Source organism: Nicotiana sylvestris, chromosome 5 (assembly GCF_000393655.2).
Source record: "Nicotiana sylvestris chromosome 5, ASM39365v2, whole genome shotgun sequence".
NCBI classification, from domain to species: Eukaryota; Viridiplantae; Streptophyta; class Magnoliopsida; order Solanales; family Solanaceae; genus Nicotiana; species Nicotiana sylvestris.
Window position 1 is genome coordinate 12,629,052 of NC_091061.1, and position 72,089 is coordinate 12,701,140.

Here is a 72,089-nt window from a genome sequence, read left to right on the forward strand (position 1 = left end):
GGGTCAAAGGTATTCTCTGTGATGAGATCAACAAAGAAAGTGTTTAACCAGTGACAAGCAAGGTATTCCAAGCAGAAATCAAAGTTATCGTGACAAGTGAGGGAACAATAAACTTCAAGGCCAAGGCCAGTGATTTAAGTCAGGAAGGAACAACATGCACACTAAGTGGATGGCAATTAACGTGCTTTGGAATTCATGTCAACACAAGAGCACGATACAACAGATGGAGGGTGTTCGGTGGACGGATCAAAGGTACTTTCGGTGAAACACAAAGGTAGGTAAATGTCAGTTCATGAAGCAATGCAACAGATAAAAGGTATTGGGTCTGAACGGAGAAGAGGTATTTTCTGTGATAAGGATGACAAAGAAAGTGGTTAGCAAGGTCTCCGGTTGGAAGTCAAAGTTATCATGGGAAGTGGAGGAGCAATCGCCCTCAAAGTCAAGGCCACAAACCAACCACCGCATTTTAAACTGGCAAGATTTTTCTTTGATTGAAACAGGGGCAGGAAATTTCGGTTGTTTCGGGGAAACCCTCCGTGGTGAAAGGCGATCACCACACAGGTTTGATTTTTGATTTTTCAGGACCCTCCTGGAAAATGGGACCTAGTTTAAAGTTCAGAAATAGCATAATCTAGCATAAATGTATCCTAAAGGAATATAAGTTGGCTTAGAAGTTTGCATGTTCGAGATATGATTCAATTAGGAATTTCCAAGACCCTCCTGAATAATGGGACTTAGCTTTAAGATTTCGATTAGATAACAACATTTAGCGTAAATTCTGTTGTAGGATAGTATAATCCAGCCATAAAAGCTGTCACTCTTAAGATAAATTTGACCTTTGAGCTTCAGGACCCTCCTGGATAATGGGGAGTAGTTTAAAGGCCCTCTTAGATAACAAGATTTAGCAAAATTCGCACCTTTAGAAGATATAACTTAGATTTAAAATTGTCGTTTAGGTAAGAATTGTCAGGACCCCCTGGATAATGGGACCTAGCTTTCAAATTCTTAGTAATACTTGGTAATATGATTAGTTTTACACTCACATCTGTGCCCAGCCACCAAACTGGGGCAGGAAATTTTTCTTTGTTTTTGTCTATCTTGTTGAAGTCAGGAGCCCGCCTGGAGAGCAGGGAATACACTTCAAGTCAGTAGTCAGGAGCCTGCCTGGAGAGCAGGGAATATATTTCAAGTTAGCAGTCAAGAGCCCGCCTCGAGAGCAGGGAATACATTTCAAGTTAGAAATCAGGTGCCTGCCTGGAGAGCAGGGAATACATTTCAAGTTAGAAATCAGGTGCCTGCCTCGAGAGCAGGGAATACATTTCAAGTTAGAAATCAGGAGCCCGCCTGGAGAGCAGGGAATACATTTCAAGTTAGAAATCAGGAGCCCGCCTGGAGAGCAGGGAATACATTTCAAGTTAGAAGTCAGGAGCCCGCCTGGAGAGCAGGGAATACATTTCAAGCTAGAAGTCAGGAGCCCGCCTGGAAAGCAGGGAATACATTTCAAGTCAGCAGTCAGGAGCCCGCCTGAAGAACAAGGGAGTACAATTCAAGTTTTAGTTTTCAAGTCCTTATTGATATTTGGTAATGTGATCCGTTTTACACTTAAATGTGTGCCCAGATACCCAAACGGGGGCAGAAAGTTTTCTTTGTTTTTGTCTATTTTGTTGAAGTCAGGAGCCCGCCTGGAGAGCAGGGAATACATTTCAAGTTCAGCAATCAGGAGCCCATCTGGAGAGCAAGGGAATATAGTTCGAGTTTAACAATCAGACGTCCACCTGAAGAAAAGGAAAAACATCTCAGATTTCAATTCAAGTCAGCAACAAAAGAAGCTCACGGCAAGAATGCGAGTTAGCAGTCTGAGGTGATCAACAGAAATTAGTCACAATAAAGAAAAAAGAGAAAGGCAAGAAGTTAATCCAAATGCAGAAGTTTATGAAAGATGTGGGCTGCTCTAGACATTGCCGAGGTCACAAGCATTACATGTCCGATCTTGATCCGAAAATCTGAAGAAGAACGAGCTAGCACCTGCAACTAGCAAGGGTCAAGGTTCAAATCCAAAGTCTGCATGAAGAACCATTCAAGACTCAAGATCAAACTTCAGAAGACTTATAGATAGGAATCTTGTAACTCGTAGTTGACAGGTTTAGTTAGTCTTTTTCATTTGATTTCGATGTAATAACAGGAAACGCGGACCGGAACCTCGGCGGAACGGCACCTCGACCGACTCTCCACCTCGGTACTTCATCATCTCATTCACTTCTGAACTACACGTGGCCTGATTTGTTTACAGCCAAGGATATGTAGGCAGCTCAAATACCAGAGCTCGGCCACATTCCCCTCTCTCTTAGTTTTAGTCTCTTCAAATAAGGGTCGGGTCAAAAAACCTGTCTAGTCGTTCTTTGTCTGAAAATACTTCGTCTTTCCAGTCAAAGAGGGGCAGCTGCAGACATGTGATTTTTGACCCTCCCCAATATTTTTCATATTTTAGCACGTAAATATTTAATTTAGGCCCAATATAGCTATTTCAACTCATTTTTACCCTTTTACTTTATTTTACTATAAGAAAATGAAAATTACAACAAAACTATTTTTATTTTATGTACCTTTCATAAAGTAAAAGATATACAAAAAATAGTACCTTAATTTTATCTTTATATAATCTTGAAAAATACAAAAAATATGTAATAGTTTCATGTTTTAATATAGTTTAGTTTAATTAATTAGAATTTATTTCTACATCGTGTAGTATAGTTATCTTATATTAAGGGAATTTAGCTATGATTTTAATTAATAATTTTTGGAGTCTACTTAGCCCAAAATTGAAACACAAAAAAAAAAGACATGGTCCAACCCAATTACCCTTGGCCCATTCTTCCCAACCCATTAGCCCATTTAAGTACAAGATTTAATCCTAGCCTTCTATTTTCTTCCAATCTAATGGCCATCATCCTTTCCCACTTCCATATAAAATACCTAATTATAGAAACCATACTCTAACTTTTTCAATTCCTACAACTCTAAAGCAACAAAAACAGTACGAAAAGGTAATAACTGCAGGAGTGTTGTCAGCGATTAGTGACAGTGGCTCAGAAGATCACTGGCATTCAAAATCTTCAAGTCAGACGTCTTCTCCTCAAAGTACTTTTGGCGTTGTTATATTGGACCATTTAGACATTTTCTTCACTTAACTAGCATTGCACTGTGTAACGAAAGCATTGCACTATGTATAATGGCATTTTCGATCGTCTGCCATTTTCAAGGATCTAATCTGACCAAAAATTTTAGTTAGTCGATTTGGGTCTCGGGCGTGCCGATGTCAATTCGAGGTTCCGGTTCACAATTTTAGTTTATCAATTCGAGGTTTCGGTCCAAGGACTGTTGCTTTATTTAGCCCGATTGATTTGCAATTTTCAACGTTGTTCACCAATAAAAGATTCATTTCTCAATTTTCATTCTTATTTCATTGTGTTATGATAGCTTGGTGCGTGTGTTGGTTGATTTGTGATTCTACGTTGTTTGAGTAGTATGCTTTAGTTTTCATTTAAATTATTTTAATTAGTTTTTATTTCGATTGTGATATATGTAGTTTTGGTTCTTGATTATATGCTTTTAATTGCGTAGATAGAAAAATTGAAGTTGTTTCTTTCTTGAAAAGGAATAAGAATGGGCCATAAGGCGGGTTTGGACCATAAAGAATCTAGCCAAGTAATGATCATGTTAGCTAGCCTATTTGCTCCAATAATATCTTGTTCATAAATTTGGCCTCGCAACAATCTTAAAGATTAAGAAGATAATTAAAATGCGTAGTTGCTTTAGGCGCGCTATTTAATAATTTACCTTCCTAAACTCGGGTGCGCATTTATGTAACCCATCCAAATCTCAACAACGTTGGATAAAATGTGTCGGGGACCGCAGGTGCATTTATGTGACGTCGTTCGAGACGTATTTTAAAAACGTTGCAATCTTCTTAAAAATGAATAAAAGCGGTTAAGGTTGAAAAATGCACATAGGTTTGAACATGTACTAAAATCAGCTAATTAAGCCGAATATAACGGTTGAGCGACCGTGCTAGAACCGCGAAATTCGGGAATGCCTAACACCTTCTCCCGGGTTAACAGAATTCCTTACTCGGATTTCTGGTTCGCGGACTATAATACAGAGTCATTCTTTCCTCGATTCGGGATTTGAACCGGTGACTTGGGACACCATAAATTATCCCAAGTGGCGACTCTGAATTTTTAATAAATTAATCCCGTTTTGATTGTCACTTTAAGTTGGAAAAAACTCCCTTATATACCCTTTATGGGGATGTAGTGAAAAGGGAGGTGTGACACTAGCAAATCAGCAGCAGTCTTATCAACAACCTCCACAGCAACAGATTGTGAGACATGAAGATGGGTTTGCTAAACTCGAGGGTATGATGCAACAAGTGATTGGGTTCACTGGAAAGCTAGTTGACAGAGTATACTCACATGAGTCAGCGAATAAAAATATTAAGATCCAGCTAGGACAGATTTCCATGGCCCTAAATAATTGTCCTCATGGGACGTTACATGCAGACACCCAAATCAATTCGAAAGAGCAGGGCTCGAAGCAGCTAATGGTAGTGAGTCTCTGAAATGGTAGGGACTTAGATCTAGAGCAAGAAATTGCTCGCGAAAGCAGGCCGACTGAGACACTGGTGCCATTACCCATTGAGATAGATGATTCAGTAGGTTTAACTGAGGTGACTGTACATAATGCTCAAGAAAACACCAACAAGGAAGATGTGGTTGAGAAAGAGATTAAAGCTGTACCAGAACCGATAGTAGAAGCAGTGTCTGAACAAGAGAAAAATCAAATTACAGGGAAGAAGCGACCTCCAGCACCATTCCCACAATGATGGGTTAAGTATAAAAAAGATGAGCAGTACAAGAAATTCTTGGAGATCTTGTGGCAGATTCAGGTAAACATTCCATTGATTGATGATTTAAAGGAAATGCCTGGGTATGTAAAGATGATGAAGGACTTGATGTCCCGCAAGTTCGACTTCTAAGACTTGGCCACGGTTACACTGACTCAGACTTGCATTGTTGTTGTGACGAGACCCATAGCTGAGAAGTTGTCTGGCCCAGGGAGTTTCACAATCCCTTGCACAACAGGCAACTTTGCATTTGCTAAGGTACTATGTGATTTGGGAGCAAGCATAAACCTTATGCCCCTAGCTATCTATAAAAGGCTAGGCATTGGAAGAGCTAGACCCATGTCTATGCTACTACAGATACCTGACCAAACTATGAAAAGGCCCTCCAGGATTCTAGATGATGTATTGGTGCAGGTTGGGAAGTTTGTGTTTCCAGCAGATTTTGTCATCCTTGATTGTCGGGTTGACGAGGAAATTCCCATAATTTTGGGAAGACCATTCTTGGCCACTGGGAGAGCTCTAATTGATTGTGAAACTAGAGAACTCAAAATGAGATTAAACGATGAAGAGATAACATTTAACGTGCAGAAATCTATGCACAGACCCAGTGAATTTGCCAATTGCTCTCTAATAGATGTGGTGGATGTAGTGTTGGAGGAGGACGATGCAACATTGAACCTTAAAGACCCTCTAGTACATTGTCTTATGAACTTAGACGAAGCTAATGATGAATACTTGGCAGAGTGGGTACTTGTTCTTGAAGGCCAAGGTTTTTGGAAAAGGGAGCTTGAATTTGAGCCTTTGCACTTGGAGGTAGGGCTGGGCATATATCGGGTATAACCGACAGACCAAATCAAAAAAAGCTTATTGGGTATCGATATCGGGTTATTGGGTTAACGATTCGGTAATGGTTTAATATTTTTTCACTATTGGGTTATTGGCTCGGGCCTCAGTTTGCACAATTTCTTAATGGGTAAACCGATAACCCAATAAGAATTAGTACTATTTGGACAACTATTGAACTACTAGTACTCTTGTTGCTCTTGCTACAATTAGACTCTGAAAAAAGACAATGATCTCTTGATTATGGTTTGGCAGGAACCCAAAAAATTGTTATTTATGTTCCTGTTAACTTCTATTTCCAGCGAATTGGAGATGAAATGCTTGTGGAGTTGTAGTATCAATTTTTGAGATTGCACAAGTCTTGAATTTGTCAAAATGAAGCATGCTTCAAATATTAGCTGTGGCCAGAACACATAAATGGGTAGTATACTATATGTGAATTCTTCTCTTTAATTTTTTGCTTAACTCCAGTGAATTATTTCTTTTTTTGCTTAACCCTAGATTGAGTTATCTTATTGGGTAAATCGATAACCGAACCGATAATAGTCAATAACTGATCAACCGATAACTGATATCTTATCGGTTCGGTTATCGATTTATCATATTTGTAAACTGAAAATTGATATGCAAAACCGATAATATTCATAACTGAACTGAACTGACTGATGCTCACCCCTACTTGGAGGAAAGAAAAACTCCTCTAGCTAAGTCGTCAATAGAAGAGCCACCAAAGCTGGAACTGAAGCCATTGCCATCTCATCTCAGGTATGCATTCTTAGGACTTGACTCAACTCAACCTGTTATTATCTCATCCAGTTTGTTAGATGTGCAGGCAGAACAGCTTTTGCAGGTACTAACTGAGTGCGAGACTGCAATTGGGGTGGACTATTACAGATGTTAAGGGGATCAGCTCGGTCTTTTGTATGCATAAGATTCTGCTGGAAGATGGGCATAAACCTTCCAGAGAACATAAAAGAAGACTGAAACCCAACATGAAAGAAGTGGTGAAAAAGGAAGTGATTAAATGGTTAGATGCGACAATCATATTTTCCATCTCTGACAGCAACTGGGTTAGCCCAGTGCAATGTGTATCGAAAAAGGGAGGTATGACGGTAGTGAAAAATGAGAAGAAGGAGTTGATCTCTACACGAACAGTCACAGGATGGCGAATCTGTATGGACTACAGGAAGTTGAACTTGGCCATCAGGAAAGACCATTTCCCACTGCCATTCATTGATCAGATGCTAGATAGATTGGCAGGGAGGTCTCACTTTTGCTTTCTAGATGGGTACTCGGGGTATAATCAGGTTTCCATTGCCCCAGAGGATAGAGAGAAAACGTCGTTCACTTACCTTTATGGAATCTATGCTTTTCGGCGAATGCCGTTTGGCCTATGCAATGCACCCGCCACATTCCAAAAGTGCATGATGGTCATCTTCATAGATATAGTAGATGAGATAATGGAGGTTTTCATGGATGACTTCTCAGTGGTGGGGAATTCATTCGATGATTGCCTTGTGAACTTGAGGCGAGTTTTGAAAAGGTGTATCGAGACTAATCTAGTACTCAATTAGGAAAAGTGTCATTTCATGGTATAAGAAGGTATAGTCTTGGGGCACCTAGTGTCAAGTAAAGGTATTAAGGTGGATCGTGCAAAAGTTGATGTGATAGAAAATCTTTCACTACCCATCTCACTCAAAGCAATCAGAAGTTTTCTTGGGCACGCCGGTTTCTATAGGAGATTTATTAAAAAAATCCAAAATTTCTAACCTTTTGTGTAAATTGCTTGAAAAACATTACCCTTCTATGTTTTCTAATGATTGTAGGGTAGCTTTTGAGGAATTAAAGAAGAGACTGGTGACAGCATCTATCATAGTTACCCCCAACTGGGAGCAATCATTTGAGCTGATGTGTGATGCTAGTGACTATGCTGTGGGAGCTGTGCTTGGGCAGTGAAAAGATAAAATCATGCATCCAATATACTACGCAAGTAGGATGTTGAGTGGAGCCCAGCAAAATTACACTGTGACCGAAAAGGAGATGCTGGCAGTGGTGTTTGCATTTGACAAGTTCAGGTCTTACCTGATAGGCTTAAAGATAATTGCTTATACTGACCATGCAGCTCTCAGGTACTTAATTGAAAAGAAAGAGTCAAAACTGCGTCTGATTTGATGGGTGCTACTGCTGCAATAATTTGATTTGGAGATCCGTGACCGAAAGGGAACGGAGAACCAAGTAGCTGACTATTTATCTAGGCTAGAAGGAGCTGAAAAGAAGGTTGAGGTAGAAGAGATTCTGGAAACTTTTCCAGATGAACAACTATTAACCACGAGTCTCGAGGAAGCGCCATGGTATGCAGACATTGCAAACTTCATGGCGAGCGGTATTGTTCCTTATGACCTTTCTTCGGTTCAAAAGAAAAAGTTCTTTCGTGATTGTCGCATGTATTATTGGGATGAACCTTATCAGTTCAGGATTTATGTTGATAACATGATCTGGAGATGCATCCCCGAGATAGACCAGTCTTCTATTTTGTAGGCTTGCCACGTGTCACCATATAGTGGGCACTTTGGGGGAGTGAGGACAGCTGCAAAAATCTTGGAGCCAGGGTTTTATTGGCCAACACTATTCAAAGATGCACATCTATAGATAAAGGGATGTGATGAATGCCAATGAACTAGGAACATTTCCCGCAGACATGAGATGCCCATAAACCTAATTCAGGAAGTAGAAGTGTTTGATGTATAGGGGATTGACTTCATGGAGCTGTTCGTCAGCTTATATGGCAACAAGTACATACTCGTCGTTGTGGACTACGTGTCCAAATGGGTAGAAGCTGCAGCACTCCCTACAAATGATGCAAAGGGGTAATTGGTTTTCTGAGAAAGAATATTTTCACCCGATTTGGCACCCCAGGGGCAATAATCAGTGACAGAGGCACTCACTTTTGTAATCGAGCCTTTACAAAGTTATTGGAGAAGTATGATGTACACCACAAGGTGACCACCCCATATCATCCACAAATAAGCGGGCAAGTGGAAGTCTCAAGTAGAGAAATAAAGAGCGTGCTGACTAAAACTGTGAATGCAACTAGAACACATTGGGCAAGGAAGTTAGACGATGCACTGTGGGCGTATTGAGCTGCTTTCAAAACTCCAATTGGCATGTCGCCATACAAATAGGTGTTTGGGAAAGCATGTCATTTACCAGTAGAGTTGGAACATAGAGCTTGGTGGGCGTTGAGACAGTTGAATCTTGATAGTGAAGTAGCTGGAACAAGTAGAGTAACATAATTGCATGAGCTGGATGAGTTTAGATATCACGCTTTTGAGAGCACAAGATTATACAAGGAGAGAATGAAGATGATACATGATAAGAGTATTATTGAGCGGAATTTTAAACCTCGTGATACGGTATTGCTATACAACTCGCGTCTGAGGTTGTTTTCGGGCAAGTTGAAATCACGATGGTCAGGCCCTTTTCATGTGGTTGAAGTTTACCCCACAAGAGCAGTAGAGATTGCTGCGAGTAATGACTCTCGCACGTTTAGAGTCAATGGGCATAGACTAAAACATTATGTGGGCATGTAGGATGCAAAGGAAGTGTCAGTGACCCATTTGATCGAGCCTCCAAAGTTGAGAGTACCTTAAATGTGTTTATCTGCATCGTGCCGCGACGTTAGGTGCTTCATGGGAGGCAACCTATTGAATTGTTGTATTTGTCGTGCCATGACAGTAACTAAGGCTTTGGTTGGGAGGCAACCCAATGCATAGTGATTTTAGTATGGTTAGATCATACGCTGAAGGAATAGGTAAAAATTTGAGAAATCTCGAGGCCCAGGTGCGTGACCACGCTTAGACCATGCAAAACGCAAAGTATTCTGCCTCAGGTTTTCTCCCAGGAGTGCGGCTGCACTCAAACCGCGTATGTGTCTAAGTATTTTGTTTTGCAAGCGTGGTCGCGCTTGGACAGCGCTTGTACTGTTCCGCTTGCCACTTGAGTTTAAGCTATTTTTTGTTATTTATTTACTTTTTTCTTTTTTTAGTTGTTTTGTCCTTTTAATTGTAATATACTAACTTATCCCTTCCCCCCAACCTGATATCTCTCTCCCTCTTTTAATCTATTCATGCCTAAACCTAAGCCCTCACTCCGAAATCAAAACACCCAACTCCTATATTTCTTCCCAAAGAACCCCAACCCTCATACTCCTCATTCACGATCAAATCATACTCAATCCACTCTCTTCTCTCTTATAACAGTCTTTTCACCTACTTTAACCACATCTCTACCAGGTAAGATCCATTGTTTCAGTTCTTGTTGGGATAGCTAAGTTCTTGGTGATGTAGTAATTTTTCCTTTCTTTTATTTAGTAGATGTTTTTTGTAGTGTGCTCTTGTATGCTAGTAGGTTTGTTGAGGTTGTTGTATATGTAACTCTTGACATATGTTGGTGACATTGGGGCAATTGCGGTGGAGTTTGGCTTATAACTTTGTTAATTGGGGAATCCGGTGAATGGTGCATATAAAGTGTTTGTTAAAATGCCTCAGTGAGTTACTAATGTTAATTGTGACCAATTGTGCGGATGAAGTCTGAGTAACTGCCTTTGGTTCACATCTTTTGTGTTTCGCTGATGCTGTTCTTGATTTCAGGTACTATGGCACCTTCCAAGAAATGCCGAACCACCGGTGCTTTATCCAGTGGCCAAGATGGATCCTCCAGAGCATGCGCTTCAGCTCCCACTCTTCCTTATGACAGTAACAGGTTTGTCTCCACCGTAGTTCAAGACCATTTTGCTGCTAAGGAACCCAAGAAACCAATACCGGAGAGAGGCATGGATATAGGGTCACTCCAATATGGTTGTCCCAACTTGTATAATGAGTTGGTCAGTCATGGGCTGGAAATTTTATTTGAAGAACCGGATGATGGAAATTTGATGGTTGTGCACGAAATTTACGCTAACGTTAAAGAACATGTGAATGGTGTGGTCATAGCACGCAAGAAGAATGTGGATGCCTCTATTGAGGCTATTCAGAGAGCATACCGACTGACCGCACCTGTAGCGGAGATGGAGGATTACTATGAAGCTTATGGCAGAAAGTACACTCAATGGGAGTTATTCTTTAAAACAATTTGTGTGCCTGACAAAGAGATTGCGTGGATGAAACATGGGCGTAAGTTTCATTCAGCGGCACTTACCTTTGAAGGGAAGTGTTAGCTATATGTCATCAACAATCGTATGCTCCCGTCTTCCAATACCACGGAAGTGAATGCTCCTCGAGCTGCATTGATTTGGTGTTTTATGAATGGCCCGAATTTTGACGTGGCCAAGTTTATTCACGGGGAGATGTTTACTCGTTGTCCGGTGAAGAGGTTGGTTTCTTCTTCCCTTCCCTAGTCACTAGGCTATACCGGGCAGCTCGGGTGCCAGAAAACTTGAGCGTGGATGGAAAAATGTCGAGAGAGGAAAAGTTTCGAGCAGATAAGGTAACTACTAGGAAGGAGCTTGTGGCACCTAGTGGTAATGATAGTGATGACTCGGATGCACCTGGGAAGGGAGAGGATGAGCAGGAGGAAGTGGGAGCTGAATCGCCCACCCATGAGCATGCTGCGGAAGCCGCAGGACCGTCTGGGGTCGGTTGGGTTACTTGGTTAACAGCCTTATAGTAGGAGATGGTAGGGATGCGTACCACTGTCGCAGACTTGGGGACTAGAGTTGATGCTTTGGCCACCTAAAATGCAAAATCAGAGAGAAAATCATGGGCTGGCTGCGTGTGTTGGTCGGGCGTGTCACCTTGACCCTGGCACTGTCTCCGACTATGATTGATCTGTTAGGGAAGTTCCTTTACCTCGCATTTATTTATTTTGTATGACATGGGGACATGCCATCTTTTTAAGTGTGTGGTGGGGGATACTTCGTTTGTATGTTGTACACATGTAGGAACATAGCTTGACTTTGGTCTTTAGTTAGTTGTCTAAATATGTGATTCGACTTGGCCCGACGATGGATATCACTCGACCGGTTTCTTGAGGGTCTAAATCGATATAAAAAATAAATAAATTTTTTTTTTGTAGGTAGTGTATCAATTCCCCGTTAGTTTTTCTTTGGACCGCGGTTCTTTTCCAAGGGTTTTGTTTGAACCGGATGTAGTTATTTTTTTGTTATTTTTTTAGGTACTTATGGGCTATGAGGTGAGATAGAAAGAGAATCTCTTAACATTGTTACGCCTTGAATACAATAGACATTTTAGTGTGACGCTTAGTATCAGTTGTTGATTCTTGTTAGAGTGCCTTAAATTGTATATTCTTAACTTGACTTAAGTACTCAGACGAGAGTGTTTTGATAAGCCAATCTGGAGTGAGTCATGTGCCATGTTCTATGTGCGTGTGAGATTATTGTATTATGCGCACTGCATTTGATGCCTATAACTTGTCCTGTGTGTTTGCAAAGCGAAATAGTAGTTTTGTTCAGTCTTGGAAGTGATATAGGCGTTTATTTGTTGAACCAAATATGTATATTTTACCCGTCTAATTGTTATGTACCGTAGTTAACTCCTTTGATCCTGTAATCCTATTTCATTGGCAGCCACATTACAAGCCCCGCCCAATTATTTGAATGAATCATTTGTTTGAACCCTTTCACCTCCCGTAAACATGTGAATTGTGATAAACTGGTAAAAGTTAAAGTGTGGGGTGTTTGGTTTGGCTTTTGAGTGGAACTAACAAAATCAGGAGAAAGGTGCACGGTTTTGAATAAGTAAGAGCCACTTGAATGAAAAAAAAAAAGAATAAAATAGTTACATTGTTGTGAAAAAAAATAGTCTCCCGTAAACATGTGAATTGTGATAAACTGGTAAAAGTTAAAGTGTGGGGTGTTTGGTTTGGCTTTTGAGTGGAACTAACAAAATCAGGAGAAAGGTGCACGGTTTTGAATAAGTAAGAGCCACTTGAATGAAAAAAAAAAAGAATAAAATAGTTACATTGTTGTGAAAAAAAATAGTCTTTGATAAATAGTGGTTCTTGATTAAGTGTGCTTAAAGAAGCAGGGAGTTAATATATATTGATGTAAAAGGTAGAGTCTTGGTTTGACATAAGTGTGGGGTTATGAATGTGAAAGTATATGTATTAAAGTGCTTAGGGAGGTGTAGTCACTCTTATATCCTAAATGTATCCTACCCGTCCCTTAGACTACATTACAACCAAATAAAGTCCTATTTGATCCTAGACTGAATGTGCTCGATTAGTAAAGTACTACACTACGGGCAAGCCAATGGTGCATCTTTTGTGGCATATGGATGTTCTTTCTGAGAGTGAGTGAATTTTGTCTATTTGAGTTCCTAATTGTTCTGAATGTTTATTGCTTGTGGAACTACTCTCGTTTGTGATGTGAGGGCAATTGATTCACGAAGGAAAGGTACATTTTGACCTCTATGTAGAGTAAGTGAGTAAGTTAGGAATATTGCACGGCATGTGAGAGTCAACTCTTGAGGCAAAGATGTTACACTACTGGAGTCAATCCTTGTGGTATGTTCTTGGTGTGGTACGTTAGAAAAGTTGCTTAGTGAAGGAACCTTTATAGAGTATGGTTGGTTGCTCGGGGGCGAGCAATGATTTAAGTGTGAGGTGTTGATAATAGGCTATATTCATGTAGTTTAACGACCATTTACGCCCCAACTTAGCTATGCTTTATTGTTATATGAAGGTTAAATGACAACAAATGGCTCTAATTATGAATTTTGTGCTTTGCAGGAGCAAGTCTTGATTGTGAGGACATTGAACAATGTTTGGAGCTAATTTGGAGCAAGGAAAGTCAATCGAAGGTGAATGCGCGTGAAATAAGAAGGAAAAAAATAGAAAACAACTTAACTTCATGAGCGCGGGCGCGCTCCAGCCGCGCTCGTTAGCAGAATAGAACGCGATATGCACGGCCCAAGCGCGGTCCAAGCGCAACCGCGCTCGTCACTTCGAGGAACATTATTTTCAAGGGCAATTTCGTAAGTTGAAGGGTTATTGAAGGCAAGAAGAGGCAAGAGGCAAGGCAGAAGATTCGACATAGAGTTTTACCTTTCTTTCTCTTGTTTTGATAATTAATGATGAATTCTACTATTGCGATTGTGAAAACGATTATGTATAGCTAAACATTTAATCTAGGGTTTTGATGGAACCTCTTGGAGGATGAATTTCTGATATGTTAATATAGATTTGCCTTAATAATTTCTCTACTTGTTCAACTATATTGTGATTGTTGTTGATTGAAGGGCCCTCAATCGGTTGTGCCTATTTAGTATGCATTACTCGGGAGAGAGTGTATAATTAGGTAGTTGTTGAACAACACCACTCCTAACGTATATGAGGGATAAATACGAAGGGTTTAAAGGTGGTATTAGGGATAACGAAACCTTGGGTGCGATCTAAGTGAGCTGTAATTAAGGCCAACTAGCGTAATTTGGGAGAATATGTCTAGTATATTGTTGTAATTACTCGGGATAGAGTTACGACAGTCAGAGTGCTTATGATCGATAGAGAAGATTTAGGCAAATTTATAGCAAACATAGCGGAAAGGATCCGACAAGAGGGGAAATTATAACCTTAGACCGTTCTCATTCTTGCTTACAATCAGTCTATAGCTAGTGTTAAATTACTGCATTTTTATTACATAATATTTAGTTAATAAACACCCAAATTGTTAATCAAATATCTTTGAAGATTGAATACGTGAATTTCTGTGAGTCCAATAGTTGTGATTGATAGGTTAATCCCCTGTGGGATTCTACTCGGACTTGTTAACCGGAATATATTTGCAGCGACCGCTTTGTCCTTTTTATAAGGCATAGTTGGGCGTGATCACGCCCCAGTGATTTATCAACCAGGGGAAATGCTTCACCTGGTCTTGTCGCCATGGTCGTTTATGAAGTAGGGGATGGACATCATTAGTCCCTTGCCATGGGCACCGGTAAAGCCCAATACATACTACTCATGACCGATTATTTCTCCAAGTGGGTCGAAGCTCAGGCGTTCAAAAAGGTTCGGGAGAAAGAAGTCATCGACTTCATCTAGGATCATATAATATGCCGATTTGGGATACCGTCCGAGATCGCTTGCGACAACGGGAAGCAATTCATCGGCAGCAAGGTAAGTAAGTTTCTCGAAGACCACAAAATTAATAAGATCTTGTCAACACCTTACCACACTAGTGGGAATGGTCGAGCGGACTCAACAAACAAAACTATACTACAAAACTTGAAGAAGAGATTGACCGATTCGAAGGAAAAAAATGGAAGGAAATTTTGCGCCAAGTTTTGTGGGCATATGAAGGACTTCAAAGTCAAGCACCGGTGTGACCCCCTTCTCTTTAGTCTACAGTACAAAACCTCTAATACCGGTCGAAGTGGGGGAACCAAGCCTAAGGTTCTGGTACACTACCGAGACAACAAATGGCGAGGCCACAACCACGAGTTTGGACTTATTGGACGAAGGCGAGAAGCCACGTTGGTCCGGTTTGTTGCCCAAAAGCAACGAATGGGGAAGTACTGTAACTGAAGGGCTAACCTTCGATATTTCCTAGTAGAGAACTTGGTTTTAAAGAAAGTTATGCTACACAGCAAGAACCCAAATAACGGGAGACTAGGCCCGAATTAGGAAGGTCCATACAGAGTTGCCGGTATAACCGGGAAAGGTTCGTATAAGCTCGGAGACGTCCCAGTCCGTACCTAGAAAGTAAGGTCCTTACAAATGATTAAAACCAATTAAAAAAGGTCACCCTCAGTAAAACACCATCATGTGCAATTGAAACATTCAAGTATTTTAAAGTCTTCATTTTTTATCAAATATTCTGAAGCCTAAGCAACTCAGAGTTGTTGTCGAAACCAAGCCTCATTCGGGCTTTGGGGGAACGATCACTCTAAATTATGCGCAATTTTATGTTAAGGCATTAATGACATTCTTCAAGTAAAAAGTTGCAAACAGATACTGAAAAGTAAAAGACATAGTATAGCCGAAGGGGAATTTTTTATATATATTCCAAAAATATTTACAAAGGCACGGTAAAATGACCTCAAAATAAACAAAAAAATGTACAAAAGAAAATGAAAAATGAACTAAGGCGTCCCCGCCTAGTCTTCGCTAGAGCCTGATTCACTATTGGAACCCCCGTGCTTGTATATCTCTTTAGCCTCGGCCTCAAGCCTCTTGGCCTCTTCAATCTCGGCCAATAGATCTTGGCAATGAATCTCCTCGAGGGTCTCCCTTCATAATAGCCATTTTATATATGCCTTGTTATTAAGTAGGCCTCGGCTATTTCCACGTTGTTCTTGTATTGGGCTATCATATCCTAGACCTCGAAGGAAATGGTCAAAGCTTCCTCTAACTTGGACTTCAATGCGGTATACTCCCGGACAAGGTCGTCCCATTCCAAAATGATCGTACCCAGTTGTGCCCGAAGCTCTTATCCGAGACCACTTGTTGGCCTAACCCTTCACTACCCTGAGCTTGTCCTTGACTAATGCCAACTCCTCTTTGGTAGCCTCATTTTCCGAGGCCAGAAGGTCCATCTTGCTCCTCAATGTCTCGGCCGAAGCTTTGGTCTCGTTCATCTCGGCTTAGAGCTGGTCGATTAGGTCTATCTTCTCTTGGACCTACGAGGTTGAGGCGTTAACTACTACGCTTAATCTCTTATTATTAATCTCAAATATCCTTACCTTCTCGACCAATATGGCATGCTCCTGTTTCACCAACAAGGCCTCGTTTTGAGGTTTTTCCAGCTCAACTTAGAGAATGTGGAGGTCTATAAGGGCCCCGTCTCTTTGCTTGCTGAGAGCTTTGTACATGTCCTTCGATCGGACTTGCTCCTTGAGATCGAACTCGAGCTGGCTCACCTCCATCCGATATCGATGGAAGCTTTCGTGATGAATCACCAAAGCTTGAGAAACAAATCGATGAGATCTTGAAGATATACTGAGGCTAAATGAGCTACACAAAGAAATAGAAGCGTACCCGGTTCAACGCCTATTGTGCCTCATTTAAGAGGCTTAATGTGCTCACCTCATTCATTTTTGCATGGTGCTCTTCGGTCACCAAGCAATGAAGATAGCTGACAATGCTAGCCGGTCCGGACACCCAGGTATCCGTCGGGATCGTAAACACAACCATTCTTTTGTGGTCGAGATCCATGTTCGGGGCGGGGAATTGCCTCACCAGCTTCGGGCTCGAGCTCGACCTGCCTGACTCTAACGATGCATCCTTTTAGGGATCTATGGGTGGCCAAACCCGGAGTAGTTCTCTAATGCATCGATGTTCACGCCCTCAAAGAAATGGTTGAGGGCCTCGTCTGCGACCCGTAATGTCTCATTTGGTTTATCTTTGATGACTTATGCCTCGTCAAATAAAGACTATGCGTGGGATGGAGACTCCGCGATGTCAATGACACCAGCGGCTTCTCTCGGAGTAGGAGTAGCCTCTCGGGAGGCCATAGTCATTGGCTTTCCTTCGGGATCCCGAGCCATAGAGGGTTCGACCTCCCGGTCACTTCCCCCCAATGTAGCCCGCTCTCCTTCATCAGAGGCTGGAGCATGGGCGACAAACTCCAAGTCGTCATCTTTAGGGTAGTCCCTGAGCTGGTAAAGGGATTCGGGTCCAGTACCCTGGACCGGGTACTCTTCTTGTTGCTCTTTCGAACTCGGACCACTACCCTCTTCTTCTTGGCCTCGGTGTCCGTATCCGGGAAACCCGAAGACTTCTTTTTTTTTTTTTTTCTCCTCCTTCTCTGTAACGACCTCGAGCTATTGATAAGTAGGAATTTTGAGTACTTATTAGCGCCTTTTATCTTTTGTTTTAGTCTAAAAGCATTGAATTATATTCCCAAAACTGATGAAATGTGCAAAATTGCAGGAGTGTTGGAAGTTGGACTCCCGAGATGAAATCTGACTCAAATGGAATAATCTAAACACAATACAATAAAAGGAACATAAGCTTACAAAGTGTTAACATCAGAATTTCACCTACGGCCGCAAACAATGAAGGGAATCCCAGCAGACTTTCTAGCAAACTGCGGACCTCACAGGAATTGTGCGGCCGCAAAAGATGAGCTTGGGATCAACTTCAGAGAGTGTGCAAATTACCACGTTCAAAGACCCTCAAAATTATGGACCGTACAAGAATTGTGTGGCTGCAGAAGAAGTGCTTTACAACAACAACAACAACAACAACCCAATATAATCCCACAAGTGGGGTCTGGGAAGGGTAATATGTACGCAGAAGAAGTGCCTTGTAACCGCAAAAGTAAAGGTGCGGACCACAGAAGACTAAGTTGAGGCCGCAGTGCTAAATCTGCGGACCGCAGAAATGTTGCCTCGCGGCCGCAGTTAAGAATTGTGCGGTCATAGAACTCCTCCTCCTATAAGATGAAGAATTGTGCGGACTGCACATAGAATTGGGCGACCGCAGAACCTCCCAAAGGGCATTTTTTCCGAAATTGTTAGCCTTGTATAAATAGAAGAGTTTCACGAAGTTAGGTCAAGTTTTGGATATTTGAAGTACTGTAGCCGTTTCTCTTTGGTTCTTTAGGCTACTTTAGCTTATTTTAGTGATTTAACATTGGATTTCTCTATTTTTAATCCTTCAATATGAGTTTTATTATTTTTCTTCTTTGTTTTCTTCTACACCCATAATAAGTAGCTAGATTTTTACTAGGGTTGTCACCCAACCATAGTGTGTAAACCTTATGGGTGATTAATTGTATGCTTGTTTATGAGATTGGTGTTTATTATTTAGCTTATTTCATGCTTCAATTGTAAAATCAATGGTTGCAACATTGATTCATGCCTATTTGACTTAGTCTCTTCTTGAGAAAGAGGGTCCTAGTCTAGGTTAACTTAGCTAACAAGGAATTAGGTCAATTGAGAGAATGATTAACCCTATTAAAGGGTTCAACCTAGAGATAGTAGCAACCCGACTTGAGCTCTTATCAACCATTTTGGTAGATACCCATTTGGACTTAAGAAAGCCAAATTGGGCAAAACCACTCTCTGTCCGAAAGGTATTGAGTGAGCAACGTAGTGTTGTGAGCTATAATACACCTAGTCAATAAAACGAGCATAAAAGTCTTTATCTCATTAGGCAAATATCTAGGTCATGGCCACAACCCTATGCCTTTTTATATATTTGGAAAACACTCAAAAACAATCATCTTTAGTTTTATGTCTTTAGATTTGAAATCATTAGCTTAATTTTAGAAGTAGAAATGAAAACCTATTTGTGGAAGTGCAACTTAGATACTTCACTTGCTTATTCCGAATATATACTTCTAGAGGCGTGCATTTGCACGTGATCAGTTGTCCCGAAGTGAAAGGTTTAGCAGGTGGGGACGAAGCCTCGTCCTCGTCCACTACTCGGAGCTCAGTGGTCTTGGGCAAACCTGTGGCAGGAAGGTAAGGACTTAGTGAAAATGATAGTTGAACATGAAAGGAAACTTGATCGAGGGGGGGAGAACACTTACCATGGGATCGAGCCTCCCACTTGCCCTTTGATAGTTTGCGCCATTCGTGCTCGAAGTACGATAGTTGTTTGCAAATCTCCTCGATCCACTCTTTGAAGCAAGGAACTGTGTTGGGGACTCGGGCAACCGCTGCACGATAGTAGAACCAAGCGATAAGAAAGAAGAACAAAAATCCAAAAGAAATTATAAGTACTCAAAAAGGAGAGGAACTTATGGGCTAAGTTCAACTTTTCAGGGAACGACATGAACTCGAGGGGGATGAGATCCTCGGTTTTCACCCGAACGAATCTCCCCTACCATCCCTCGATCCCTATCGTTGTCAATGCTAGAGAATAGAGCTTTATTTGCCCGATAAACGAACTTGATTAATCCCCCCGAAAGATTCGGGGATTGTAGAGACGGAATAGATGGTCGATGGTAAATTGGGGTGCCTCAGTGTTATTAACAAAGTGGCGGAGGAGGATCACTATCCTCTAAAAGAACGGGTGAATTTGCCCGAGGCAGACCTCGTACCTTTTGCAAAAATCAAGGACTATGGTATCCACCGGGCCAAGTGTGAATGGGTATATGTAAACACTTAGATACCCCTCCACGTGTGTTGTAATATCCTCATCAGTACTAGGGACGACCTTTTTTTGCCCTCCCACTTGTAGTCCTCCCGAACCATATAGAGCGTGTCTTCGGTGATGGAGAATATGTACCTCCAGACCTCTTCGTCTCGATCCCCTTTCCTGGAAGCTTTTTCGACCTTGACGTCTATTTCTATAGAGCAGCCTCCGGGGATGAAATTCTTTAGAGGAGGCTCCGAGGCCATTTCAGGTACGACCACCTCAGCATCCATGACCAGGTTATAACTTGAAGGGACGATCTATAGGGGCATAGATTTTGAAGTCTTCGCCAATGAGTTATGGGAAATATGAATGTATGAAGGCAGGTATAAAGATTTGAAGACGAGGATGGAGGTTTGAAGATCAAACTTGAAGATTCAAGGATGAAGTATGAAGATTTGAGGATGGGAAGATGAAGATATGAGGTTATGAAGAACAATGTATGAATGTTTTAAAGGGTTAAGAGCGAGCGAAAAGTTCGAAGATAAATTAAGATGTTCTGGAATCGGAAAGTAAAAAGTGCAAAAGGACCGAAACTTTTATAGGGAAAAGGTAATTAATGCGTGGTGTTTCGCATTCGAGGACAGTTAACCGACTACTGACACGTGTCCAAAGTCAGAACGATGCGATTGATGGGACGTTTCACTGACCCGTCGACCCGATTGTAGCGTACAGAAGAAGGAACCAGGTTAACGAATCACTTCTCGCCACTTCGATAAATCTGCTCTCCAAAAAGTGAGGGAATTATCGGTGTATGGGTAAAATCGGGGATAATGTTACCCCCGATTTTCTGGTAAGAAAACGAAAGGAAGGCATGATCTGACGCAACCTCGAGCGAAGCCGAAGGGTCCATTGTTTCGGTGCCCGGGGGTATGAACGGTGCATCTGGGATCGAGCACGACCAAATAACGGATTCAGACCAAGTAAATTTTCAAGACAAGGAAAAAGAGAAACAATTGAGCATGACGAGCAGGGAGCCGAATATTCGCCCTCAACCTGATATTACAGTGCAAATCCTGTCCGATATCAACTGCAGAAAGACATTTGCCGAAAAAAAAAGATTCTTACCTTATTTAGACTTATATTAGGATTGAAATTACGCCACTGTATAAATGAAAGAACTTTTTTATTTTAAATCATTGTTGGCACACATATCAAAGCAGTAAAGTTCATTTTTGTTTTCTAGATGTTGTTCAAAAGTGTGGTTCAGTTCTCCTTCTCTTTAGTTACAACCGAGCCCAGATCGAGGGCTCGATCGGAGCCAATCTCAGTGTTCAATTCAAATTCAGGCTTAATTGTTCCATTGCGTTGGGTTTGATCTTTTTATTTATCTTTAATTTAATTATTGGATGTTTTTACATCATTTGTGTTAAATTAAATCACGTATTCTTTAAACCGCAAACTAATTTAATTGTTACTTTTAAAGGATAAATCGGTATAACTACTCAAAGTGAAAGGATACAATAGATAAGAAGTGTCAGCTAATTAATGAGATGAGATGAATGCCACCAATATAGATACAAATCAACTAGAGGTGGTTCTCCACTTTGATCTAGTTATTGATTATAGTGTCCGAAGCACAATAACATCTAAGATAAGATGTAGCGAACAAGTTTGTAATGCTAGCTTTTCTAATTAAGTGGTTAATTTGTATATACTGAAAGTTTTGCGCAATCAATTCATCTCTCAAAAATATAATTAAAACTAACTACTCATAATCAGTTAAATTAGTAACCTTAAAATAAGCTAAGTAACCTTTTATAGCATGCCAAATTATAACAATTATATAAACGCTCATCTATCTACACTATTGGTGTAAGATAAATATCATACCACATAATAATTTCTGTATTATAATTATTGCATAATTAGATTGTGGACCCAACGACCTTGCTAATAACATTACGTCTAACCGTTCTTGTAACTTTCCAAAATACATTGTCAAAATGTTAGCCCAAAATGGGAAGAAGATATGGATAGAAACTTATTCCTACCGGATGTTTACCTTAAAGCATATAACATGTATGTGCATAAGATCTAATTATTTAGAGCAAAATATCAAATTTGTGTGTCAGCTGATATTAATTGTATTTGCTAGCCAAAAGATGTATAATATTAATATATATTAAAAAATATACATTTTCTTAATTATTTTTTTTAAAATTGACTAAAAGTATATATTTCTCAATTGTTTATATTTATAATTAATTTGGTATAAACACGGGGATAAAGTTTATGTCTCACTATAAACGATGCCCTTCCCGCCATTTGTTCCCTACGCCTTCCCGATGCGAAGTGTGAAGAGAAAGAAGTGAGACTGTAGAACTGTACTTCAGTGCTGTCAACTCAATCGCGATATCAATCTTTTCTCTTCGGTAGAATCGGCGCGTGTAGCTTTCAAGAAAAATGGAGGATAGGGTTCCGGCGACAGGGAGGCCGAAGCGTCTAGAAGCGGGTATTATTTCAAAAATCCGACTGGAAAATTTCATGTGCCATAGTAACCTCGAGATCGATTTCGGTGATTCCGTTAATTTCATTACTGGTCAGAACGGAAGTAAGTTCTCTCTTCCTCTTACTGCGTTTAAGTTCCGTTACGTTCTCATTTTCCCCCTTTACTGTAATGGAAATTGCATAAAGTCACTGAGTTCCGAGTACCTCTGCACCCACCATTATTCCTCTGTGAGAATGCACGCGGACTTAGTATAAATATTATTTTTTCAAAATTTATGTGGCCTAGTGGTCAATAATGAAGTAAGAGGAGAACCATAAAGTACTCAGGTTCAAATCCTGGCGGATGCAAAAAATACTACTTCTTCCATTCCAAAACTAAAATAAGAAAAAAATAATACTTTTGAATCTTGGAGTCTAAAATAAGCCATAAATATATGTGTGGATGTACATCACGTTTAAAGTTAAATTGTTCTTAAATAAGGAAGTATGATATTCTTTTTGGACAGACTGAAAAACAAGTATGACCCATAAATTGGGACAGAGGGAGTAGATGATTTCTTCCCATTTGCTTAAGCCTTAGTGGGCAGAGTTGCTCGGTATTTGTGCTGGTGGGAGACTGCAGGTGCCCGGTAGAATATTCGAGGAGCTAGCAATCTGGCCCAAACTCCACATTGATAAAAAAAGAGTCACTATTACATATTTTTTCTAGAATTAAAAGGCTAGTAGGTACACCGTGCTATTGAGTGCAGACTTGGTCAAAATTTGATTTGTTTATAATTTATCTGCTATTGCCTTAAAATCTAGTTTGCTTTGCAAAGCAGGAGTACAACTTCCCCAGATTCATTTTCCCCTAGTGTATGCGCACAGTCCTAATTGAAAATGCGCTTGTACTTGTCTGCTCTACCTGGGTGCAGGGAATTGCAGATAGGTGGTTCACTCTTAATTAGTGGGGTGTCAGGTTGGGATTAGAGTGGCAGTTTGAGGTGCACAGCAGAGGGAATCCTGTTGTCAGCCTTTAGTAGTTTAGTATATGACTTGAGACCGGCCCTCAAGAGTGTGGCCTAGAGGTTGATGAAGTGGGAGGAGAACCATGAGGTCAAAGTTTCAAAATCAAATCTAGGCAAAAACACTAGGTGATTTCTCCTCATCTGCTTAAGTAGAGTTACCTGGTACTTGCGGTACTTGTGGGAGGTAGCGTATATCCGGTGGAATTTTTCAAGGTGTACGCAAGCTGGCGCGTACATCGCCATCATAAAAACAATAACTTGAGACCAAATAACTTAATTATTTTGGTTAAAGAAAAGTTTACTATGTGTGAATCATTGACTAAGTTGGTGTTTGCTTTCTTATCATTTCCATGATGTGGCTTGAGAGGATCTATTTTTAGTTTTTGTACTGGTTTTTGATTGGCGTAGGTGGGAAAAGTGCTATACTCACAGCATTATGTGTGGCATTTGGGAGCCGCGCTAGAGGCACACAAAGGGCCAATACACTAAAGGATTTTATAAAGACAGGCTGCAGGTTTGTTATTGTTTGATTCTTACCTCGTTCTGTTTTGCGAAGAAGCATTTACTGTCCTCTATTTGTGGATTGTGTTACAAGCTTTGAGATTATCTTCTGGTTTTAAATTACTGTTAGAACTTAGATCTGATGAAGATAAGCTTTAGAGGAAATGCCCGTCTGATGTGATTCATGGATAAACCAGAAAGTTAAATATAGATTAATATCTTCAGTATATACCCATGTTATGGAGGCTTGAAAGTCGAATGATTCTCTTCTTAATGTATCAAAAAAAGAAAACATTGAATGAGTATAGCCACTAAAATAGTTTTGTTTTCTTTCTATATGTAAAAAAAATGGAAACAAACAAATGGATTCATACAACAACAACAACCCAGTAAAATACCACCAGTGGGGTCTGGGGAGGGTAGAGTGTACGCATACCTCACCCATACCCCAGAAGGGTAGAGAGGCTGTTTCCGCGAGACCCTCAGCTCAGAGACAATAGATCCGTGACAACAACAGAAACCAGAAAAATAATATCAGCAACGTGAGAGACAACAAATAAATGGAAAAGCAGTGACACCGATATTATGCAAAATATGAAACACAACATAAACCGCTAGCAGTGCTAGACAAAACATTATCATACTAGCCAGTACAAAGAGGAAAACTGGGACAAAGAGGAAAACCGCTCGACTCCCCCTTAACATGTAACCCTAATGTTCTACTTCCACACCTTCCTGCCAAGAGCCATGTCCTCGAAAATCTGGAGCCGCGCCATGTCCTGTCTAATCACCTCTCCCCAATACTTCTTAGGCCGCCCTCTACCTCTTCTCGTACCTGCAGGTGCCTGAACCATCTAAGCCGCACTTTCCACATCTTGTTGTCCATCGGAGCCACGCCCACCCTCTCCCGAATATCTTCATCCCTAATCTTATCCAGCCTAGTGTACCCGTACATCCATCTCAACATCCTCATTTCTGCTACTTTCAATTTCTGGATATGTGAATTCTTGACTGGCCAACACTCCGCCCAATACAACATGGCCGGTCTAACCACCGCTATATAGAACTTACTTTAAGTTTCGGTGACACATACTTGTCACACAGGACTCCAGATGCTAACCTCCACTTCATCCACCCTACCTCAATACGGTGCGTAACATCCCCGTCGATCTCCCCATCTCCCGGGATAATTGACCCTAGGTACTTGAAACTTTCTCTCTTGGGGATGACTTGTGAGTCAAGCCTCACTTCCACGTCCGCTTTCCCCATCACGTCGTTGAACTTACACTCCACAAATGGATACATAATATCATAGATTTATACCTGGGAATTTCTTTTATTTTCTTAATGAAGTAGGAAATACTATTCAGTCTGGTATTCATCTCATTATGCACCTTTCCTTTAGCAAGATAATCTAAGTTGAATTCTACGTTTGAGTTTCTACTAATGTGCTTATAAGGTGCTGCTAATTTGTATCTATTCACAGCCATGCCCTTGTTCACGTTGAAATAAAAAACCGAGGAGAGGATGCTTTCAAGGCAGAAACTTATGGTGACCTCATAATTGTAGAGCGCAGGATCTCAGAGTCTACCGGTTCTATCGTTCTAAAGAATTACCAAGGTTTTGTATTGTGATTTCAATAGCTCTTTCTAGTTGATAGAATATGCTAGTATCTATGAACATATAGAATATGTAAAAGGGCAGCAATCTAAAGTTATGTGATATTAGAAAGCTTATATCTTGCTTTTTACTGAAGATATCTGTTAATTAAGATGTTATTGTCTTGTGTGCTTGCTTATTTTTGTTTCCTGAGATGTTCTGTTGAGGAATTCTTTGCATTACAAAACTGAAGTAGTTGTTGGTTATTGCTTTTAAAAGATTTCTTGGTAAAGCAAGTTTTTAATCATAAACCTTTGTCCAAAGTCCAGCTGAACCTTGTTTTGTTCCTTGATTTTTCTTTTTTCTGAATTTGGTTTGGCAGTTTGTTAGGGTCTTCCTGAAGCACATTGATATGGAAATTCGTTTGAATCTTGTACTAGCTTTGCTCAACTGTATTTGGGAGTAATTTGTGTTGATATTGGTTGTGTGGCCTGATGAATTTACAATATACTAATTCTCTTTTTATCTGTGTCTGTTCCTCCTTTTAAGTTCCCAACTTTAGAAGTTTAATCAAATTCTCCTGAAATTTGAAGACCAAGTTGGACACCAAGCCGTGCAGCATTTGTGCATCATGTTTTCAGTTTCCAGTTCACAAATTCTAAATGATTGCTTTTCATGTCACATTTGATTATTCATTTAATAATCAAAGTTAAGAAAAGTTCATCAAGCTTCCAATTTATGCTTGTGGAGGCAGAGCTCAACTAAACTATGTTACCTTGCTTATTATCCTTGGCTCATTGGGCGGAGCTTGTCGATTTCATGCTGGATCTTCTTGTTTTTCCTTATCCTTTTTTCCTTCTTCTAATGGCATTTAACAGGTAAAAAGGTGGCTGCCAAAAGAGAGGAACTCCAAGAACTTATAGTTCATTTCAATGTGAGTGCATGCCTAGACAGAGAATTTGTTCTTAATTTTATTGGTGAAGCTTAAGCTTTACTTCTCCAAAACTGATAGACTTTTTAGTTTTTATTCCTTAATAAGCACGAATATGAGCAAGTGCAGGGAATCATTGACTTCTTTTTTAGGCCATTATAGAAATTAGGTGTTCAGTTATTGTGCATTTTATATTATGCAGATTGATGTGGAAAATCCATGTGTAATAATGAGTCAAGATAAAAGCAGGGAATTCTTACATTCCGGAAATGCCAAAGACAAGTTCAAGGTGAGGGGCTTAATTGCTAACATTATCAGGTGATGCTTGTGTAATTTGATCTTCCACTTGGTAGCCTTCTTTCTGCCGTGTTTATATTTCATTCTGAGTTTAGAGGTTGGCCAGCATTGTTCGTTGAACTTTGTCTTTTTCTGTTTCATATTTTTAGTTTATCAATGACTACTGCTTAATGGAGGGAGATCCTATTTAGCGATTAATCTGCCACTATCATGATACTTTGCAGTTCTTTTTCAAGGCAACACTACTTCAGCAAGTGGAAGATCTTCTGATTGGTATTGAGGATCAATTGAAAAATGCAAATGAACTAGTTGCTGAACTGGAGAAATCAATAAGTCCTATAGTGAAAGAACTTGATGAGTTGCAAGTAAAGATTAGAAACATGGAACATATAGAGGAGATCTCTCATCAGGTAGACTTGTTGAAGAAGAAATTGGCATGGGCATGGGTATACAGTGTAGACAAGCAGTTACAAGATAAAAGTAAACGGATTGAGGAGTTGAAAGGACGGATTCCCACATGTCAATCTCGAATAGATCAGCATCTTGTAAGTGCTCTGATCTTTCCCTGAGAAAGTTATGCTCAGAGTCATAATGCCTTTGTTATAACCATCTCTAGAAGCTTTCTCCTCTTCTGCATATGCTACCGGAGACTTCTTCATTTCTTTGCTGTAATGTTTATTAGTATGACAATCCTGCCCTTGTTAGAAGCGGCTGGCCTTAGTGCCTTTCTGGAGATGGTGCTATCCTATATATATAAGAAAGAAGTAGATAATAAAGAGTTGAGTGTTGTTGTTCTTATTATATTATCAAATGAGAACGAACATCAGTAAATATACAGCGGAGAGATAACATTTCTCAACCAACAACAAAAATAACGACCCAGTAAAATCCCACCAGTGGGGTCTGGGGAGGGTAGAGGGTACGCGGACCTTACCCCTACCCTGGAGGGGGTAGAGAGGCTGTTTCCGGGAGACCCTCGGCTCATAGACACTAGATCTGTAACAACACAAACCCGAAAACCTGAAAAACAATATCAGCAACGTGAGAGACAACAAATAAATGGAAAAGCAGTAACACAAATATTATGCAAAAGTGTGAAACATAACATAAATCGCTAGTAGTGCTAGACAAAACACTACCATACTCGCCGGAACAAAGAGGGAAACAGGGACAGAGGAAAACCGCTCGACTACCCCTTAACCTACAACCTTAATGCTCGACCTTCACACCTTCCTATCAAGAGCCATGTCCTCGGAAATCTGGAGCCGCGCCATGTCCTGTCTGATCATCTCGCCCTAATACTTCTTAGGCCGTCCTCTACCTTTTCTCGTACCTGCCAAAGCCAACCTCTCACACCTCCTAACCAGGGCATCTAGGCTTCTCATCTGCACGTGCCTGAACCATCTAAGTCGCGCTTCCCACATCTTGTCCTCCACCGGAGCCACGCCCACCTTCTCCCGAATATCTTCATTCCTAATCTTATCCAGCCTAGTGTGCCACACATCCATCTCAACATCCTCATTTCTGCTACTTTCATCTTTTGGATATGTGAATTCTTGACTGGCCAACACTCAGCCCCATACAACATGGCCGGTCTAACCACCGCTCTATAGAACTTACCTTTGAGTTTCGGTGGCACATTCTTGTCACACAGGACTCCAGATGCTAACCTCCATTTCATCCACCTTACCCCAATACGGTGAGCAACATCCCCGTCGATCTCTCCATCTCCCTGGATAATTTCCCCTAAGTACTTAAAACTTTCTCTCTTGCGGATGACCTGTGAGTCAAGCCTGACTTCCACGTCCGATTCCCTCTTCACATAGCTGAACTTACATTCCACATATTCTGTCTTAGTCCTACTCAACTTGAAACCTTTAGACTCCAGGGCCTGCCTCCATACCTCCAGTCTCCCATTAACGCCGCTTCGCGTCTCATCAATCAGAACTATATCATCAGCGAACAACATACACCATGGCACCTCTCCTTGGATAAGGTGTGTCAGTGCGTCCATCGCCAGGGCAAATAAGAACGGGCTTAGGGCAGATCCTTGGTGTAACCCCATTACCACCGGAAAAGGCTCTGAGTCATCCCCCACAGTCCCAACCCGAGTCATAACTCCATCATACATATTCTTTATCGCCGTAATGTAAGCCACCGGCACACCTTTTGCCTCCAAACATCTCCAAAGGACGTCCCTAGGGACCTTGTCATACGCCTTCTCTAGGTTAATAAACACCATATGCAAATCCCTCTTCCTATCCCTGTATTGTTCCACCAACCTCCTGATAAGGTGGATAGCTTCCGTAGTAGAACGACTCGGCGTGAACCCAAACTGGTTTTCCGATACAGACACCGCCCTCCTTATCCTCCTTTCCACCACCGTTTCCCAAACTTTCATGGTATGACTTAGTAATTTGATACCCCTATAGTTGTTACAATTCTGGATATCCCCTTTGTTCTTGTACACCGGAACCATTGTACTCCATCGCCACTCATCAGGCATCCTCTTCGTCTTGAAGATAACATTAAACAACTCAGTCAGCCACTCCAAGCCTGCTCTACCCGCATAATATATCTCCAAAACTCTACTGGAATCTCGTCTGGTCTGTCGCTTTGCCCCGACTCATCTTACCAATCGCACCCACGACCTCCTCAACAATGAATTTGAATAATTATGAAAGAAAATTGAATTTATCGATTGATCTTTCCGCTATTGTCAGACTTCTGTTTCTTTCTTCCTTATGGATTCCTGAAGTAACTAATCTTCCCCTTCCTCGTGTGTAGTAACGTGTTGACTAGTATGCTAAAGAGCTAGCGTTGGATATTGAGATAAAGAAAGATGATCCATCATCTTTGGTTGCATCCCCTGCCTTTGATCTTGTTTCCCCTGGTCTCTCCTACTTCAAAAATGGCAAGTAGCGTGATAACCATTGTCCAGCCATTTTCTTCTGCTTGATCTGCACTGGCTTCAGTGGCTGCTTCAACTTTGTCTTTTTTCTGTCAGGCAGATAGAGCAGAAAGGTTATGTTTACTCTTGGGAGTAGGAATTTCAATGGCCCTTTTTTTAACTTTTATGTCTTTGGTTTATCCGAACTTCTCAGGCTGGTCCTCCTGTTGTGAGTTAATGGTTATCCAGGCAAAATTTTGTGCTGCCTTCGAATGGGCGTTTTCTGCTGAAAGCTTGGTTCATTTTTTATTTATTATGGACTTAACTAGCTTTTGGCCTTGCCTGTGGACCTACTTAATCGATGTTTAAAACACCCTACTGTACTTGCTTCCTCTGACAGTATGAATATCTTGTCCTTGCCTTGACTGTGGGGCCATCTGCACTGCTAATGGCTTCTTCAGGGTTTTCCGGATAGTTTCTTGCAACCAGCTCTCTGTTTTGGCTGCAACCTGTTTTCCATCATGGTATTGTTGTGGTTCAATGGGTTGGGCACAATTTCGCTCCTCTCCACCAACAACCAAATACTGTTAAACAAAACATTCCGTCGGCTATTATAACAGATTTAGAATGGCTGACTCGTCCATTCCAAGTGAGTAGTTTCACTCGACATGTCTGCTCTTCCACTAATGTGACAGCAACATCAAGGAGTCTGTCACACAACTCAACTATTCACCGTAACTGGTCAGTCGTAAGCCAACAATGCAAACAACAACAACAACAAACCCAGTGTAATCCTACAAGTGGGGTCTGGGGAGGGTAGTGTGTACACAGACCTTACCCCTAGCTTATAGAGGCTGTTTCCGATAGTCGTAAGCCAGCAATGCGTATTGCAATAATCTCCTTTTATCTCCTTTGCACATTTCAACCTCCTTGGAAAGGCTTGTGGTCCACGAGGAGGAATGGGTCCCCCAGCTGCCAATGTCCTTGTCCAGTACCCATTTTGCCTAAATGTTGATGGATTCGAACAGTACAACAGCTTCCTTAGTGGAGAAACTCTCAAATTGGGCTGAGACGTGCTATTGCCTTTTCTACATGTGGATATTGTCTCTCAGGCGGTACAACTTGCTTGTCAATGTTCTGACTAGACTTGCTTTAAGAACTCTTTTCTCCTTTCTACTTCATCAATAAAGCCTGAGCATATGAAGTAGGCGTTTGGACAATATTTTGTTGAAGTTAAAGAAAGGCTTTTTGAAATTGAAGTTGAAATTAAGTTTGTGGAAGTTGAAGTTTTGTTTGGGAATGAACTTCACTTGAAAATAAGAGGGTGATTTATGATTGGAAATCATTATTTCACTTGAAACACCCCTCAAACTAGCAGTTCAGTATTTCAAATAAACGTTCATGCAAATACTGATGTCTAACCAGTATTTGCAATACTGATATATTTGTATATGACGAAACAAGTTCGGGTCTTCATTCTTTCCATATTGCATTTTCCTTCTAAATAAAGAGTTGGCCATGCTGTCATAATGGTGCACACAGTGTATGTGATTTTTTCTAGTCTGATTCAGTGGTTTCTCTTATTCTTTTCTCCTCTTGTTTTTCAAAGATTAAATATCTATATAGCTAGAAGGAATTAGGGTATACAGTCTCTCTCTCTCTCCCCCAAAGATTCATCTAGCTTGAGTCAAATACAAGATAGGTAAGATATTGTTGCTATTCCTTTCTGTACCAACCTCCACTAGTTTGGGATTGAGGCGTTGTTGCTGTTATTGATCTCTTTCTGTACCAAAGTCATAGAAGTCTTAGTGGTTAGGCGGTTACGGTAATTTTACTTGTGACCAGAAGGGAACATTCACTATTTGTCGTTTGTATTCTGTGGTGAAACTTTTGTTTGTGACTGTATTTTCTACCCTTCTCTTTCTCTTCTTGCATAGTTCATTTGTTACTTCACATTGCTTGATCATATGATGTCTTATTCCTAGAAAAGCACTAAGCAAACTTGGTTTGGATGACAGAGGAAGATGGAGGAATTGAACGATCAGTTGACCAAGAAGAAAGCTCAAATTGCTCATTTGATGGAAAAGACATCTGAGGTGAGGAGGATGACAGAAGAATTGAAGCAGAGTCTTTCTTCGGTATGTGAGCACTTCTCATATAATTCCTTTTCTGATTTGGATAGTGTTATTTGATAAGTATGATGATTGAATGATTGTTTTGTTGTCATCCTAGTTTTCAGTTTTAGCTGACTCCCAATTCTGCTACTCTTGTTCTTTGTACAAAAACAACTATGCCTCAATTCCAAGCTAGTTGGAGTCGGCTATATGATCCTCATTATCCATGTTCATCCTTTTAGACCCTGTTTGTTATACTGAAAGAAATTTGTTCCTTTCCTTTGTCTCCTTACATATTGTCCATATATAGTTGGGAAATTAAGTAATCAGTATGTATGTATAGATCACCTTCGGTTGTGAACTATTAGTACAAAGTACTTGCCATGTGTTGCTCCTTCGGCTGCGTATTTCCTGCTGAAGATGACTGAAAGCTGTATATATTCAAATGCTCTTTCTCTACTTCTATCTTGATGGCAAAACTTTTCTTTAATATGTGAATTTCGTTTGTTAGGCTACAAAGGAAAAGCTTGAGCTGGAGGAGGAGTGGCATCGTAGAGGTAATTACATCCAAAAGATGGCAAAACGGGTCAAGATGCTTGAACAACAAATACATGATGTGGATGAGCAGAATATTAGAAATACACAGGTTCGCTACAGTGATTTTCTGTACCTCTGCGAATTGATACTCTATTTAATTAGTTCTCAGTACACCCTGGTATTGCAAACCTAGAAAGAAAGTCTGCTCCTTATAGAAATGAATGCAAGCTCTTTCTGACCTATTCTTTTATTTCGATCCTTCAGATATTCCTTTCAGCCTTTCTTGGTGTGATTTGGTACCTAGTTTTACTGTAGCTTTCCAGTATTTAAGCTAACAATAGTAAGTCTACTGTACAGTATGGAATTTTCACTCTACTATATCAGAGGGCAGGGACGGATGGGTGAGGCTTTCTTATGCTGTATGCTGACTTTGAGGCTAGCTAGTAATAATGACGCAAAACACCTCTATTTTACTGCCAAGTTGTGATCATCCAAAAAGGTCGTTCTCCATGCACCTCTATTTTACAGCCAAGAGTTTTGTGATCACCCAACAAGGCCGCTTTCCATGTCTGGGGCTAATGCAGAAGCTATAATTTGTAGACATTTCTCGTGTAAGCGCTGCAATTTGGGCAGAAATGTTGAAAGTGATTTTGACCTCAATAAATCTGCTCGTTCTTGAGCCGATGGTCTATCTGAAACAACCTCTCTACCTTCACAAGGTAGGGATAAGGTTTGCGTACACGTTACCCTCCCCAGACCCCACTTGAGAGATTACACTGGGTTTGTTGTTGTAAATCTGCTCATTCTCTATTAGTAGCATAGCCTTTTGATATAAAAATGATACTCTGACGTGTTTCCAGCCAGGTGAAAAATTTAGTTTTTCAGATAATGTCTGTGCCTCATAAAAGCTGTTACTGTAATGTTCGGTTCCATTGTGTATTCTGGTGTTGAGATAAAAAATAGTCATCCAGGATAAATGTGTGTTCCATTGAATTCAATTCTTCAGCTGACTAAATGTGGGGTTTATGTATATCTTGTGGAAATGATTTACATGCTTCTACGTTCCAATTTACTGTAGGCCGAAGAACATGATATGGAGGTGAAACTGGAGGAGTTCCAAGCTGAGGTTGATAAGGCTAATGCTGTATTTCAAAGGTCATAGGATTTTATGTTTAAGAAATATTTGATTGTGTTACTGCTTGACTGCTTCATGAGTACAGTTCCTTTTTTTTGAGAAATTACTCTTGATCCAACTGAAATTTTGAAGCTGTAATATGCAGGTTGAAAAATGAAGAAGTTACCTTAATTGAGAAAATCAATCAGGCGAAGGATCAGATAAGCAGTATTGTTCATGAGGTATGAAGATATTAGCTGATTTTCCTCTTTTGAACAAGCATGCCAGAGTATGAGGAAAGTTTTCCTGACTTTGATAACCTTGTTGATTAATGCTGTGTTCTTTCTTACATCCTTTGTAACAAGACGTTGTAGTTCTACTGTCACGATCCAAAATTGGCTGATTTTCCTAGTTTTTATTTCCATTTTTCTCTTAATTTTCATTTTAGGTGCAATTTATATCTTTTGCTTTGGGAATCTTGGTCTTATACTATTATTTTTGGGTTCTTTTAGATTGAAGAGAATGACAAGAAGGATCGTGACACACGCTCTCGCATTCGTGAGTTTCAACTTCATAAAAGCAACAAGGTATCTTAGTTCTATCTGTCAAGGGTTGTTCTTTATTCATCTTAGCTTGCTTGGAGGGAGAAATTCATTTTTGCAAAGTTCTTAGGTTCCCCAACTCTAACAATTGATACCTTAGTGGTCTTCCAAATTTTATTAGTTACTTGGGTTTGTATCTTGACACTGTCATATGATTTTCTATTGACCTATTGTTAAATGGTAAATGAACCATTTTATTTACCACTTTCAACAATAGTTTCAAAGATCATCAGATAGAATTGTATATTGGCTGTCAAGAGCTCAAATATAGAGACATACGATAGCTAAGAGAATTAAACATAGGACAATATATATCTCAGTGACGTATAACGCCATCTTTTACAATCACTCCTTTGTTTTTTATTCTTATCTTTGTTGAATGAATGCAAAGAGCACCTCAATATTCTCTCTGATTTTTCTTGTGTCTTCTCTGCCTTCTGTTTACATTTGCCATCTTTATCGTATTATAGCAATAAGCTATGCTTTCATCATTTACTAAAAGATCTTCTCTGTCTGTGTGTTGTTCAATTGATGTTAATAGACTGAGGATGGAAACTTGGCATGACGATAGCCATATACATAAGCAAGCAGAACTGTTCTACAGTTTCTGTTGTTTTTTATTCAGCCATCTGTGGAGTTTTTCCTGTTTTCTTATGTATTAACATGACAAGAAGATTAATATTCCAAATCTCACTTTAAGAGGAAGTTTCTGATTTTTTTAACTGTGCGGTTAACACGCAGCTTAACTTAATATAATACCCAACAGGGTTGGAGGCTAGAGTTTAGAAGATATTATCAGGATTGTGAAATATTGACAGAACATCCTGTTAATTGGAAGAACCGAAGAGGTCAAGGAACTAACAGCTGAATATAACTTCATATCCTTGATCTTGGGAGTAAAAAGTTGTGGGTGATTCTCAGTGAAGCCTTATTACCATGCATTGCAAGGAAATGAAGTCACTGTGACTGTCCTTGGAGATGATATGGGAAAACAAACCGTCTATTTTTGCAGTGTATAAGTGCAACACCATTATGGAATATGGAGCATGTTACTTTAACTTTTCTGATATCAAGTGGTTGATACCAAGATCTCTGAAGGAAGTGCTTTTGAGCTGGTCAGGTTGGAGGACTGAAAGAATTTGGCAATATTCGAAATAGAACTCGGATGCATTTTGTGGATCTTTTGGAAGGAGAGGAACACTACGTGCTAACAGAAGGGAAGCAAAACACACTCAAATGCTTGTGTGTTTTAACTTCATCACGCAACATGACAGATGTATTCGGTTCACTTATCTATAAAAGTAAAAGAAAAAGAAAACAAAGATGTATAAAATATCAACTCCATTCTTGGAACTCTTAACTCTCTAGGATCTATGGGAGAGTGGGGTTCGTGCACTTTTTTAATCTCAATGTAAATAGTCAGCACCTCCTTGGTTTTTATTCAATAATTTAATACAATCATCGACGTACAAATGGAGGGAGCTTTCTCTAATCAATAAAAAGAGAACAATGTCTTTTTATTGAAGACTTTTTTAAATCATAGGTTATGCCTTGTTGTCAATTTAAGGTGTAAAGATGATAGTAAAATAAATGAAATTTTATTGTGATTCACTTTTGGTTTCAACATAGATGCCCCGGTGAGTAGGTATGAGAGGCTAGCCATGGTGGGGCTGAGGAGAGGTAGGGGTAGGCCTAATAAGTATTGGGGAAATGTGATTAGGCATGATGTGGCGCAACTTTAGCTTATTGAGGACATGACCCTTGATAGGAGGTTGTGGAGGTCGAGAATTAGGTTAGAAGGTTAGTAAGTAGTCGTGTGTGTCTCCTTTCCATAACATAGCTTTAGTATTAGTCTTATATTTTCATTTTCATTCATCCGCTTCGGTTATTATCATCTTATCTTGCTGTTTTATTGCTTCTTTTCATACGGGGGTCTATCGGAAACAATCTCTCTACCTTCTCATGGTAAGGGTAAGGCTGCGTACACTCTACCCTCCCTAGACCCCACTTTGTGGGATTACACTAGGTTTGTTGTTCTTCTGGTTTGTGGTCCACCTCTGGCAACATAAGAATCTGTATAAGAATTTATACGGAAGCAAAAATTGAGGACTTATTTGCATTTCCTAAATCATTATTTTGTCTTTGTTTCTCTGCAAACCTTTGCTGTTTGTACTAATTTCCTTTTCTCAGGTTACAGCCTTTGGAGGAGGTAGAGTGATGGGCCTTCTGGAGGTTATTGAAAGGCATCATAGAAAGTTCAAGAGGGCGCCGATTGGTCCAATAGGTGCTCATATGGTATGTGATGGATAAAAATTATGGTACATCTATGGAGTATCTCTTGTCCTGTTTTTCTTGTCCGAGCTTACAAGCAACTGAAGACTGATTCTTTTGTCATTTCCACAGTCAGATACGCTCATTATTCCATTATAAATGTTTCATTATTCCCTCAGTTTGTTAGGGTTATTTACTTTTACAGTTGGCCATCAACATCCGAAGATGATGGAATGTACCAAGTGGAAAAAATTGGACAAAAGTGGTGAATCATTTAGATTGTTATGTACCTTAGAGTTAAGTATAATAGTTAACTAAAACATTGTGCTAAGAGGGTGAATCTGTTAGATAGTTATGTAAAGAAGATTAGACTTAAATGCAATATAGTTTATTATATGTGTCTACCTTGGGTAAATGTTAATTTGTACATTAAAACGATTTAGGCCTATGGCATTGGAACTCTCATGCACTCCTCTCAACTCTTTCGCCGCTCTCTTATTCTCATGGCATCTATCAATCAATGAAATGTTTGAATAATATTCCTACAAGTATGGTCTTATATACGTGCTTCTTCAGCAAAAAATAGGATTACTGTCCTTCAATTTGGAACCCTCAGCATCATTCTTTACATGCTACTTTACTACCCAAAAGTCATGCTAGAATTGGCATTTCTTTCAGCTTTTAGGATCTACAGTTTGCCTGCCTCACCTCTTGTCCATATTTCTTGCAACAACCTCATGTTTTGTGTTTTGTCCCAAAGCTCCATTCTAAGAACAATTCCACCTGCCACAATTCAAGTGAGAACTCAGTCATTGTAGCTTCACTAAGAATCAGACAAATTGTTATATAACATATCCAAATGAAGCCAGCGGATTGCACAAAAGAACAAAAGCTAACCTATTGTTAATATAGTTCAGAAGAAAAGTAAGCTCATTTGTTTGAAGGATTTCCAGACTCGGATAGGTGTTTGTAGCTAGGTATACCCTCTATCCTCTTAGGCATTTGTAACTGATAGCAAATCTCCTTTATAGTCGAAAAGGGAGATTTTTGAGGGAGCATATCATATACTTGATTGTTAGTTTGTATTTGAACGCAAGCATAGAAAGAGGCATGTACCCAAAAGGAGATGTGCTTGGTTATTGCAGGTAGATCTATCCTCTCATCCAGGGAGCCTTTTTTTGGCAAATTGTGCAATTTATGTATAGTGTTTAATACTTTCGTCAATTCTCGTCATTTAAATCCTCCTCAACCTCTGTTCTTATGTCAATTCATTCTACTGAAAAGTGAAACCAAATTAAAATGTAAGGTGATCGCTTCTGTGAACCAAGCTTCAAACAGCTGCCTGTCTGCATTTTCTAGGGGAAATGCATGCTACAGAACATAGAATGGAGCTCATCCTACCTTTGGATGAAATACTGGAAACCCTCTCCTCAATTAACTGTATCTTTTACCGGGACCACTCCCAATATGCTTTCCATTTATGCATGTGAATAGGTATTCGACTTGGCCTCCTTGCTACTCTTTAGTTCACTTGTCCTGAGATTCTGTAGTATAACTGTGTCAGATCTACACGAGACGCCCTCCCATAATCACAGTTCTTTGCCCATGCCCTTTTAATTTTTTCCCCATATTATTCTGCCTTCCATGTAGTATAAGTGGATCTGTGGTGTCTTTTGTTTTCTATTTCCTTTATTGGTTTTAACTGCATATGCAATTAATATGTTTAGCTTTCTTGCTTGTTTAACTTTTGAGAGCCCATGCTAAACATTTATCAACTTGTTATTGCAGACCTTGATTGATGGTGACAAATGGGGTATTGCTATTGAAAGTGCCATTGGCTCGCTGCTTAACGGTTTTATCGTAACAGATCATAAGGATTCCCTTTTATTAAGAGCTTGTGCAAGGGAAGCGAATTATAATAACTTACAGATTATCATTTATGAGTTCTCTAGACCAAGGTAATGATCTTGCTCTATATGTTTGATGTATGTATGTATGTATGTATGTATGTATGTATGTATGTATGTATGTTTGTGTGCGCGCGCGTGTGTGATTTATGCCCTTACACATCGTTGATGACAATGTATACCAGTCACTTCTGGGTAGATAGATACTTTTCTGGTTTCTGATAAAGCTTTTGCTTGTATTTGTTGGTGTAGGTTGAACATTCCCGATCACATGCTTCCCCGGACTCATCATCCAACTGCAATTTCGGTTCTACGTTCTGACAATCCTACCGTACTAAATGTCTTGATTGATGTGGTAAAGTTGCCATTTCTGTGGGTAAAATTATTCTTACCAAAGCTAAGCTGTTCTTTAGTTTTATAGCTTCTTACTGATCATACTAAGCGGTTTCGAGTTCAGATTTAATTTATGTGTGGACAGATGATTGCCAATTTGCAGAAAACTCTTTTTATTTTCATATCGATTATGATTATGATAGCTTGGCTTATCCCTGGCGGTCAAGTTCACAATTCCTTTTTTCATTATTCTCCTCTCTGCTGGGGTTTCTCTAAGTTTTTAGTCACGATTTGGGTTCTTATTTATTGCCATGAACTTCAGACTATTTTCCAGTCTCTTGTGTTGATCTTTTGTCACTGTTACATCTGTATTTTTCTGTTGTTTAGGTTAGTTATGCTGATTATGCCTTGATGTTTCCTTTCTCTTGTTAGGGTAATGCTGAGAGGCAAGTGCTTGTTAAAGACTATGATGCTGGAAAAGCAGTTGCTTTTGAGCAAAGGATTTCAAATTTGAAGGAGGTTTACACTTCTGATGGGTACAAAATGTAAGATTATGTGGTCTCTCATATGCCGCTCAATTTAGTATCTTCATGCTTAATTGCTTTCCTGTATTCCTGTGAGTAACTTCCTCTTCAAGTTATTGGCTAGGTTGTACATAGTTCGTGTATAGATTCATCAAGTACTTGGCGGACGAAATTCATCAAGTTCGTGTATTAATTAAATCTATGAATTGACTTCCATCGTTTATTTTGTGTGGAGCTGTTTAGGATGACTAACCCGATGCTCTAAACCTGTCCAAAATTTTGAAGTATCCATTCCAACGACAGCAAGTCTGGCAAGAGGTGTTTATTTCATGGAGAACTGTGGCCATCATTTTAATTCAAGATGGTTTAAAAATTATAGTTTGCATTTTGTGAGCCTTAATTGATCTACTTTACTCTTTTCGCATTGCTTGGTTTAGTATTGGCTAGGATAGAACAGTACATTTTGCACTGGCATGATTAACATACTCTAAACTTCCTAGGTTTTCTCGGGGTTCAGTCCAAACTATTCTTCCACCAATGAAGAATGTGAGGAGTGGACGTCTTTCTGGTTCATATGACAATCTAATTAAAACTCTGGAAAGCGAAGCATCTGAGGCACAGATGAAAGCTCGACAAACCAGGGGTATGAAGAGGAGTATTGATGAAGAGCTTCAAGGACTCCAAGATAATTTGCAAAGCGCTAAGGTATTGATATTTTAGCTAAGTGTTCCACCAGAATAATAGCTTTTACTCCCTTTCTAAAGCTGTTACACGTTTCACTTTGGTTTTACTTATCATAATCAAAGTGTTTTCCCTTTCTTCAGTAGTTATTCAAGTTTCACTATATTCCTTCCTTTTTGTGGGTCAAGGAAGATTTATGGCATCCTCAAATTGAGATCTAGCACCTTCAGATTATTCTGCAAAAAAGAATGCTTGCAGCTTGTGCCTCGCCAGAATAGTTCCATGTGACTGATCATTTTCTTGACAAATCAGCTAACATTCAGAACATGATAAATTAGAGTATCTTGTAAACCAAGTATAATTAACTTGTCTCTGTAATTTATTAGTTGTTCGAATATATTGAAAATTTGCCTCATTTTATGATATCTTTAGATTGTCCGGACAACTCCTCTTTCTCTGGTTGTTTGAAAACATCTGTGTGTACCCACATATATATGGGAAAAAATGTAATTTGATTACCTAGTTATAAAGAAATATATTTCCCACAGCCACTTGAAGAATATTTGGGAATGTGAAAACCGCAGGACACAGGAGGATCCATTGCTAAGCTTTTAATATGCTTTTCATGGATGGTTCTTTCCTGAATCAAACAACCGATTTAGGTACAACAAGAAACCTTGACTTGCTGTTATTTTTTCTTCTCACAGAGGTTTGCTGCCTCATCGAGAGTAAAACAATGCTAAACCCTCTAAAAAGATAAAAACAGGAAAATATGTACTTATGCTACAGAGAAATTGGTGATACTCTCATCTAATAGGGTGCGGTATTCTTTCTGGCTCATTTATATGGTCAAGTCATCAAGACAAAGGTGTTCTTGGTAGTACTACTGACTGTCATCCATGTTCTTTTGGATTTTGATCCATATTGCTCCTGAATAACTTGCTATAATAAACTTTCTTTTAACTAGTTCTGGTAAGACTAATTCAGACCGATATATGCGAGTGAGGCTTTCTAAGTTTCGAATGATATGCCCAACTATTGATTTAACCAGTTTCTCTGCTCCTGCAGAAGAGGCGCCATGATGCAGAGCGCGTTTTGAGGTCCAAGGAGTTTTGCTTGCAAGATTTTAAAAAGTCATATCTTGCAGAATCTAGCTCCACCGCTGTATCAACAGTAGATGAGCTTCACGTCGAGCTGTCGGTCTGTTCTTCTTTCCATCCTCCACTAAAAATTTCACTTCGGTTTCTGTGTCTTCAGTTTCAAATTCAATGTTTTCTTGATCTTTTAGATGGTATTCCACTATAGTTTATATTTTCTTAAAACTATGTACAGAAAATCCGTGATGAGATACATGAAAGAGAAAATTCATTGGAAGAGCTTCAATTGAGGCTGAGTGAAGCCGACACCAAAGCTAATGATGTCAAAATATCCTTTGAAAATTTGTGTGGTATGCCATTTTTGCTTCCTTTGTCAGGTTGGAATATCTCCAAGTATATTCCTTCTATATATGCCATTTAGTAAAAGCTCTTCCATTCTGGAACTGTAGAATCAGCAAAAGTGGAAATTGGAGCCTTGGAGGAAGCAGAGCGTGAGTTAATGATGATTGATAAAGATCTAAAAGACGCAGAATTGGTTCAGTCCTACGTTTCTTATTTTTATTGACACTTCATATTTATTTTTTCACGCATTGTGATGTTTAATTAAATTCATGGATGTATTACAATTTAAACTCTTATTTCAGAAGAAGAATCATTATGAAGATGTAATGAGTAAGAAGGTTCTTTCCCAACTCAAAGGCGCAGAAGAAGAATATCAGGAACTTGAGCACAACCGTAGGGTATGAATAGTTGCTTATATTCATATGAATCCTATGAGCACTGACTGGGGTTGATTAAGAAATTATTTATTGTAATACTTACCAAAATTAAAAAATATTTATAATACTCCATTATCGCTTGTGAAGTTCAACTAGTTAAATATTGGCCAGAAAAGCTTGATAAAGTGCTAAACACAAAGGTTCTTAATTAATTAGGATATTTATAGTATACTGGTTGACACTTTTGGCTTTCCTAGATCCTTTTCCTATTGTAATGCATTTGCATTTGTGAGTTTATGATGTTTTCGACTTTATATCATTCTAATTTGGTTTTTGGGCCTGTACGTTTTGATTTTTACTAAAATTTTTTAGTTACTATTAGGAAAAGAATATTGTCGGATTCCTTCCAACAAAATCTATTTTTAAGAAGCATATTCATTGCACTTAGAAGTTAGAACTGCAAGTACTTGAGATTTTTTTAATAAAATTATTCGTCTTATATTCTGAATTTCATGAAATCACTTAAATGGAGAGATTCAAATTAAGATAGGCATGGAATTAACCAGAAGTATACTTTTGGTACATTGCTATATTTAGAGATTGATTATTAGGGATTTGGATCAGTTACTGGTAGACCTATGTACTTAGGTATTTTTGAGTAAGACACTTATTTTAAAGTATGAGATTCCATGAAAGGCTTAAGTCTTAGCATCCGTGATTAAGTATATTGTATAATTAGTCAAAATGGTAAAGGGAAGTATTAACATAAGGAAAACTATGACCACAAATATTTTCAGCATTTACATTAGTAGTTTGTTAGTTGCTCACTGCTTGTCCCCCCTCTCCATGGTCTACCTTATTGGCGCATCTTTCTCTCTCTCTCTCTCTCTACTCCAGTTTCCATTTCATGTCACAGAAAGCATCTTATATTACCTTGCTTTAACTGTATCCCTGGCTGCAGGAGAGCTACAAAAAAGCTTCAATCATTTGTCCTGAAAGTGAAATCGAGACTGTAGGAGGCTGTGATGGAAGCACTCCGGAGCAATTAAGTGCCCAATTAACTAGGCTAAGTCAAAGACTTCAGCAAGAGAGTCGGAGGTAAGGACTTGACTGTATTTGATTGGCTACCAATTCAATCTCATTTATGAAACTTCTTTGCAGACATCCAGAGTCTATTGAGGATCTCCGCATGTTGTACAACAAAAAAGAACGCAAAATTTTAAAAAAGCAGCAAATGTACAAAGCATTTCGCGAGAAACTAGGTGTAAGTTACCTCCTTTTTGGCTATAATCCAGTCTCCTCCATCTGGGAAAAATAAAATTTGTTTTTGGCTCATGGAGAGATTATAATGAAGGACTTCATGTGGTTACAGAGGCTTAACAACGCATCTCTAGTTGCATTGTATGTGAAAACCAATCTGATTTTGCTTTGTCATCATCTTAGAGTACTAAGATGTTAAATTTTGTTTTGCGAAGAAAAGTATGCAATGCTCATATGAAGGATTTGTTTCCCACGGAATCTCGGTGCTGTATCCTAGTAAGGAGGGTAAGCTTTCATGGAAGACGTCATGCTTATAGTTTTCAGAGGTTTTCCTTGTGTTATTGATCTTTAATTGAGTACAGAGGGATGTTAGTGGGGGGAAATAAATTTTGCCAAAGTTGTGTAACATCCTCAGAAGAAGGCAATTTGCTTAAAATCTCAGCAAACGAACTTTTCATACACCGGTTTGCAAGTTGGGCATGTGCGCATCTTTGCGCCAACTTGAGGGGAGTGTTGACCAGCTTAATTGTGGGAGAAGAATAGTATTTTAATTACTAGCTTGATTGTAGGAAGATTGTGTCCTAATTAGCTGTAACTAAATGTTCAGTTGGGTGAAAGGGTCAGGAACGAGATTGTCTTCACTGAAGATCTTTCATTGCCTAGGCAAGTTAGAGCTTACTTGAAGCAATAACAGGGTGGCTTTCCAAACTTCAGAGTTAGGCCAAAGAAGAGTCTTCTGTGTTAACCATGGAGGAGTTTAAGTATGTTATACACTTAAACTGTTTAGCTTTGTGCTTTATAGTTGGCTGTTCAAATTTTGTAATGGAAGAGTCCTCCCATATCTTAGCTACATTTCTTCTGCATTTTTTGCATAGGAATGACTAGAATCACCTTTCATCATGCTCTGGAGGCTATGGTCTATCTCCTCCTCCATGTACTTTTGTTGTTCGATTTATGTATAGGTTAGGGCTATTCCTAACCACCCACCAACCTAATGGATCTTTTGACTTAAAAAAGATATTCTTTTATTATTTTCTTTCCTAGTATAACTGCATAATACTTTTATATAAATACCCATATACTTGGGACGTAAAATATACTGAAATACAAAAAAAAGCTCTTACTAATTTGGCCCGAAAAAAGATGATCCAAAAAATTAATGAATTTAAAAAGGTTAAAAATAATTTTATTATTAAAAAATGCCATGTGGATGGGGTTTTGGGGTGGGGGGGGGGTGAGGGTCAAAGCTATCACATAGAGTCTAGAGGGTAATTAGGACTAAAAATAATTCAGGGCTGCACCGAATAAACAGTGCCAAGTTCAGGGGTTGATATATGCCTTATTTTTCCTAATTCTTCCAACCAAAGGACCTTTTATAGGTTGTGTTTTTTTTCCTCATACAGTTTAGTGGTATTCCATAGGTCGAGTCTCAATTCTTATTTTGAATTGCATTTATCTTTGTTTTGGTGTTTTCTGCTTTTATACTTGAGTGCTGTAAACAGATAATTGTTGGGGTCTTGTATAAATTATACGCTGCTATTTCTAGATACTTGCTATTTGATTACCTACTAAGTGATTGTTCAAGATTGATTAATGAAAATTTTACATTGAATTCGCAGCTTATCTATGAGTTGATTGAAATGACTAGAAAGCTCACCATCTTAATATAAAGTGTCTTGACCTCCAATTTTACTTAAGTTTCTGGCTCACAGTAGAGTTGGTTAGGCAATAACTCCTTAAGATAAATGTCATAATTGTTAGTTTAGTAGTAGCAATTCAGCCAGTATTCATGACATAAGGGGAACCATGCTATATATCAAATCACTGACGTTTCTTCTTAATACTTACCTTTCTTATTGCTTCGTCCAATATTGATACTCATTTTCATTTGATGTTCTTTTACCTGCTTGTTTTGTGCTAATATAATCCATCTTGTGTCTTGACTTTCTGTTTTGTAAGCGTTATCTAATAGAAACCTTCCTAAACGTACTGTCAGGCATGCCATAAAGCCCTCGAGCTACGATGGAGTAAATTCCATAGAAATGCAACTCTCTTGAAGCGCCAATTAACATGGCAGTAAGATCTGTCATTTACTTATCCATCTTATTTATGATTCTTCATTGGTAGTCCCTTCATATCTCAAATTTCTTGTTTGCTAATTTTGCGTTAGATTTAATGGCCACTTGGGTAAGAAAGGGATCAGTGGGCACATCAAAGTTTGTTATGAAGAGAAGACCCTTTCGATAGAGGTGACTTGAACTGAAATGACATGGTTCTGTTTGCCTAGGCTAGTCATCCAATATTATTATTACTATTATGTTAAACTGATTCTTAAAAGTTTAATTTTTGTTTCTGCCTGAAATCTTCTGCAGGTAAAAATGCCCCAAGATGCATCAAGCAGCAGTGTTCGCGACACACGAGGACTTTCAGGTTTCCTTCTCATTCTTTACAAATACTTGGAAAGTGAATGCAAGAAACAACGGGCAAAAGCCCTAGTGCAAAAAAGTTGACTGTTAAAGTCCCTTTTCTCAAATTTGTATTTATACTCACACCACAATTAATCAACTGGGCCTTAATTCATAAATAGTTGGGTCCGCATTGTGATGGCATGTCGTAGTGGTTTGGGAAAGAGAAGTATTTTTAACACCTTGAGAAAGAAACTTTAGATCATTAAATTGATGGGGAACTGGTTTGTTGCTTTTAATCCCTGAAGTTCAAAAGATTTTCTATCTAGATAGCGGCAGATACACTATGAATAGTTCACACATAGAGGATATACTGAGAGGTCTCATATGATTATTTGGTTATGTCCTATGTGAACTAAGTAGATGGCACATTTGAACTATTCTATCTTGGCTCATTTACGGCAAGCATCATTTAAGTGTAAATCGTTACTTCTAGTAACGTAATACTGTCATAATCAACACAACGTTGACTTGTAAAAAATAATAGTAATAGTAGTAATAATAATAATGATAATAATAAAAATCTCAACACAATGTGGAGTTAGCGAACAGTCTAACAGACGCTTTCTTTCGGCAAAAGCCAGCCCCGTTTCCAGTAATCTTCCATTGTTTTCTCAAATCCAAGCTGAGATACTTTAAGAAAGTGTGTTTTGGGTGAGAGATCGCTGTTGATAGAGTAAAAACTTGGAGATTCAAACAAGAAACCAGTGCCATATATAGCCTTGTTGCGATTTGTTTTTTAAAATAAATAAATAAATAAATAAATAAATGTGTGTGTGTGTGTATATACATATATATATACACACATACATTATTAGTTAGTGTTTTTTGCTAGTTTTTTCTTTCTTTCTATATTCTGTGAGTTTAAAGAAAAAGCAGTTGCGGTTGCTGCCATTTTCTTTTTTGAAATGTCGATTGCACTAGGTATGGGGCTCAATTTCCAGCTTAGTGAGGGTTGTTTGTTGTTTGAGCTGTAATTCTGCTATTTTTGGTAATAATATTCTTTATTTACCGAAAAAATGCCAATTGCTGATTGAAAGATTGTGCTTTTTTCTATTTCCTTTTTTTGGAATTTTCATTTTTTGATGTTGTAAAGATTTTGAAGCTTGATTTGCTCCAACTGCGGGATTCACATTCCATTGCCCATTTGTATTTGAATTAGTTTTTGATGTAAAAAAAAAGAGTATTCTAGCGGTGTTAAGGAATCAGCTGTTAAACTGTTGCTGAGACAGAGATTAGTATTAACCAAATAATACCAAGGGTGTAAGGGGCATGGCCTTCTCTCTACCTTCTAAATGAATAGGAGTTTCATAGCAGAAGATATGCCAGAAGGTTACTGTCAGAATGTAAATTTCAGTTCCTGCTATGTTACTAGCAGTGTCACTATTTACAGTAACGAACTAGTAACCATAGATAGAGTATTTGGACTTGGTCAATGGTACCTGGTGCTATTTTTTGGAGTTTTTGGAATGAAAGGAACCGTAGATGTTTTGATGGGATTTCAACTCCCAACCACACTCTTAAAGCCACTGTTTAATTAACTTATTTAGTTGGTTCAATCAAGCCCCTATAACTAGTGTTGAACTATTTCTGGATTTTGTCTGCTCCTTAGTTGTCCTGTAAGTTTTTGTATATGAGCAGACAAATACCTTTATGTTGTAATTTTTGCTATGCATCTTCTTGATGCCATTTAATGAAATTTCCTTACTTCATCAAAAAAAAAAACGTTACTGTGTTTAAATCTCCGTTTACCCTGCCAGTCGTTAGTTTCTGCCTGTTGGAATTTTAAAATAAAATAATAGCTAAAACATTACTGAGACATACGTTTATTCTATTAATTTCATTCCTCTTGCAGCGTTTGTTATTTTTGTTCTTTCCGTAGGGATATGGAGTTATGGACTCGATGCCTTCGTTGAGTATCCTGGTTATTTAGATCCGATGTGAAACTATTTTGCTTTTGTTCTGATGTAAAATCAGGGGGAGAACGTTCTTTCTCAACTTTGTGCTTTGCACTTGCTCTTCATGAGATGACTGAAGCTCCGTTTAGAGCAATGGATGAATTTGATGTATTTATGGTGAGTTTTGCAACATGGCTTCTTTTCTTACTAATTAGGAAATACCCCCCCCCCCCCCCCCTTTTTTAATTTGGAGAAATTGCAGTTTTGGTTCTTAGTTACTGCTTTATTCCGGTTTAGCCTGTATTATTCACTTGAGCACATTTTGATGTTTAATTAAGAAAAATGTGCAATTTTAGCCCCTCGCTCGTTGAAACTAACAGATGTTTTAATGGACATCAACTTGTTCTACACATTTGTGCTTTCAACTTCAAATTAACCGGAATCTGAAATATGCTTCTAATTGTCAAATTTCGCGCCATCATCTTTTGCGTTGTCATTTACTTCACCTTTTGTTAGTCTTCTTCTAAAGCCTCTAAATAGAGATCCAAATGACTTAGAGAATGCAACTGGCCTTCAAGGGCAATTGCAGTATACAAGCACGATGCCAGAGCGGGTCTGTCCTTTGTTGGTAGTCTCCATGTTCAATACAAAAGCCATCATCAGTGTAATAAACCTATTTTCCTACCTCGCTCCAGGCTCAAAAGAAACATAGAGTTGGGCATGACAAGTACATACACATCTGGTGTATGTTGTTGATAGATACATTAATTACGATTTTGATGGAGGGCAGTGAATGAAGCCTAAGGGATAAAGAGCTTCGTCAGAAGAAGGAACTCAATAAGCTATGTTGAAAGCTGAAGGAATTTACTGTCAGCTAGTGAATATCTCCGACTACTTGTTGCCTGTAATGTTCAGATGGTAGAAATGGCATAATATTCATAACCATATCTCTTCAAAGCTAAGTCACAGTTAGGACACAAATTGGTGTTCTGGATATTTGTTACTTTTATTGACATCTAAACCATGAAATTGCTGACTCTTCATTTAAAAAAGGTTAATAAGAAGTCTCTTTCTCTGTCAGATAAATGAATGAAAGCACTTAGATGTCTTTTAACTATTCACAGTTTGTCCACGATAACTTCCATATATCGTCAGGGATCACAATGGATGGATGATTATGAATATTTATATTATTCTGATAATAATGAATATGGCTCAAATGGAGTAATGCAGATGCTGCTAAAGGATTGTGAGACTTTAAAGTGTTCTTATGTAGATCATATCCTCATCAATTAATGGCACCCTCATGTATATGAGGATGGATGGATCTTTTGGTGCAATCATGGTGGGGGTGAACTATTGTAATGGAGGACTGGTTTACAATCATTTGTTCCTAATCGTGCACAAGACGGGCATTCTATTTGTTTAAATTTACTAATCGGTTATGCATCTATAAATCCTTATTCTAGTGGATTACATGGGAACATGTTTAGTTGCACTTTACATCGTAGAGAAACAGTCTATTGGTTGCAATCTTTAACTTTCCATTAATGTACAGGATGCCGTTAGCAGAAAAATCAGTCTAGATGCTATCGTGGATTTTGCATTGGCACAAGGATCACAGTGGATATTTATTACCCCTCATGACATCAGGTAATGAAAGCATGGATAAATATTGTCTATTAATCCAGCAGCCTGAGTCTTTGCTTTGCCTTCGGTATACTGCTTGCTTAATTTGACTTATTTGAAACATGTATAATGAGTATATGTCTCTTCAATTTTTCCGTTCTCCCTTCGGAGTCTAGTAAAGTTAGTTCTTTTTATAATACTGGTTTATTATCAAGCCCAATCTAAAAGATTTTCCTTTTTGTCATCAGTCAGCATAAAAACTTTCGTCTGACTAAGTGCGTCTTTTTGAAAAAGGAAAAGTTGAAAAAGAGTGGGATAATTGTTATTTTCCTATACTGGTTGGAGTGGATGCATCACTGTAATATGGCAAGCATTTATTTATCTCTTTACTTTGAATTGGTTGCAATGTTGATCCATCAAACATTCTTTTGTATTCAGTATGGTGAAGCAGGATGAGAGGGTAAAGAAGCAGCAAATGGCGGCTCCTCGTGCGTGATTGGTTTTGCATTTTCTTTTTGTGGGAGATGATTATTTTGGGGATTTCAGGTGGGCATGAAGAAGAGTTCGCTAGTAAAAGCGGTCTTGTTTTACTAATCTTTGGCTTAACATGTCCTAAATAATTCACAGTTAAATACACTTTATGGAAGTTAACCTACTACCATTAGAAATTCTAGTGAAATGTAAAACTAGAAGGTGAGTTTATAAATTTAATGTGTTCTATGTTTAGTCTTGTTTCCAATTTTCTTATTGAGGTACCATTGGTTTTTCCAAGTCCCCTAGAACAAAGCCAAGCTCACACTGTCCTATGTATATAAGTAGTCTTTTAGCACGTTTCGACATTTGCTATGTGAAAGTATCATGCAAACCTAAATCATTTTGGGGAGTTGAGAAGAGAGAAAATAGAGTCGAATGTTCTTCGATGCATATTCTTTGGATATTACATCAAACGAAAAGGATGGAGATGTTTTGCCCTACCCGTAGAAGATATGTTTTGGAAAGATGGTACTTCGGTTTCCGTTTCATGTTCTCACTAAAACGAAGACTGTGGTTATAGTAATATCAAGCATATGAGCTAAGGACTCTACCCCATTCTGACGATAAGACAAGCGATAGCGGTATATTTAACAAAGAGTCAAACAAAGAGACAATACATTGGATGATAGGATTTGGATCATTGTTTTAGATTTTAACTATTGTTCTTTTTAACATAGTAAAATTTTCTCGTAGGTAGATTTTCATAAGGACATAAACATCATTGTCAAAAATTTTGAGTCTTAGGTCGACCTATATTGCTATTGAGCCATAACATATTAGTTTGGGCCAATTTACTTTTGCGCGAAATATCATTTGCGGAAGTAAATGTACCTTTGTGATATTGAAATCGTGCTTATGACATGCTATTGCAACTTCAACAAGGTGCATTTAGCTCACTTTGATTTTATAGTAATGTTATTAAAGGAAAATAGTATGACACTTTGCGTTCTAAAAGTAAAGATAATAGTTTGCAATATCAACTTCAGTACAAACTTTATTTTAATAGTTATCTGGTACAAACTTCAAACATACACATGAAAAATGGAGGAGAAGTCATATACACCACCAAAGTTGCAAGCCAAAGAAGAATAGTTTCAAGGAGATCCCTTTTTTATCTCATTGGTTGGGGTAAGAGGCAAGGGCGGATTTAGGGGCGGAAGGGTGTTCACCCGAAACCCCTTCGCCGAAAAAGTACACTGTATATGTAAAGCAAAATCTGCTTTTTATTATTATGTTTTGAATCCCCTTGACACAGCCCAAAAGCATAGCTTAGTGGTCAGGGGGTTCAAAACCTTTGTAAGGTCATCGGTTCTATTCTCACTAGCTACAACCTTTTCCTTTTTTTGAACCCACTTGGCGGTCCGCCACTGGTGAGAGGGAGAGCAGCGATATAGAAAAAAATACATGAAATGAATGTACTATAGAAACTAGAAAGCAGAATACAATATCTTTTTATTATGGGTTAGTCTTTTTACCTTTTACTCTAAATAAATTTAATGGAGTTCTGAAACACTCAAAACAAAAGAGTGCACTAGATTGCAAATGCCGCTACTCATTTGCAGTTCAATACATAATTGGCCGAACCTGTGCACCAAAAAATGCCAATTTCATCACAACAAGAAGTTGAAGAGCTATTTTCCTCTAAAACAATGACCATCTTTTCTTGTATAACTTAGCTCGAAGGACACACTCACGCGAACTCTTTGAGCAGCAAATCTGATATAGTAAATTGATTTTTAGTTTTCATAGAGCTTGCATCTCGAGGTTGGTTTGTTCGGTGCTATTTGCTGAGGAAGGTACAGATTCACGGTTGTCACGAGCAGCATTCATCTCCTGGACAGGGGGAGGATTGACTATTGTCATTGGCATAGCAGCGTTATCTGACAGACGGCTTTTCATCTCTCTATGCTCCTGGCACAAGGCACACCAGTGCAAGCAGCAATGCACCATGCAAGGATCACACGGAGAATTCTGCATCATTGAGAAAGTTGCAATATTAGCAAACAAACGTTTAGTCTCACTCTAATCTCCTTTTTAATTATTTTATACCCGGTTGTTGTAACCTAGCTTATGTGCATAATCCAGGGTACCTGCTAAATGCTAACTACTACCTCCCACCAGTACAAATTCCGAGTACCTCTGTCCAACAAGGTTTAGACAAATGGGAAAAACCACCTAGCATTTTTTTTGCCCTGCCGTGATTTGAACCCTAGTCTACCATGGTTCATTCCAGTTTCCTTAATCGCTAGGTTACACACTTCTTAGGGTGCTGAAGTCTCACTATCATCTCCCAGCAGTTAATTTGGGACAGATAGAGATAAGACTGCATTGTACAGTAAAAGCACGCTGTTGATATTCCCCCATCTTACATTATCCATGCTCCAGATGTCCACGGCGTGCGAGACGGGGGTGGGGGTGTTGATATTCCTACATCGGATGGGGATGGAGCCATTGGTCTCCTTATATGGTTTTGGGGAATCGCCTCTTGAGCTAACTTTTCGGGTTGAGTTAGGCCCAATATCCATTTCTTTAACACACCAAAACTCAGCTAATTCAATAAACAGTATACTCCAAAGCTTCTTGCGACTGGTGTTTAAGATGATCACTGTACTCTAGATAGATCGAATTCTAGGATAGCAACTTTTTAACCCTCAAAATTTGCAGGACTTTCAAGAACACAGTGAGAAATTGATCAAGGACATAGAATTTGATCCTAATTAAAATTATGCATAACCACATATGAAATGAAGTTACCTTGAGATGATACTTCTTCTGCAGTGACTGCCGGAAAAGGCCAGTATATATTCCACACATCCACCAACCAAATAATAAGCCTTCACCAATGAGGAACGACGTACTTGGATCAATACCATGAAATGCTGCTGTTGCGGCTGCACAAGCAATGCCACCCTCGACAAAAATGGCATGACAAACACAAGGGGTAGACCAAGGAGTATCTTCTCTCAGGCTCTCGACATTACGGCCAAACAAGATGCACGGGCAGAAAAGTCCCGTCCAGCCTATAAAGGTAAGATAAAACCAGTGTGTTAAAAGAAGCAAGAGCTGCACACTGACTGGCATAAAGTGCACAATCCTCAGCCAAGACTATGATAAAAAGTTTTTTTACTGAGATGGAACGATCCCAGAAATAAAACCAGAGTTAAGCTAAAATAGTGTTAGGAGTTTTTTTTTAACAAATTAAATAAGGATGAATATTTGTTTATCAATAATACTTGACGTATAGAGAGCTTATTCTTCCAAACTGCAACGAGAGACTAATTTATGTCCCCTCTTAAGTTTCTGAATGATGAGATGCCGGTTACACAATTGGACAATTGGTTAAGAACAAAGAGGTCTAAATTGTAACAGAGAGACTATATTTCAAGTGCTTTTTGCCACAACAGGATATGGGTTAATAAAAATATGAAAATGATAAAGAGCAGTATTGACTTAATTTAGACAAGCGGACCTCAGTCTCTATTAAATAATGTATATAAATGACTCCTTAATTAGCTTACTCTGAGGGATGTAACCTGTAAGTCCTCCCAAAATGATAGAGTAGTAGCATGAGCTTCTTTCACATATATTTTTTAAAAAAGAATGTGAAAAGAGAAACTAAAACAATTTTGTTAAGTTTTTGGTGAAATAGCTGCAATGAAAGTGCTCTTTTTCAAACACTGTTACCATATAGAGAAACACAAAGATCAAACCAAAGTGGAGCAAGGAAAAATCTGGAGACGAGCAGCTCATACGTAACAATGTCTTTTGCAAATTATTTAGACAGTGTAATGAGGAGCATATGCAAGTGATTACAAGCTTTATGTACATAACATAAGGAAGAACTCGTACAACTATCTTTGTCCTCCGCACATCCAAAAATCCCACTTGTCCAAGGCTCATCTGCAGGAGGCTCAAAACTTTCAGGTAAAGCTTGTCCACATTCATTGCACTTGTGAACGACTAGCTGTTCAATGAGACATGAAAATTGTAATAGAAGGAAAGATAGAGAAGAACCAAACCCTAGTACAAAAGCAACACCAATCAAGAACATAGTAATATGATAATATCTGGCAGATGTATTGGCATTCAGTTACATGTTTATTGGTAAATTCAATAATGTATTCAGTTATACGCTAGGCCAATTAAAATACAAAATGGGATAACACTCGATCTAGGTGATGAAAAACCTGTTTTTCCCGTTTTAGTCATTATTTTCGTCTGCATCTTCAGTAAAGCCAGTGAAGGATTAAAACACAATACCACTAATTTTTTGTAGGGTAGCCTTAGCTTGGAGTTCACCAACTGCCAATGCGAAGAAGAAATTAAAAATGTTCTGATGACGATGCTGATCTTAATACTGGAGATGGATAACTAATTTACTGCGACGGCTTTTAAGTTTACTTTTCATTATCCTTTCATACTGTTAGCCTGTACTGTAATAGCTTGAGTACTGTCAATAGCATCTCGTTAGATTGAGATTTTTGACGTATCTTTTAGTTACTGACATATAAGTAATGGTTGGTGATTTGCAACCATGCTACCACATCAAAATAGATCACTAAACTGTCATCATCAATCTTCCTAGGAACCTCTTATGTTCGGCATAAGGTCATATAAAGGTAGGCCTCTTACAATTCTGACAGGTATTCCCTAGCCGCCCTATCCATCTTATGGCCGTCCATATAGATAACCAAGTCGAACTATACTATCTCGCCCACACACGCTAAACTTTGGGGTTCGGAGTTTTGATGGATTCTAAAGATATCTAATTATTAAAAACTTTTTATGACGGTTGTGTGTTTAGGCCAGCTTGTGTAGGGGCGGTTCTGGTGTAATAGTTACGGCTTCACGTGAACCCAATAACTTTTGCTTCAACCCTATAATTTGTATTAAAAATTCATTAACTGTGTAAGAATATTTAGCTTGGAATCTAATCCATTGGTTCCATTATTATTGTATATTAACTTGAGATAGATGTAGAAACCCATAAACTTAAAATCCTGGATCCGTCTCTGAGCTTGTGCACATCTCGACTATTCCACCAGGTATTTGCTGTTAATTTGAGATAGCTGTAGGAACCCAAAAACTTAAAATCCTAGATCCGTCTCTGAGCTTGTGCACATCTCGACTATTCCACCAGGTATTGACCGAACTATTGGATCTTATTATCAATACATATTAGGAGAAGTACATAGTTTCTGTCTAGCAAAGAAATCAAGAAGCAAATATCCATACATTTTTTCACACAGTGTAATCCAAATTACTGCTAATTACATCAATCCCACAAAGTTATTTGTTAAGACCTATACACCATTACCCTTAGAAGATTAATTGACTAGAACATTTAGAGACAGATCTAGTACAAATATTAAGCAATGCACTCACTACAAAAGTCCAAACGACAACAAAATTAGTATTATTACGAAGAATTAAAACAGATCAAAGAGAGAAAGAGACCTGAGGGACATGAATTGGTTGATTGAGTTCCCCAGGCTTAATATCTTCTTCAAAAGGTGCTTGATCTTTCGTTAACTTTACATACCTTGACTGATTTCCTCCTTCCTCCATATTATTGATCTGTTTAATACAATTAATCAACGAACAAATTTACCAATATATATATATATATAGAGAGAGAGAAGTCAAGTCAACTCAAATTTGTACAGAAATTTGAGGTTTCGTCGTACCTTGTAATAGACCGGAAACACAAATGAGGTAAAATGTAACTGCTATTGAATGACAAACAAGTAGAAAGAGTGAAGGGTTTTTGGATTTGGTACGATCAGAGGATTAAGTATATTTTTGTAGTTAGTATTTACACAAAGAGAAAGAGATCTTCGGCGTTTATTACAACGCTGAAATAGCAGATTGTGTTCCCAGAGTTGCGGGCTTGAGTCCTTTTTGTTTAGTTAAGTCATACTTCGTACGGCATCCACGCCGGTCTACCAAAAAAAAACTATTTTTTTAAAGTTAAGGTTTTTGGCCAAACTTTAGAAAAATAATAATTGCTCTTTAGTTTTCTAAATATATTATCTTGCTATTAGTTGTTATCGGTACCTCTTTCATATTTTCTGTTGCTATCTTCGATTTAGTTTTCTAATTATTTGCTATCAGGGTTTCTTTCAACTTCTTTAGCTGAGGGTCTATCGAAAACAGTCTTTCTGCCCTTCCAGGGTAGGGGTAAGGCTCCGTACATCCTACCCTCCCCAGATCCCACTTGTGCGATTATACTGGGTGGTTATTGTTGTTGCTCTTGAGTAGAAATAAAAATAATTTTTGAGAAGTAGAAAAAAAATAGTAGTCTCTTTTTAAAGGCATTTTTTTAAAAAGTACTTTTGAATACACTTAAAAACACTTATCAAAAGCTTTACCAAACGCTAATTACTGCTAACAATTATTTTTTAAAGTAATTAGCCAAATACAAATTGTTTCTTACCAAAAATATTTTCTAAAAACGTATTTTTTAAAAAAGTGTACTTTTCAAAATAAGTTTATTTTAGAAACTTCGCGAAACATGCTGTTAGATATAACTATTACTCCATGACTTCCCTCTGTCCCAATTTATGTATCATATTTTTAATTTTGGTCAAGAATGATATATTTTATATTTAAAAAGTAATTTAATTTTAAACTTTTTATTTTATCGTTAATGAGATACTTTACAACCACACAAATATTTATGACTTGTTTTAGACCATAAATTTTAAAAATATTTTTTTCTATCTTAAATTTCTTATGCAGTCAAATACGATCGTATAAAATGAGACGATGGAGTATTCGAGAATTACAGGCGGAGTGCATTCAATATAGTCATGTTTAAAAGGAAGAGTTGATCATCACGCTTAACTTGTGTTTTTGAGCCAATATCTATATATGCAATATTTGTTTACGACTCTGATTAATTTAAGGATAATACATAATTATCCCATTAGAATTGTCTCACTTTATCAGTTGCATTCTCATACTTTGCGGGTGTCCTATGACCCTTCCTTGTATTTATTAGAAGTATAATAAATACCTATCGTAAAGTATGAGAGTGCAACTGATAAAGCGTAACAACTCCAAGGGATAATTATGTATTATCCCATTAATTTACCTATAAATCTACAATTCAGGACAAAACATGTTACTCTATTCTAGAGCAGATAAACACATATTGGATGTTGTAACGAATATCTGAATTTAGGGTTTCACGTTGTTACTTTACGAGCCAAACATTCCATCATTTCCTTTGAAACTACCTCTTTTTCTTTTCTTTTCATTTTCCTATTGGAATTGTTCTAGTAATCTATGAAATATTTTATAAGAAAAACAATTACTTTAACAGAATTATATTTCATTGATTCCTTGCTTTAAAGTAATGCAGGAAAATTGATTTGCATCATTTTCGGGAACAAGTCATATTTTGTTTTTTCAAGCCTTGACTTTTAATTTATATTGCTTGTTTTAATCAAGAAATTTTGTTTTCAGTCTTTAATATTCAAAAGAGTCACCAAATATTATTTCATGCATTATTTTTCTGAATTCATTCAACCTAGAATTTTTTTACATCATCTGACTAGAAACTTACTTTAATCGCATTTCAAGTAATAATTTGCTTAACTCATAATAACATCAGATATTATTTTGTGTCAATAGTACTAAGATTTGCAATTTCCTAAAGACCTCAGAGATAAAGAAGAAAAGACAACAATAAAAGAATCAGCTTGAGCTCGATTGCATAGAAGCAACAGTAGCTCGATCAGGAAAGCTGCAGATTTACTAGATACTAGTATTACTATCCGCACAATGTGCGGATAATATTATGATCCTCCTAAATTCTATAAATTAAAAAAAACAAATTACATGAATAACTATTGACATAAACTTAAATATTATAACCCCATATGTGGTCGGTGATACAGACAAATAAATATACAATATTATTCACCAAAAATAAATACTCCTTTTCTTTCAATTTATATAAAGTATTTTTCTTATTAGTCTGTTCCAAAAAAATGACACATTTATGTATTTAAAAGTAATTCAACTTTAAATTTTTTTATTTTACCCATTTTACATATTATGAGAAGTTTGTACACCCGTATAAATATCATGGCCCCACAAAACTATTAGGATCATAAGTTTCAAAAGTTTTTTTTTTTGTTCATAAATTCCGTGTCAAGTCAATATCTCATCCATATTGAAACTGAGTGAAGTCATACTATATAGAGTAATAACAAATAAAAATACATTTAGTAATATCTTAATTTAAATTATAAAAATATATTATATTATTATCTCAACATAATAAATTCTCGCATCAACGTCAACTTCTACTAACCTAAAATTATACAATGACAAATTAATATATACATGATAATTTATTAACAACCAATATATTCTAACTTTTGGGAATTACCAACTTATAAAACAGTTGGATCGTAATTTGCTCAATAATTTTGCTAGTTAACTCAATTTTAACCACACAATTAAAGTTACTTTATTTTTAACAATTTAAATGATACATCTGGGATATAATTAAGATTAATATATTATAATTAAATAAATATTAACCTACTTCAAAATATTTTTCTTCTACGATGCACGTGTACTAAAAGAAGATGAGTTCTTATATGAAATTATTAATTAAATGAATCTTACCTTATGATTTTTGTAATTCATTTTATTTTGTGTAAATAGTAATTCCAAATAGTGCAATTATATTCATTTATGTGTTTACCCTATCCAAATCTATTTCATTCTAATTGACACACACACACACATTGACCCCATCGGTTGCTTGATCAATTAGCTCATACTATTCGAGAGAAGAGTCTGTCCTCTCTTATCTATTTAGCATAGCAACTTCTAGCACTAATAGAAAAATAAAAAAAATATATGTATTGCTTCCAAACAATTGAGATATAAAATTTTTTTATAAAGAATTGGATAACTAATTTTACCGTAAGGCAACACAATTGCCATTTGTTTAGCCGATGTCTGAATCGATTCATAGTTTAAAACATTATCCCCACAGAAATGTATGTCATCAATTCCTTTATTCTTGTGTAATTTTATGGTTGATCTACTCCCTTCCAACATTATTGGAGTTGCTTTAAACATTTAGAATCGAACTATATTTATGTGACCATTCTCTTTTTGAGAATCATTTTAAAAGTATTCGACTCCAAACCACATACATCACACGTCTTGATTCTCAAAACTGAAAATGTTAATTGAGCAAGAGATATAGATTTATTTTTGAATTATTAAAAATATCAATTTACCCACACTATCTTTATACCCCCTCCCCCCGATATTATTCCCTCTACTATGAAATTTTAAATAATTATTTTATTTATATGGAAGTTTGACTTTAAATTTCCATTTAAATTAACTATATAATAATTTAAGTTATATTTAAATTTTTTTTATCTATTATAACGATTTTAAATACGTGTATCTTATTTATATAGTGTGACTTAGATCATTAATATTTTAAAAACTTTCTCTTCTCAAAGATCAAATAAGTCTTATCATTACGTTACATCTACTACTGGAATTATTTAATTACATATTTTTTCTTCTTTTTTTGATTCCTTATTCATGTTATTGCATTACCCATAACTTAGAGTTGTTCATATTATAGTCCACAACTCTCATTAATAGATGAATTTAATTTTTCTTTTTCTTGTAATAAAAATTATATTCATTAATTGTTTATTCTACTGCTCAAATTAATATTTAAATTTATCAATAATATTTTTGAGTATCATTTATTTATTATCTTCATTGTATATTTTAGCCTTTAAAAAAATTATTTTTATTGTATACTTGTTTAAAATTCAAAAAATTTAGTCTAAAACAGACACTTTGGATTATCCATTATGAAATAAATAAATTATTAAATATAGATACATTCTGAACTTTAGGTTAAAAGCTTAAAATATATTTATCTTCAACTCATTAAAAAGTATTGAATTTTTACAATAAATTAAAATTACACATTAGATTACGGTAGGATATATTCTTCTCACTCGATATCAGAAAAGGAATCAAAATACTATTGATATCAAAATTCTTTACTTTCCAAATAAAAAATTACAGTTAGAAAATATTAGTAGAATGATTGAACTTTATTTTTTTTTAAAGAATTCTTATTTTAATTTAATTTCAATAAATGGAATTCCATATATAGTTTTAAGTGATATTTCTTTATTTGACAATCTCCCACAATCTTAAATTTAAGATTGCCAAGTGACTTTATTGTAGCTTGCCATCTGACTTAACCACAATGCAAACTTTCTTGCTTTAATATATATATAGATGTTCATTTTCTTTTGTTACTTCCTATTAGTAATATTTATGACACATCTTAGATCTATCAACATTTCATAAGAAAAGAATTTGTTTTTGTTTAAATCTCAAAGTATATCGTATACTCTTATTTATGCTAATTTTTATTAAGCACCACTTTCTACTGTTATTAATCATTTCGTCTGATAATAAATTGTAGAAGTATTAGCTTTCTCGTAATCAACCAAAGTGATTAGCTTGTACGTTTTTGAGAAATGCTTTCTCGTAATCAAGCTAATAGATTAGCTAATGAGCACTTTTATTTTCTTTCTTTTTTGGTCTTTGAAAAATAATAGAGCTTTTTTTTTTTTTGGCAATCCGCTAGGCAAGCGCCTAGGGCTAGTTTTTTATTAATAAAAGAAAGAAAAATACAATAATTAGGAAAAGTACAAATAAGGGGGACAATAACACCGGTATTGTTACCCATATGCCTTGGCTATATAATCATTCTTCTGCGCCTCACATTGCCTTATGATGACAGCCTCATGTAGAGGATTCATGGTGTAGCTGCTAGCAAAGTCTCACGAGGGCATATAATCTCATAGCCGTGTGGATATTTTCCAAAGGCATTGGACCAAGGCAACACAAACCGGGCTAAACCTTACCTTACTAATCCTATTGAGGCGTAAAAAACTTCACCTACTAGCATGCATGTAAAAAATAAGAACTGGAAAGTACCAAATATTCAATGATCATCACAGAGTTTATAACATACTCTGTGATGATATTACAAATGAGAATACTAATATAATGGTGGAATAAAATGATGGAGGAATTAAAGTGTTGTCCCTTCTTGTCCGAACTTGTAATTTCTTCAATTTTTAACTCTTTTTCATCACTGTCCCAGCTCTTCAAGATGTATTCAAAATTCATGACTTCTTTTTTGAACGATTGGACTTTGTAGATGTAGTTGTGGCGGCCTTCTTTTGTTTGGCAACTCTCAATGGAGGTCGCCTAACATTTAAAAAATCACTAACCTTGTCGTCCCAACTATTTTTCCTTGTATGAGTCTTTTTACCTTTGCCGCTATGCATTGGTGATAGATCCCCTTTTCTTGCTGCCTCTACTCTACACTGTTGTATCATTGCTTCTTCTTCTCCTTGTTCAAAAAACTCTCTCCCTAAATTCACATGTTGTGGTTCATTTTGAATCGTATCTAGTGACATCAAGGCAGATTTTCCAGTTGCCACCATTGCCTTACTTTGTTGTTGTCCAATGTGTTGTAATTTATTGTTATTCTTACCTACAGGACCTGTGCTAGATGTAATAGGATTTACAAGTATGGAACTTACCATAGCTTCCAAAAGCTTTCTCTCCTCCTCTGAAATAACTGGTTTAGTGGTCACCAATTGTTGCTGCCCAGAATTTGCTCGATCAGCTGTAGGATGTGCAGCTTTAACAGTCTGCCTTGTACCTGCTGTTTCAGCTTGACTTGGACTTGTAATTGGGGAACTGCTGTTAGCACCTATAGTAAGCTGCTTGGAAGATGTTGCTACATCTTGAGGCAAAATTCCAGCTGGGGCAATTGGAATTGCAGCACTAGGATACATTCTAGGAACAAACGCAGGAGCATGGAGGTTTAATTTGCTCGTGGGGACTGCTGCAATTTTCCCATGAGACTTTGACTTAACTAGAGAGTCAAGCTCCTCAACTGCACTCTCTTGATCCACCTCCTCGTCAACTTCTTCAGCTGAGTAACCTGCAAAACCATCGCCCCAATCCTCCTCTTCATCTTCCTCTCGTTGATCTTGCCACATTTTTGATTTAATAGCCTTAAGCCTCACGTTTGTTTGTATAACTTCGTTGTTATTCCCCGTTGACAACATAAGCTACCCAGATTCACCTTCAAAATCCCCAAACAACTCTACAGATTGAGAAGGGATATCATATACAAAGGTGTTCAAGGTTGCCAAAGGTTGTTTCAGCAAAGTAGGCTTCATCATCATTTCATACTGGGCATCCTTGATTATATTTTCTACATTAGGATTGGAAAAATGCAACTTAGGAGCATTGGAGTTGTGTGCTTCTGCCTTTTGCGCATCAACAAGAACAATGTCCTTCGAAATAATTATCCGATCACCTGTGTTTGTGAAAGTTTGCTGCTGTGTGTTACTGCCTAGGGCTTGTGGTTGCCCATTTTTTGAAGTTGTGTTCGTCAGCATAGCTGCCAGGGCATTCTTTACCATTTTAGTTAGCTCAGAGTGATTATCAACAGTTGCAATCTCAAGTCTAGCACCTATGTCCTTTGTATTTATCTGCTGTTTCCCACTACCTGTAGAGCTGGTTTTTCCAACTATTGATCGTGTGTCATCATCCATCTGTTGCTCCCTATTTTTAGCCTCCTTCGTAACATGCTCACCCTCATTCACCAAGGCATCAAAAGAGTTCGAGACCCCAATAACATTTGATGGAACAATCTGATTTTGCGCACCTGTAGCTTGCTTCTTGTTAGTCGATTTATTCACCACTACCCAGTTTTTGCTCTTTGTATCTAAGTTGCATGGAACTGTAGCCTTTTGCCTTGGAGTATTCGTTACCTGCCCCTCAACATGTACGACTGTAGCCATTAGACCTGATGATCTTCCAACAATATCAGCTGCAACATTAATTTTAGGATCCCCCACAGTAGCTCGATAACCAGTTGTGTTCAATGCAACAGTAGCCCCCATATTTGAACGTATAATAGTTGCTTCAATTCCAGATTTTTGTCCCACAAACACATTTGTTGCATGATTCTTGGCATTGGTTGCTCGATCAGCTGTTGGTTCAGCAACCCCATCAACATCTCGATCACTAGCTCCCTTCAATGCAATAGTAGCCTTCAAATTTTTAACTTCAGCAGCTCCACGATCATCTGCAGCAGTATCATCCAACTTCAAAACAGTAGAAGCTGCACCAGTTTGACATGGTATTGCAGTATCATTCAAAGTCGCATCTTTAGTTACACTAACAGGAGGCTTAGCATTTGAATTCTGCCCCATATCACCTCTAACACCACCTGCCATAGACTTAAATTGCACAGACTCACCATCTCGATCAGCAGCTTCCATTAAATTTGCAGCAGTTGACACAACTGTTACTGCTGGATTCTTCTTGGCAAAGAGTGCTCGAACAGCTGCAGCTAAAGCACTGTCATCCATCAGCCCAAGTTCAAAATCTGAACCTTTAGAAGTTCCAGCTAAAGCTTGATCAACCAAAGTATTTTTTGTGGCCTTCAGGTCCTGAGTAAATCTAGCAATGGCTTCAGCAACTAGAACAATTGCACTAGAAACAACATTTCGCCCTACATCCTCAGAGTCAACATTAACTCGATGTGTTGCTGCTATAAACCCTGCAGCATTAACTTCACTTGCACGATTCACCATTCTACAATTGTCCACAGTAGCTATTTGTTTTCCTCCTACTGTTTGCACTAGCTGCTTCTGTTCAAATCTTTGTTGTTCTGCTTCACCATTTAGTTGTAAAACCCTCTTTGAATTAAGAAATTCCCTAGCATCACCCTGTAATTTCTCAACACTGCCCAGATCCTCTGCTGCATCTGCATCCCTCTCAACTACATCCTCCTTACTATTCTCAATCCTCCAACGACATGATCTTTCCTCATGCCCTTGATGTTTACAACATGAACAATATTTTGGAAGATTATCATACACAATCTCCTGATAATGTTCAATGGTTTTTCCTGAATTTCCATCAACAATATGAATCCTAACTTTCTTAGGATGCTTACCCTGTAAGTCTAGCAACACCTTAACCCTAGCCGTACTTGGTCGCGTTCGTTCTTGTGTCGCTTTGTCCACAGCTAAAGGCATACCTACTGCTGCAGCTATGGACATTAAGGATTTCTTTGCAAATAAATTTGCAGCAAGATCAGGCATTGAAATCCAAACGACTGCCCTTAAGGTTTCTTCACGTGGATTAAATCCCATCGTCCATGGGAATGATCTATAGAAGAATTCATCTCCCTTTGACTTAATATAACCTGTAGACCTTGACAAAACTTGAAAGAAATCTTCAAAGAGATCAAACCTTACCAGGATATGTCGATATTCAAGCTGTCCAACATTGCAGTAACCTTTGACGTCAAACTGTTTTGGAATGAGTTGTCGCAACTCTTGGATATCTGGTTTTCCATAGGAAAATTTGAGAACAACAGCTTGATGTAAACCTTCTTCCATGGTGAAATCATTCACCTCTTCAATGGTGAATTATACAGTTGGTTCTCCATGTATAAAGTAACTAGACATAGCTCCGATTTTGAAGATTTTGCGGCAGTTTGTTTTGACAGTAGATGCGATGCATAAGACTGCTTGGTATTATGATTAGGAACTGATTCTTGATTGTTTTGGATTGCCTCTCCCACAGCCAAAGGCTGGGGAGAGATCGCAGCATCCATGAAGATCTTCAAGGCTCCATTGACGTGAAGAAGCAGGTGAATTTAGTAAAAATTTCTGCTCGCTACAGTAATCGCTACAGTATTCACGAAATGAAAATTAAGATCTGAAAAAATTGGCTATGGATTTGAGGACGAAACCAGCTGTGGATTGTTCACAAAGAGAAGGGGGTTCTTTTGAGACCAATTTGGTGAATTTCCACTGCCGGAATATGGAGTTATGGCCGGTGAACTGTTGCGTCGCTACTGTTCATCGCAGCTAGAGAGAGAAAGACGAGATACTTTCCGTTATGCAATCTTTAATAGTAGAGCTTTATTAGAAGTTTCATAGACGTTTTTTTTCTTTCACCTTTTGCTAAGTAAATCTTCAAATTCCTGGGAAAAGCATGTTCCAAGTGTTTACCCTCGAAATCGGATAAAATTAAATTTATATGCGGTTCTAAGGACACGTAATATAAATTTATACCAGAGCGAGAAATTAAATTAATGTGAAAATAATCAATAGAAAGATAGATACCACCTTCACAAATTGAGCAAACTTTAGCCTTCTGGGATTGATTTCCCTTTAGCTAATAATGATATTGCGAACGATAGAGTAAAAATGAGCTATGACCAAACTAGGAATAACAATATATTGCTTTTCATAATATGTTACAATGTGTCCCTAAATTACTTAGTCCCCCCCCCATTTATTGGGGAAAATCTGCCTTTTTTGACATTATTCTATAAGAAAAATAGGTCCTTTATTTTGAAGACCGTTGGTTACCTTCTCCATTAATTCCGTGATTCACGCCATGATGATTAGTTAGTGGCGAGAGCTATGGACCCCAGTCGGATGAGCTGGCAAAAGTTTTTCTTCGAGGTTGTTAAGAATAGGACCGGTTATGCCTTCAGTAAATTCGAGTGCATGTCTGTTAATCTCGATGGCTGGTTTTGATTATGTTTTTGAGTCCGATATTATCATATTATGATTCTGGCTTATTGTGCTGGTCATTAGATCGATGGCTGGTTTTAATATTATCATATTAAAAAATCAGGTTTTAGCGACGGACAAATTCTATAGCTAAACAGAAAAATCCGTTGCTAATCTCATTTAGCGACGGATTAACAACGGATTATCAAGAAATTCTTCTAGCTACAAGCATTTTAGCAACAGATTAGCGACGACGTTCGTGGCTAATTCCATTTTTTTGTAGTGCGAACTTTGATATCGAGATCGGTTTGTGATGACCCAAAAGGTCATCATTTATTTTAAAACGAAATTCCGTGTTATGGGGTCTTAAAAACCTTATTTAGAGTCACCTCAATTTGCGTGCGCAGTCCGGACGCGTAGCCAGAAAGCTTAAATATGATAATCTGTGAAAAATGATAACTTTTGATTATAGATGAGCTAATTTGATTTCGGTCAACGTTTTGGGTAAACGGACCCGGTCCCATGATTTGACGGTCCCGAAGGGTCCGTAGAAAAATATGGGACTTGGGCGTATGCCCAGAATTGAATTTCGTGGTCCCAAGCCCGAGGAATGAATTTTCAAAGGAAATTGTTTTCTGGAATTGTTTAAAGAAATTTGAAATGAAATTTAATTAGAACATGATGGTATCGGACCCGTATTTTAGTTCCGGCGTCTGGTACAGGTCTTATATATGATTTAAGACATTTCTGTGGAATTTGGTGAAAAACGGATGTCATATAACGTGATTCGAACTTAAATTGCAAAATTTATGTTTAAAGAAGTTTTGAGAAAATTTCATTGATCTCGAGATTTAATTTGATGTTCATGATATTATTTTGATAATTTGATTACACGAGTAGGTCCATATGATGTTTTTGAGTTTGTATGCACACTTGGTTTGGAGTTCCGAGGGCTCGGGTGAATTTCGGGTAGGTTCCGGGATGTCTTAGGCTTAAAAACATAGGTGTTGCAGGTTCAGAGAGGTGAAAGGCCTCTGAACTGACCGGTGCGGTCCGCACAAAAAGGAATGCTACCGTGGAGGGGCTTGTGTGGCCGCACTGGATTTTGTGCGGACCGCGGTGAGGGCCTATGCGGCCGCACTAGTTTTGGTGCGGTCCGCGGTGAAGAACACTTCACTGATCCGACTTCGGAAGCCTATATCTTTTAATCCATAAGGAAATTTGAGATGATTCAAAAATGAAAGTTGTAGCACTTTGTGTCTAGTTTCCAAAAGGGTAAAGATATCACAATTTGGATATCTTTAGAGAAAGTTATGGCCAAAATACGAGACCTATCACTGCAGAACACAGGAAGGCCTGTGCGACCGCGGTTGATTTTATGCGGTCCGCACAGGGCATCTGAGGGCAGTATATTTAGATGGGATTTTCAGTTATTTTTTATTTTTAAGACTCCAAAAACATAACAGGCGATTTTTCAAACAACCTTTCTTCTCCAAATCAATTGTAAGTCATTTTAAACTAGTTTTCTTCAATCATTAACATCTTTTAACATGATTTCAACTTCAAATCAATTATTTTCATGGGGGAAATTGGGTGTTTTGGGTAGAACCTAGGTTTTTCAAAAATTGGGGATTTGGACCTCGATTTGAGGTCCGATTTCAAAACAAATTACATATTTGAGCTCGTAGGGGAATGAGTAATTCGATTTTGGTTCGAACCTCGGGTTTTGACCACGTGGGCCCAGGGGTGATTTTGACTTTTTGGGTAAAACTTTGGAAAACTTATTTTCATGCATTCAAATTGATTCATTTAGCGTTTATTGATGTAATTAAGTAAATTGTGACTAGATACGAGCGAATTGGCGGTGAAATCAAGGGGTAAAGCTATAATTGAACCTTGAGTTGTGTTCGTGGCATCGAGGTAAGTGTTTGGTCTAACCTTAGCTTGAGGGATTAGGAGTTGAGTTTTATTTTCTACGTGATAATTGTTGAGTACGACGTATAGGCATGGTGACGAGTATCTATATGTTGGTGTCTAGCATGACCGTGAGTCTTTAAATTTTGAAGATCTTGATTTCGTTGTATCTTTCATGCCTTGGTGATGATTTCTAATTGTTGTGGAAAGTTTGTGGAAGGAATTGTAACCTTTGAACATCGAGGAGCATTGGCTCAAGTTATATTATGAATTGTGAAAGTATAGGAGATGATTGAACCCTTTAGAGCATTGGCTCAAGTGGTAAAGTGAGTTATGAAATAAAAGTGAAAGAAAGAGAAAGAGTTATTGAATTGTCCCCTTGCCGGGATATTGTTGCTTTGTTCATTATCTCCTTTGCCGGGATGTTGAGATTATTGATGTTGTTCCCTTGCCGGGATTTAATTGTTTAACTGTTGTTCCCTTGCCGGGATCTCTATTACTATTTTGTTTATTCCCTTGCCCCTTTGCTTGTGATTGTTGTTTGGGTGAGGATGAGTGTTAAAGCACGAAGGGTGATGCCGTGCATTGTTTGCTATTGTGAGGAAAGAGTGTAAAGCATGAAGGGTGATGCCGTGCCGTACGATGTACCATTCCGTACCAATTTTCATTGATTATATGGTGAGGAAAGAGAGTAAAAGCACGAAGGGTGGTGCCGTGCACATCCTTATTAAATGATTGATTTGGTGAGGACGAAAGTAAAAGCACGAAGGGTGATGCCATGCACACTTTTATTATAAAATTGCTTTGGAGAGGACGAGAGTAAAAACACGAAGGTTGATGCCGTACAAATTGTTGATTTCTGATTCTTTGTTGATATTCGAGTTAAGTTGTTTCTTTCTTTACTTGATGCTTTCTATTCGGAACTGTTATCTCCACCACAGCATGTTTCCCCCTCCCATATTGACTGGTTATTTTCTGTATTTCTTTTCCGCTGTATATACATTTGAACTGTACAGGTTTATTTGGTAGTCTGGTCCTAGCCTCGTCACTACTTCGCCGAGGTTAGGCTAGACACTTATCAGTACATGGGGTCGGTTGTGATGATACTACACTCTGCACTATGTGCAGATCTAGGATCAACTTTTAGACAATAGTTGGAGTGCTTCCTTTAGTCCACCAAGAGACCCAAAGTAGACTGCAGGCGTCTGCAGGCCCTGGCGTCTCCCTCTATCTCTACTTCATGTTTCATTTTCTTTTATTCAGAAACAATGTACTGTTATTTCTTCAGACCTTGTATGTAGAAATCTTAGATAGTCTGTGACACTGTGACACCAGGTTTTGGGTATTTGAGGTTTTAAAAGTTGTAATAGACGTAGACTTAAGATATTTAATTATTGACTTCCACTTAATTATTTAAAGTTCCGTTGTTATCATGTTATCACCTTGTGTTTGTTAAAATGAAGCAATATGGAAGCGTAACACGTAGTTAAGGTTTGGCTTGCCTAGCTCCCATTAGTAAGCTCCATCACGACCCCCGAGGTTGGGAAATCTGGGTCGTGACAAGTTGGTATTAGAGCTCTAGATTACATGGGTCTCACAGTTCACACACAAGCTTAGTAGAGTATGAGGGATCGGTACAGAGACGTCTGTATTTATTCCCCAGAGGCTACAGAGTTAGGAAAGCTTCCCATTTATTCTTTCTTATCGTGCGGTTTGGTTTCTCAATGCTAATTGAATTTCTACTCTGATCTCTCACAGATGGAGAGAACACGCGCTTCATCATCCACTGACCAGTAGCCCGATCCCCCAACAGCAGTTCCCACGAGGGGCAGAGGGCGAGGCCGAGGTAGGGGTAGAGCTCAGCCCCATGCAGCAGCACCAGTGGCGGAGCCTCAGGTTGACTTTGATGATGAGGTTCCGGCCCCAGCAGTTCCGATGGGCCCACAGGTCCCAGATGGGTTTATTGCTACCCAATTCTTCAGGATGCCTTGGTCCGACTATGGGTCTCATGGAGAGTGTCACCCGAGCAAGCTTGCTTCCTATAGCACCAGCTGTCTCTCAGGTTGGAGGAGGGGCCCAGACTCCTACTACTCACACTCCGGAGCAGGTAGCTCCTCAGATTCAGACTCCAGCAGTTCAGCCAGTTAGAGCAGTACAACCGAGTGTGGTAGCTCAGACCGGTGATTGAGTGGCTATGTCCGCCAATGCTTTGTGGAGACTGGATAGGTTCACCAAGCTCTTCACTTCTACTTTCAGTGGTGCATCTACTGAGGATCCCCAGGATTATCTAGACAGCTGCCACGAGGTTCTCAGGAACATGGGCATTGTTGATATCCATGGGGTCGATTTTGCTACATTTCGCTTGTCTGGATCCGCCAAGACTTGGTGGAAGGATTATTGCTTAGCGAGACCAGCCGGATCGCTAGCCTTGACTTGGGAGCAGTTTACAGTGTTATTCCTGGAGAAGTTTCTCCCTGTTACTCAGAGAGAGGCCTATCGGAGGCAGTTTGAGCGCCTCTAGTAGGGTTCCATGACTGTTACCCAGTATGAGACCAGGTTCCATGCTCTCATCATACTCCCCACCGAGAGAGAGAGGGTGAGGAGGTTTATTGACGGTCTTATTCAGCCGATTCGTGTTCAGATGGCTAGAGAGGTTGGGAGTGAGATTACTTTTCAGGAGGCGGCCAATGTGGCCCATAGAGTTGAGTTGGTTCTGTCATAGGTAGGCGGTCATGGGTCAGACAAGAGGCCCCATCATTTAGGCCGATTCAGTGGTACCTCATCCGGAGGTCGAGATTCATATGGTAGAGGCCATCCTCCTAGGCCCTTTCAGTCAGCACTCCAGGTTTCTCACGGTACTTCAGGTGGTCGTGGTCCCTAGATATAGTATCCCGATCAAAATCCTACAGTGCACCACTTACTCCTATCAGTGCACCACTGCTTCAGAGTTTTTGGGGTGGTCATTCAGGTCGTCAGGGCCAGCAGTCCCAGCAACCGAGGGCTTGCCACACTTGTGGTGATATGGATCACATTGCCAAGTTTTTCCCTCGAGCACCGAGTAGCTCTCAGCATTAAGGTTCTCGTGCTATAGTACAGGTACCAGGTGTTCCACAGTCCGCTCAGCCAACTAGAGGTAGGGGTAGAGGTGCTAGAGGTGGAGGTAGAGGTACTAGAGGTGGAGCTCAGGCTGACAGAGGTGGAGGTCAGCCAGCTGCAGGTCATCCTAGAGATGTAGTTTAGGGTGATGGGGCCCAGCCATGATGTTACGCCCTTCCAGCTAGGCCCGAGGCTGAGTCTTCAGATACAGTCATTACAGGTACTATTCTAGTTTGTGATAGAGATGCTTCAGTGTTATTTGATCCAAGGTCTACCTACTCGTATGTGTCATCTTATTTTGCACCATATCTGGTCATGCCTAGTGATTCATTGAGTATTCCTATTTATGTGTCTACACCGGTGGGTGATTCTATTGTGGTAGATTGAGTCCATCGTTCTTGTATTGTGGTGATTGGGGGTCTTGAGACTCGTGTGGATTTGTTGCTTCTAGACATTGTCGATTTCGATGTTATATTGGGGATGGACTGGTTATCACCTTACCACGCTATCTTGGACTGTCATGCCAAGACTGTGACCTTAGCTTTACTGGATTTGACCCGTTTAGAGTAGAAAAGGACTCTTGGACATTCGACCCGCAGTGTTATCTCGTATGTGAAGGCTCGACGTATGGTTGAGAAGGAGTTTTTAGCCTATTTGGCATATGTTTGTGATTCTAGTGCTGAGGTCCCTTATATTGATTCTGTGCTCGTTGTTCGAAAGTTTCATGATATTTTCCCTTCAGACCTGCCAGGTATGCCACCCGACAGGGATATTGACTTTTGCATTGATTTGGCTCCGAGCACTCAGCCCATTTCTATCCCGCCGTATCGTATGGCCCCGCCGGAGTTGAAAGAGTTGAAGGAACAATTGTAAGACTTTCTTGAGAAGGGTTTCATTAGACCCAGTGTTTCACCTTGGGGTGCACCGATGTTGTTTGTTAAGAATAAGGACGGATCGATGAGAATGTGTATTGATTACCGACAGTTGAACAAGGTTACAATCAAGAATAAGTATCCATTGCCGAGGATCGATGAATTGTTTGATCAGCTTCAGGGTGCCAAGGTGTTTTCAAAGATTGATTTGAGATCTGGCTACCATCAGTTGAGGATTAGGGCATCCGATGTCCCTAAGACAGCTTTCTGCACTCGGTACGGGCATTATGAGTTCCTAGTCATGTCATTTGGGTTGACCAATGCCCCAGCTGCTTTAATGGATTTGATAAACCGAGTGTACAGGCCTTATTTGTACTCGTTCGTGATAGTCATCATTGATGATATTTTAATATATTCCCGTAGCCGGGAGGAGCACGAGCAACATCTTAGAGCGGTTCTTCAAAGAGGGATAGTCAGTTATATGCTAAGTTCTCAAAGTGTGAGTTCTGGTTGAGTTCAGTTGCATTCCTGGGTCGTATGGTATCAGCGGAGGGTATTCAGGTTGACCCGAAGAAGATTGAGTCAGTCAAGAACTGGCCTAGACCAACATCAGCTATAAAGATTCAGAGTTTCTTGGGATTGGCAAGCTACTATCGTCGGTTAGTGGAGGGGTTCTCATCTATCGCAGCCCCGATGACCAGGTTGACCCAGAAGGGTGCCCAGTTCAGATGGTCGGACGAGTGTGAGGCAATATTTTAGAAGCTCAAGACAGCTCTGACTACGGCACCAGTGTTGGTTTTTGCCCACAAGTTCAGGGCCTTATACAGTCTATTGTGATGCTTCTCGTATCGGACTCGGTGCAATGTTGATGTAAGATGGCAAGGTCATTGCCTATGCTTCACAGCAGTTGAAGATTCATGAGAAGAACTATCCGATTCATGACTTGGAGTTGGCAGCCATTGTTCACGCATTGAAGATTTGGAGGCATTATCTGTATGGCGCTACATGTGAGGTGTTCACGGATCACAAGAGTCTTCAGTATTTGTTTAAGCAAAATGAGTTGAATTTGAGACAGAGGAGGTGGTTGGAGTTGTTGAAAGATTATGATATCACTATCTTGTATCATTCGAGAAAGGCCAATGTGGTAGCCGATGCGTTGAGTAGGAAGTCAGCTAGTATGGGCATTCTTGCTTATATTCCGGTCGGAGAGACCACTTGCTTTGGACGTTCAGGCTTTGGCCAATCAATTTGTGAGGTTGGATATTTCTGAGCCTAGTCGTGTATTGGCCTGCACGATTGCTCGTTCTTCTTTATTGGAGCGTATCCATGATCGGCAGTATGATGATCCCTATTTGTGTG

The 72,089-nt window shown here is 38.6% G+C and overlaps 2 protein-coding genes across 3 annotated transcripts; one reads left to right on the forward strand and one right to left on the reverse strand.

Annotated features, from left to right (window-relative positions):
* Positions 1-22,049: 22,049 nt before the first annotated feature.
* LOC104235892 (structural maintenance of chromosomes protein 6B-like) lies at positions 22,050-49,396 on the forward strand. 2 transcript variants are annotated; one of them, XM_009789720.2, is made up of 28 exons: positions 22,050-22,397; positions 23,710-23,815; positions 25,289-25,422; positions 26,280-26,335; positions 26,535-26,621; positions 26,854-27,174; positions 31,538-31,657; positions 32,145-32,279; positions 33,249-33,325; positions 33,451-33,526; positions 33,797-33,871; positions 36,077-36,181; positions 37,946-38,115; positions 38,317-38,440; positions 38,830-38,942; positions 39,422-39,626; positions 40,671-40,802; positions 40,935-41,049; positions 41,149-41,234; positions 41,344-41,439; positions 42,380-42,516; positions 42,580-42,682; positions 44,675-44,754; positions 44,849-44,927; positions 45,051-45,108; positions 47,121-47,218; positions 48,600-48,694; positions 49,109-49,396. In XM_009789720.2, the coding sequence occupies exons 1-28, from the start codon at positions 22,250-22,252 to the stop codon at positions 49,164-49,166; spliced, it is 3,189 nt and encodes a 1,062-aa protein (XP_009788022.1). In that variant the 5' UTR covers positions 22,050-22,249; the 3' UTR covers positions 49,167-49,396. The 2 variants fall into 2 exon arrangements, with proteins under 2 accessions (XP_009788022.1, XP_009788023.1); XM_009789721.2 differs by having other exon boundaries at positions 38,317-38,419.
* A 1,236-nt stretch (positions 49,397-50,632) lies between these two features.
* On the reverse strand, positions 50,633-55,143 carry LOC104235891 (cell number regulator 6-like). Its single transcript, XM_009789719.2, has 5 exons — positions 54,892-55,143; positions 54,662-54,781; positions 53,054-53,168; positions 51,959-52,224; positions 50,633-51,175 (listed from the first exon to the last, which is right to left on the reverse strand). Exons 2-5 carry the CDS (start codon positions 54,770-54,772, stop codon positions 50,948-50,950), a joined length of 720 nt encoding a protein of 239 aa, XP_009788021.1. The 5' UTR covers positions 54,773-54,781; positions 54,892-55,143; the 3' UTR covers positions 50,633-50,947.
* Positions 55,144-72,089: the final 16,946 nt, after the last annotated feature.

Coding starts and splice junctions, on each gene's coding strand:
- LOC104235892 (XM_009789720.2), top strand. CDS start 22,250: ATGGAGGATAGGGTTCCGGCGACAGGGAGGCCGAAGCGTCTAGAAGCG. Junction 42,517..42,579: donor CTTCAGCAAGAGAGTCGGAG/GTAAGGACTTGA, acceptor ACTTCTTTGCAG/ACATCCAGAGTCTATTGAGG. Junction 47,219..48,599: donor ATGAATTTGATGTATTTATG/GTGAGTTTTGCA, acceptor ATTAATGTACAG/GATGCCGTTAGCAGAAAAAT.
- LOC104235891 (XM_009789719.2), bottom strand. CDS start 54,772: ATGGAGGAAGGAGGAAATCAGTCAAGGTATGTAAAGTTAACGAAAGAT. Junction 52,225..53,053: donor TGCGGAGGACAAAGATAGTT/GTACGAGTTCTT, acceptor TTACCTTTATAG/GCTGGACGGGACTTTTCTGC. Junction 51,176..51,958: donor AGAAGAAGTATCATCTCAAG/GTAACTTCATTT, acceptor TCAATGATGCAG/AATTCTCCGTGTGATCCTTG.